General features: G+C 42.4%; 4 protein-coding genes and 1 long non-coding RNA gene across 5 annotated transcripts; 3 read left to right on the forward strand and 2 right to left on the reverse strand.

The window, feature by feature from the left end:
- Nucleotides 1-1,045: 1,045 nt before the first annotated feature.
- On the reverse strand, nucleotides 1,046-1,438 carry LOC149752721 (uncharacterized). Its single transcript, XM_089925701.1, has one exon. It carries the CDS (start codon nucleotides 1,436-1,438, stop codon nucleotides 1,046-1,048), a length of 393 nt encoding a protein of 130 aa, XP_089781827.1.
- Nucleotides 1,439-3,812: 2,374 nt separating this feature from the next.
- LOC149752722 (uncharacterized) lies at nucleotides 3,813-4,724 on the reverse strand. Its single transcript, XM_089925702.1, has one exon. It carries the CDS (start codon nucleotides 4,722-4,724, stop codon nucleotides 3,813-3,815), a length of 912 nt encoding a protein of 303 aa, XP_089781828.1.
- A 1,438-nt stretch (nucleotides 4,725-6,162) lies between these two features.
- LOC149752723 (uncharacterized) lies at nucleotides 6,163-7,224 on the forward strand. Its single transcript, XR_016396736.1, has 2 exons — nucleotides 6,163-6,454; nucleotides 6,489-7,224. It is a non-coding gene; the product is annotated as an uncharacterized LOC149752723 (long non-coding RNA).
- Nucleotides 7,225-23,699: 16,475 nt separating this feature from the next.
- Nucleotides 23,700-24,053, forward strand: LOC149752724 (uncharacterized). Its single transcript, XM_089925703.1, has one exon. The coding sequence runs from the start codon at nucleotides 23,700-23,702 to the stop codon at nucleotides 24,051-24,053; it is 354 nt and encodes a 117-aa protein (XP_089781829.1).
- A 7,490-nt stretch (nucleotides 24,054-31,543) lies between these two features.
- On the forward strand, nucleotides 31,544-49,020 carry LOC103697492 (transmembrane protein, putative (DUF1218)). Its single transcript, XM_008779360.6, has 3 exons — nucleotides 31,544-31,758; nucleotides 42,551-42,753; nucleotides 48,243-49,020. Exons 1-3 carry the CDS (start codon nucleotides 31,663-31,665, stop codon nucleotides 48,559-48,561), a joined length of 618 nt encoding a protein of 205 aa, XP_008777582.1. The 5' UTR covers nucleotides 31,544-31,662; the 3' UTR covers nucleotides 48,562-49,020.
- The last annotated feature ends 22,899 nt before the right edge of the window (nucleotides 49,021-71,919 follow it).

Consider the following 71,919-nt stretch of genomic DNA (forward strand, 5'->3'; position numbering starts at 1 on the left):
AAGGATCTGGGAACGTACTATCGACCTGCGACACTTTTCGAGGTCGAGGGAGTTTGGGACTCTACTATCGACTCACGGGGCATCCCGACCTTAGTCGAGGGATCGTGCGCAAAGGTCGAGGGGTCTGGAAACGCACTGTTGACCTGCGACGCTATCTGAGGTCGAGAAAGTTTGGAACTCTACTATCGACTCACGGGGCATCCCGACCTTAGTCGAGGGATCGTGCGCAAGGTCGAAGGGTCTGGGAATGCACTATCGACCTGCGACGCTTTCCGAGGTCGAGAAGAGTTTGGGACTCTACTATGGACTCATGGGGCATCCCGACCTTAGTCGAGGGGTCTGGGAACGCACTGTCGACCTACGACACTTTCTGAAGTCGAGAAAGTTTGGGACTCTACTATCGACTCACGGGGCATCCTGACCTTAGTCGAGAGATCGTGCGCAAAGGTCGAGGGGTCTGGGAACGCACTGTCGACCTGCGATGCTTCCCGAGGTCGAGGAAGTTTGGGACTCTACTATCGACTCACGGGGCATCCCGACCTTAGTCGAGGGATCGTGCGCAAGGTCAAAGGGTCTGGGAACGCACTATCGACCTGCGACGCTTTCCGAGGTCGAGAAAGTTTGGAACTCTACTATCGACTCACGGGGCATCCCGACCTTAGTCGAGGGATCGTGCGTAAGGTCGATGGATCTGGGAACGCACTGTCGACCTGCGACGCTTTCCGAGGTCGAGGGAGTTTGGAACTCTACTATCGACTCATGGGGCATCCTGAACTCTGTCGAGGTATTTGAGGGAGATCGAGACCGAGCTCGATATCAGCGCAGCGAGGTGCTTCAGGCTTGACTGGAGCATTCAAGCTTTGCCGAGCATCCGAGCTTTGTCGAGCATCTAAGCTTTGTCGGGCATCCGAGCTTGGTCGGGATCTCCTGGGATTTATGAGTGTCCCAGTATCAGGAGTATAAAATAATTAATGGAGAACTGTAAGCAAATCATCATAAGTGGAGAGAGAGTTGTATTCCTGTTTGTCGACGACCCTCGAAGGGTTCATTGGTAGTACATCCGAAGGTTCTCGGAGTTCCAGCTTCGAGGGATAAAAGTTTCCTCAAGAGTCTCCAATTTGTAAGCTCCGGGCCGCTGGACTCGCACGACTCGGTAAGGTCCTTCCCAGTTCGGGGCTAGTTTTCCCTGCTCGATGGGCTGAGAAGCCTCGGCCCTCCTGAGGACGAAATCTCCTACTTTGAAGAGCTTGGCTTTTACTCTGGAGTTATAGTACTGTGCCATTTTCCGTTGATACCTCGCCATACGAACCCGAGCCGCCTCCCTGGTTTCCTCGATGAGGTCCAGGTTCCCTCTGAGTTGGGAAAAGTTGGAGGCTGCATTGTAGTGTTCAACTCTTGGTGAGGGGAGCCCAATTACCAGAGGAATAATAGCTTCCATTCCGTATGCTAGGTTAAAGGGGGTCTCGCCGGTGGGGAGCCGAAATATTGTTCAGTAGGTCCAAAGGACATTGTAGAGGTCTTCAACCCATTGTCCCTTGGATCGGTCCAGCCTGGCTTTGAGTCCTTGAAGGATGGTGCGATTCGTCACCTCGGTTTCTTCATTTGTCTGAGGATGAGAAACCGAGGTGAAGCGGTGATCGATGCCGAGCTCGGAGCAGAATTTTCTGAAACGGATGTTGTCAAACTGACGACCGTTATCAGATATAAGGATACGGGGGAGTCCAAATCTACAGATGATCGACTTCCAGATAAAGTTCCGCATTTTTTGCTCGGTGATCCGGGCCACCGGTTCAGCTTCGACCCACTTGGTGAAGTAGTCGATGGAGACGACCACAAATTTTCTCTGCCCAGTTGCCAGAGGAAATGGCCCCAGGATGTCGATGCCCCACTGGGCGAACGGCCAAGGTGCACTGATCGAGGTCAGCGGGGCCGAAGGTCGGCGCTGAATATTGGCGTTTCGCTGGCATCGGTCTCACCTTCGGACAAAGTCCGTTGCGTCCTTCTGGAGTGTGGGCCAAAAGTATCCTTGGTGCAAGATTTTATGAGCTAGTGCTCGGCCTCCCAGATGGTTTCCGCATATCCCTTCATGAACCTCTCGCATAGCATAGTCCGCTTCTGACGGGCGGAGGCACCTGAGGAAAGGATAGGTGAAAGACTTTCGGTAGAGCTTGCCTTCATATAGTATGAACCGAAAAGCTAGACGCCTGATCCGGCGAGCTTCGAGCTCATCGTTGGGGAGGACTTCATTTTGTAGATAGTTGACGAGCTCATCTATCCAGCTCGGCTCGGTGTCTATGCACATGGCTGGCTCAGGCTCTTCTGTGCTGGGTGTTTGGAGATATTCAAGTACCGTCGCCTTGGAGAGCTCGCTCATGCGGGAGGTCGCCAACTTCGACAGCTGATCGGCCCTGAGGTTCTCCGCTCTGGGGATATGGTGAATGTTGAAGGAGCTCATGGAGAGGTGAGGTCTCGCACCTTTTGGAGATACTTCTGCATTGACGGCTTCTTCGCTTCAAAATCTCCCAGAACCTGGCTCACGACCAGTTGTGAGTCACTGAAGACCTTTAGGTCTTCTGCCTTCAACTCCTTTGCCAACTTGAGCTCGGCGATAAGCGCCTCGTATTCTGCCTCGTTGTTCGAGGCTGGAAATTCGAGGCATAGGGCCTGCTCGGCCACAACCCCATCCGGGCTGGTGAGGATGAGACCTGCTCTGCTACCCCCCGAGGTCGAGGAGCCATCCACATATAAGACCCATGGCTGCCCCGGGGCTCTTCTGTTTGCATGAGTGGGTGCTCGGGGTCGTCCGACAAAGTGCACTCCATGATAAAATCGGCGAGCGCCTGGGCTTTAACTACCGGCCTTGGACGGTATTCAAGGTTGAACTCCCCGAGCTCGACTGCCCACTTGACTATCCTTCCGGCACGATCCGACCACTGCAGAATCTGCTTCATTGGTTGGTCGGTCAATATGGCTACTGTGTGGGCTTGGAAGTAGGGTCGGAGCCTTCGAGCCGAGATGATCAGGGCAAAAATTATCTTCTCCAATTTAGAATATCGGGTCTCAGCATCTCTGAGGACCCGACTGGTATAATAGACAGGCTTTTGAAACTTGTCCTCCTCCCGGACTAGGACTGAGCTCACTGTGACCGGGGAGACAGCTAAGTACAAGTAAAGAAGCTCGCCCTGCTGGGGTTTGGTGAGCAGCGGCGGAGAGGCAAGAAGGCGCCTAAGCTCTTCAAAAGCTTGCTAACATTCCTCCGACCATAAGAAGTCCTTCGGTCGCTTGAGGATTTTGAAGAATGGGAGGCACCGCTCGGCCGATCTGGAGACGAATCTCCCCAGAGCCGCGATCCGCCCGGTGAGCCGCTGTACCTCCTTGACTGTCTTTGGTGGCACCATCTCCTGCAGCGTCCGAATCTTCTCGGGGTTAGCTTCGACTCCGCGCTGGGTCACTATGAAGCCTAGAAATTTGCCCGAGGTGACTCCGAACGCACACTTTGCCGGATTGAGCTTCATTTGGTACTTTCTGAGCTTGGAGAATGTTTCATTGAGGTCAGCCACATGGTGCTCGGTTGTCCGGCTTTTCACCAGCATGTCATCCATATAGACCTCCATGTTTCGGCCTATCTGGTCTTTGAAGATTTGACTGACCAGCCTTTGGTATGTGGCTCCTGCATTCTTCAACCCGAACGACATCACTTTATAGCAATAAGTGCCCTTGTCGGTGATGAAAGCCATCTTCTCCTCATCCTCCGGCGCTATTCGGATTTGATTGTATCCCGAGAAGGCATCCATGAAGGTTAGCAGTTGATGTCATGAAGTGGAATCTACAAGCTGATCGATGCTGGAGAGGGGGAAGCTATCATTCGGGCAGGCTTTGTTCAGATCGGTGTAGTCCATGCACATACGCCATTTTCCATTGGCTTTCTTCACAAGGACCACATTAGCGAGCCAGTCCGGATAGGAGACCTTCCGGATGAAGCCGGCCTCGAGGAGTCTGTCCACTTCTTCGGCCGCTGCTCGCTGTCGTTCCAGGGTGGAGCCCCGCTTCTTTTGCCTCACGGTTCTGCAGGTTGGTTCCACCTGGAGCCGGTGAACCATGACCTCGGGGTCGATTTCTGGCATATCGGCAGGCGACCAGGCGAAGACGTCCTTGTTGGCCCAGAGGAATCCGATCAGCTGCTCCTTCTCGAGGGAACTCAGGCCGAAGCCGACCTGCACGGTTAGCTCTGGACAATTTTGTTGTATAGGAACCTGAGTAAGAAGCTCACCAGGTTCCACCCGCTTCTTCCAAAGGTCATCCAGCACCTCCAAGGTTTTGATGGGCAGCGTGCGGTCCATAGCTTGAGTTGGCATCTCGGCCGGTAGCTCCTGTTGGCCTGATGCTTCGGTCGGCCGCTTCGCTTTGTAGGCCACCATATAGCATTGCTTAGCTATCAGCTGGTTCCCACGAACTTCGCCTACTCCTTGGTCGGTGGAGAATCGTACGAGCAAGTGGTAGGTCGAGACCACAGCTCGGAGGGCATTCAGCCCTGATCGTCCAAGAATGGCGTTGTAGGCTGAAGGCAGGCGGACCACAAGAAAGTCCGTCTTCATAGTACTTTCTTGGGGGGCGAGCCCGACCGTGACCAAGAGGCCAAATTTGCCCTCCACCGGGACCGAATCCCCGGTAAATCCGACCAGCGGAGCATTCATTCTCCGAAGCTGGTTCTCTGCCATCCCCATCTTTTGATAGGCGTCATAATACAAAATATTTGCCGAGCTTTCATTATCAACTAGGACGCGTTTTACATCAAACTTATTTACAACCATAGAGATGACCACCGCGTCGTCGTGGGGAGTTTCAACCCCTTTCAAGTCCTCGTCCGAGAACGAGATGGCTTCAAAAGTGCGCAGGCGCTTCGGGGGGTCCCTCTCCTCGGCTGGCCCTCCGACCGAGGTTCCTCCGATGGTGTTGATGGTGCCTGCGAGGGGTCTATTGGCATTTGAAACTTTGGGCTGCTCGACGTTTTCTGTTGGCCTCCTTTTCTCGCGCCGGTTTTGCACAAACCGGTTCAGTACTCCGCGACAGATGAGTGCCTCGATCTCGTTCCGGAGCTGGAAGCAATCCTCCGTGTTATGGCTGAGGATGATAGTGGTATTTTGATGATTAACACAACCATTGAAGGAATATCTAATTGAATATTACAAGGTAATATGATACATCATTACTAAGTCCGTCACTCTCGGTACATTAGTAGAATGAGATCAAGATGTATTTCAATGATTAATATTGAGATAAAATTCGCGATAGAAAAGGGATAGTGAATTCTAAATTCTAATTCAGCAAAGGTTTAAGTAAAACGTACTCTTAAGTGGACAATAGTAATTTTCATTGTTAAGAGTATGTAGCACCACCATGACATATATTCAAAATTGTTTGAAGAATATTTCATTAATTATATGGATGAATCTAACCCTAAGTAGCAGCAAAGTGTGGAATGAGTCGATCCTAAGATTGGTGGAGTCGACCCCGGCACATCAAGGAATCATCTGGCACACTTCTGCAAAAATGACACAGATGAACAGTACTTGGGTCGACCCAAGTAAAGGCTGAGTCGACCCCATCTTCAAGCCTCAAGAAAACAGTTCTCTGGAATCCCTGAGAGGGTCAACCCAAATGGAACTTGAGTCGACCCAACCTTGAGTCGACCCCAATTGAACATGAGTCGACTCAAAGACTATGTCATTCAAAAATCGATTCTCTGGAATTCCTGAGAGGGTCGACCCAAGTGGAATTTGAGTCGACCCAACTGAACCTTGAATCGACCCAAAAAGAGTTGAGTTGACCCAAGTGAAGGAAGGCTGAAATACAAGATTCTGTGTTTCCTTAGAGGGTCGACCCCAATGTTGCATGAGTCGACCCAAGTGAAAGTTGGGTCGACCCCAGTGAAAGTTGAGTCGACCCAAGTCTGATGAACAGTGGTTTGAGTCGACCCCAGGAAAGTTTGGGTCAACCCAAGCACGGGCAAAAGCATAACGGCTAGTTTTGCAGAAGTACTTTTTGTCCTTCCAACAGCAAGTAACGGCTAGTTTTTGAAATCTGACCAATGGGGGTGTCCAATGGATGAGGAAAACTATTTAAAGGGACATCAAAGAAAACATCCTTTTGAAAAATATCAAAGTTTACACAAGAGAGACAAGTGCCCTAATCTTCTTCATCCAAGTGCTTCATTCAAAGAGTCAAAAGGAAGTGGTTGAGCAGATTCCAAGAGACATTAAGAGCTCCATCCACCCTTGAAGAGTGAAGCATTCTTGACAAAGAAGAGAGAAGTCTCATCAAGCGATAACTATATTCTAAACTCTTCTTTGTAGCTTATAATTGTTATATTTGCTCATCTAGGAGTTTCAACTTTCTTCTCCTTTTAATCACATTGTAAAGGTTTGTTGGTGAGCCCGTAAAACCAACGGTCTAGGTTTGTTGGTGAGCCCGTATAATCAACGGTCTAGGTTTGTTGGTGAGCCCGTAAAACCAATTGTAAAGGTTCGTTGGTGAGCCCGTAAAACCAACATAGGTTCTTGGTGATCCCGGAAAACCAAAGTGTAAAGATTTTTGGATTGTGATCCCGGAAAACAATCCAACTGTAATCCGCGGGATTATAGTGAATTCCCAAGGGGTCGCTTGGGGAGTGGACGTAGGTGCTTAGAAGAGCACTGAACCACTATACTTCTTGTGTGTTTGCATTGTGTATTGTTTTAAACTTCATTCACTCATCGATTGACTAAATTAAGATAGTAAAAATTTAGAGAAACCAATTCACCCCCCCTCTTGGCTTGTCACCTTGGGCAACAAGTGGTATTAGAGCAAGGTGCTCACATAGTTTTTATTGATCTCACAATCAAGAGACAAAGATCATGACAACCCACGTAGGATGTTCTATGAGTGAGGGGCAATCCACAAATAGACCTCCTCTATTTAATGGCACTAATTACACATACTGGAAAGCTAGGATGAGGATATTCATTCAAGCTCTAGACTATGAATTGTGGTACATCATAACTAGAGGACCACACACACCCACAATTAGTATAGAGGGCACAATCATTCCCAAACCAGAAATGGATTGGAATGAGAGTGATAGAAGACTGGCACAACTAAATGCTAAAGCAATTAATGTACTTTACTGTTCACTAGATGTAAGTGAATTCAATAGAATATCTACATGTATCTCCGCGAAAGAAATTTGGGATAAACTGGAGGTCACACATGAAGGAACTAATCAAGTTAAGGAGTCAAAAATAAACATATTAGTACATAAGTATGAGTTGTTTAAAATGGAATCCACTGAGTCCATAACTGAAATGTTTACTTGTTTCACTGAAATCATAAATGGGTTAAAGAGTTTAGGAAAGTCTTATACTAACTCTAAATTGGTGCGAAAAATTCTCAGATCTCTACCAAAAGTTTGGGAGGCCAAGGTAACAGCAATTCAGGAAGCAAAGGATCTCAATACACTGCAATTGGAGGAACTTCTAGGATCACTCATGACCCATAAGTTGACCATGAGGCAAAATTCAGAAGATGAGGTCAAGAGAAGAAAGACCATTGCCTTAAAGTCTACCACTCCAAAACAGAAAACTGAATCAGAAGAATTTGATGAAGAAGGAATGGCTATACTTGGAAGAAAATTCAGAAAATTTATGAGAGGAAAGAAGAAATTTCATAAAAAGAAGCCCTTCTTCAAAGGTAGCTCAAGCAAAGAAAAAGGTAAGAACAAAGAAAAGGAAAAGAAAACACCAATTTGCTATGAGTGCAACAAGCCCGGGTATTTCAAGATAGATTGTCCGGAATTGAAGTGGATGGCAAGAAAACTTAAGAAGAAGAACTTCATGGCTGAATGGAGTGAAAGTGAGGAGTCAAGTTCGGAAGAGGAAGATCAAAAAGAGACGGCACAGACCTGCCATATGGCCAATGACGATGAGGTAGATTCTGAACTTGAATGTGATTTTACTGTTGAAGAATTACATGATGCATTTTTAGAACTCACGAACTTCAATTACAAGGGTTCTTTTGTTGAAAACTCTATAAGCCTTACTTGATGTAGAATATCCCAAAAAGATACCTTCATCAGATTTGGAATCAAATTTACCTAAGTTATCTTTGCTATTATTATGAATGAAACACCTACATCCAAACACATGAAAGTAGTTTACTTTGGGCTTTCTATCTCTCCAAAGTTCGTAAGGTATTTTTTTTATAATTGGTCTTAATAGAACTCTATTTAATATATGACATGATGTGTTAATGGCTTCTCTCCAAAAGTACTTTGGGAGGTTACTTTCACACAACATGGTTCTAGCCATTTTCTCTAGGGTTCTATTCTTTTTTTCCACAACTCCATTTTGTTGTGGTGTCCTAGGTGCAGAGAAATTATGAGTTATTCCCTTTTTACTACAGAATTCATCAAATAGATGATTTTCAAATTTCGTTCCATGATCACTCCTAATAGCTATAACTGAAGCATTTCTTGAGTTAGTTACTTCCTTTTGAAATTTCTTAAATACTAAAAATGCTTCATCTTTATGAGCTAAAAACATGATCCATGTGTATCTAGAAAAATCATCTACAATGACAAGGCCATACTTGTTTCCACCAAGGCTTGTGGTTCTAGTTGGTCCAAAAAGATCCATGTGAAGTAGTTCAAGGGGTCTAGTAGTAGAGACACAATTTATGGATTTAAAAAAACTTCTAGATTGTTTGCCATATTGACATGCTTCATAAATTTTATTTTTCTCAAATTTTAGCTTTGGCAAACCAATCACAGAATCTCTTTTAACTAATTTTGATATTGTATCCATATTTGCATGACCTAATTTACGGTGCCATAACCAACTTGCATCATTGACTTTAGAATCACTAGCTACTAGGCAGCGGCTATTATTGGCGAGATCTTCAAGATCTACTACATAAACATTGCCACGTCTTATTCCTTTGAATACTAAGCTATTGTCAATTGAGTTGGTTATGATGCATAAAGATGGCTTAAACAGAACATCAAAACCTCTATCACATAATTGACTAACGCTAAGTAAGTTATGCTTAAGACCATCTACAAACCGTACATTATCAATGAAGGTTGAATGAGTGATTTGTATTTTACCTATACCAATGATGTGACCTTGGTTGTTGTCTCCAAAAGTCACCGCGCCTCCCTCTTTAGGCTCTAGGGTGAAGAATTGCTCCTTGTCACCCGTCATGTGTCTTGAGCAGCCACTATCCAAGTACCAATAGTGTTTGTTGACCTTGGCTGCAAGACACTCCTACACAGGGAAATCATACAGTTTTAGGTACCCAAGTTTTCTTGGGTCCTTCAAGGTTAGTAATGTTGGTTCCTTTTGGAACTCAAATCTTTTTAATCATTCTTTTAACTTTAGTTTTGTTGTGGTTACATACATTTGCTATATGTCCTACTTTACCACAACAAAAACAAGTTATATTTTTAGTTTTACTTTTTCCGACTTTTACAAAAAAAAATTTAAGAAATTTTTGCTTGTTGTTAGGCTTATATCCTAAACCGGCTTTATTAAATACAGCTCTTTGACTATTAAGAATCATTTCTAGTTTTTCAGAACTAAAGGTAAACTTCTCAACTATAGGTTTATATTTTTTAAGTTCTTTTGTTAAGTTCAGTTTTTCTGTTTTTAGTAAATTTAGATCTTTTGTAAAGTTATCTTTCAGAGTTCGGTTACTGTTTTTAAGTTCTGAAACTTCTTTAGTTAGTCTTTCGTTATCTTTAATTAAAGTATTAGTTTTTTGAGTTAGCAATTGGTTGTTTGTTTTAAGTTCTAAGTTTTCTTTGATGATAGAGTCCTTGTCCTTAATTAACTTATCGTACTTATGAGTGTAAGATTGATTAGTTAGTTTCAATTCTTTATTTTTAAGATTTATTGTCTTATATTCATCCATTAGTTCATTAAAAGCATCATACAATTCATCAAAGGTAAAATCTAAATGTGTTTCAGATATTACTTCATTTTCGTTTGCCATAAAACAAAAATTTATTTTTTTCTCTTGTTCCTCATCTGATGATGATGATGATTGATCGGAGTCTGTCAAAGTGGAGACAAGAGCTTTCTTCTTCTTGTATTTGCTGCCCTTCTTCAGCAAGGGACAGTCGATTCTGAAATGTCCCGGCTTCTTGCATTCATAGCAACTGATTCCCTCACTTTTCCTTTCCTTACCTTTGTCCTTGTTGTAGGAACTTGAGGAACCTCTCTTCTGATGAAAGAACTTCTTCCGGTTGATGAATCTTCTGAACTTTCGCACGAGAAGAGCCTCATCTTCATCTCCCTCATTGTCTTCTTCTTCACTGCTGCTACTGCAAGAGGGATCCTTGTTAGAAGAAGTAGACTTAAGGGCAATTACCTTTTTCTTGTGGGAGGACTCTTCTTCACTATGTTGCTTCATTGTGAGCTCATGTGTCATCAAAGATCCAAGGAGCTCCTCGAGTGGCAGTTTGTTCAAGTCTTTAGCTTCTTGGATCGTCGTTACCTTGGCTTCCCATGATCTTGGTAAAGATCGAAGAATTTTCCTGACAAGGTCACTGTTAGTATAACTTTTGCCAAGGCTTTTTAAGCCGTTGACAATATCAGTAAATCTAGTGAACATGCAAGTGATGGTTTCATTAGATTCCATTTTAAACAGTTCATACTTATGAACTAGCATGTTTATTTTAGATTTCTTAACTTGATTCGTGCCCTCGTGGGTCACTTCAAGTCTATCCCATATCTCTTTTGCAGAATTGCAAGTAGAGATTCTATTGAATTTATTATGGTCTAAGGCACAAAATAGTACATTCATTGCTTTGGCATTTAGTTGTGCCTTCCTTCTATCACTATCATCCCAATCTTTTTCAAGCTTGGGTATAGTAATGTTATCTACATAGATAGAAGGAATATATGGTCCATTAACTATGATACTCTAAACATCATAGTCTTGGGCTTGGATAAATATCCTCATCCTAGCCTTCCAATAGGTGTAGTTAGTTCCATTGAAGAATGGAGGCCTATTGGTGGACTGCCCCTCACTAAGAGAAGATCCAAAAGGGGTTGTCATTTTGATCTTTTACTCTTTTAATATAAGAGCTCCGACTCTGATACTACTTGTTGCCCAAGAAGACAACCCAAGAGGGGGGGTGAATTGGGTTTGGATTAATTCTCGACCAATTAAAACTATGATTAGTAATTAACTAAATCTATTGCAAGTAAATTAGTTAAGTTACTAGATGAAGTGAATGAAGAGAGAGAGAGAGGACAGCAGCCAATACAAACACAAATCAGTTTATAGTGGTTCGGAGCTAACCCTTGCTCCTACGTCCACTCTCCAAGCTTCACTTGGGAGTTCACTATAATCCCTTGGATTACAGCCGGTTGTTTTACAAGTTCACAACCCAACTTGTTATTTTCGCGAGATCACAACGAACTCGGTCGGTTTTCACAGGCTCACCGACTAGAACCATTCGATTGTTTTTCCGGGATCACAATCAAACCCTTACACCGTTGGTTTTAACTTCGGCTCATTAACTAACCTTACAACCCTTGATTAAATCTCCTGATTGAATCAAGTAAGAAAAGTAGTGTTTGGGATTTCACAGAGAAAGCTTCTAAACAAGCAGATGTGATAAACAATAAATGCAAAGTAAAGGTTAGAAGCCCTCAAACAGATTTTGGAATGGAAAGTTGGGACTTCTCGATTTCTGGGTCTCCTCTGGAAAGTACTGAAGATTTGAGGACAGTAGGAGAGCCTTGAAAGCGAAGAAAGTACTTGTCGGATGGAGTTGAATGTACCTCTTCCTTCTTTTGCTTGTATTTACTCTTGAGAACTTTTGGTAGATGGAAATGCCTTTTTACTTGAATGGAATAGCTCTCTTGATGTCTACAATTGTTTACTCTGGCTATTTAAACAGTCCCTTTTGAAAAATAGCCGTTAGACATTGATTTGTGGCCGTTCTGTACAGTCTGCACCTCCTGACAATATATCCGTTGGGGTCGGAGTCGACTCGCTCGATCTGGAGTTGACTCGGCTGTTGTTGGAGTCGACTCATGCTTTACTGGAGACGACTCGCCCACTGTTCAAGATTTGAATTAAAGTGTTGTCCCGACCTGGAGTCGACTCGGGCCAACTTGGAGTCGACTCGCCAAGATCTGGAGATGACTTGGCATTTTGGAGACGGCTCGTTCTCAGGATTCCAGAGATCTATTTTTCTACGTTTCTCTCTCGAGTCGACTCGGATCATCTTGGAGTCGACTCGGCTCTTAGAGACCGAAAAACTGATCCTCTGTCTTTCGAGTTGAACTGCCTCGAAGTCAACTCGCACTTTGTTGGGGGTCGACTCGGCTGACTTGGGGTCGACTCTCGTATTCTCGGAGTCGACTCGTTCACAGGGCCACTATGTTTGGTTTTTTGCCTTTCAGTCTGCTTTCCTCTGAGAGTCGACTCTGGCATGTTTAGGAGTCGACTCGCCAAACGTTGGAGTCGACTCGCCAAACGTTGGAGTCGACTCGGTAACAGGGTCTAGAAAACACTTCTCTGTCTTTCTGTCTGTTACTCCTTGGAGTCGACTCGGAACCGTCGAAAGTCGACTCGGCAGACATCGGAGTCGACTCGAAATCTTCGGAGTCGACTCGGTGCAGGGTCTGAAATTCATCTTTCTATCCTTCTGTCTGTTCTCAGTCGGAGTCGACTCGTAGTGTATCGGAGTCGACTCGAGCTTGTGCCAGAACCTCTGAAACACTTAGAGTCGACTCGCAATCTTCCGGAGTCGACTCGAGCTTCAGACTTTGGCTTAATTGAGTTCAACACTTAGCCAAATGACTTTGAACCAAAGCTCAATGTTTTTAAAGATAAATTTACATATATTTGCCTGAAACACTAGATTGAATTCATTAGTACAACATTAAATATACTCAAATGCTTTGAGCTCATCAAAATCAAATAGGAGTATAATCAATCACTCCACATTTTTTATCTCCCTTCTTTGACTCTTTGAGAATATTTCTTTGACCTTCGGTGAGTCTTTCTTCTTCTTGTGGTGAGCTAGGTTCTTTAAACCCCTTTCAACTATCTCCTATAAATCTTGAGATTCCAACAAAACCTTGATTTGGATACTCCAACGATCATAGTTTTCCTTAGTTAATTTAGGAAGTTGAATAGAAAGCATATTACTCTCCATTTTAATTAAAGATTGTACCAATATCAAGCTCAAACTGAATACTCTTCAAAAAGCCCCAATTTCAAACCCTAGATGCAAACCCAGCATAAGGGAACCACCAAATCACTACACCAAGCTCTGATACCAATTTTGTTGGAGCAAAATAGATGCCAATAATATGCAAATGGCATCAAATAACAATGAAAAATAGAGCTGAACAATGGGGCATAAGATAGGCTCAAAACCACTTCATACAACCCTTCATTTCAACCATGAAAAACTGAAAATAGAACTTACAAATATGCAGAAAATCAGCAACTAGAAAAATACCTTTTTTTCTTGTAGTCTTCTTTCTTTTGACACAAAAAATCTGCTCAAGGGGTTTCTCCTACCAAGCTCTCACCACCTTCTTCTTCTTTTTCAAAGAGGAACTCAAAAGACACACCTTTATGCCATACAACCCATGGGATGGTTTTTCTTTTTTTTAATATAAAGTGGAACCTAAATAAAGAGATCATTAAGTACATTAAGAAATCAGAAAATTACATAGAATGCTATCAAGCAGAAAATCAAAAATAACCCATGAAATTGGGTTTATATTTCCAACAATAATTGGCAGGCAGAAATACAACTTTTTTTTTTTTTTTCTATTTTCAACCATAACAAAGATAAGAAGACGAAACTAAAGTTAGATTCCTTTCTTCCAAGATTGGTACAACTTCTGTCACCGTTGTTATCATAAAATCTCGGGAATTTCATATTGATAAACCTGGCTATCATGCCCATCGATCTTCTTTGCCTTTTAATAGCTGACTTCTTAGAACGCGGCTATAGATGATGAAGCATACGACTTTACATGCATCATGAAGTCGACGGCCTTGTCAGATATATTCTCCATTTCCATGTGTGGTTGTTTTTCTGTTCCCTGCTTTGATTGGTGAGCTCGGAGCACATATTCAGAGAGCTGGAACATCCTATCTTTTATTATTCTTATTCTTATTATTATTTCTGGTGGATTGTTGATTAAGTTAGAGCTCCAGTTTTATATTCATGTTATAATTGGATCCAGTGATGTGTCTGATGAAAATTTAGTTGTTTATGTCTATATTGCTCTTTTTGCATTCAAATTGCTTTCTGTTCCTATGAATTAATGTAATACGTTATTTTATGGATCATCTAATGAAGATTGTGTCTTGTGAGATGACTAGTTGAATGGTTTGAAAAGAGTTCGGGGTTATCATTTCTGACATCTGCACCAGAATAGGCAGCAAGAAGCAACCTGTAAGCGATTATGATAGTCAGAGGCTCTTGTTTTTCTTTTTTTGATTAGATAGTGTTAGGCTCTTTGATGTTAGGAATCTTCAGAATTAGTTTCATATAATTTTAAGGCCAGATTTAATTGGTTTCTTAGGGATCAAGCAAATTTGGCACATGTATTTCGGCTAGATCTTTGTAAAGAAATAATTGGCAAGTGGTGATACGTGAAGCCAACTTTATGTTGTTGGGATAAAGCATGTAATTTTTTTTCCAAAAGTTTTCATGAAGAAATTACCTTGTTTAACTTTATGGTATCAGAATGGAAGGTCGAGCATAAGTTTGCCAGTGACATCATGAAAGATTAAGCTATCTAAAAGCAAGAAATTGAACTAATCCTATAAGTAGAAAAGTAGATATAACTTTAAAATCTAAAGACATAAGGAATTTAAGGAAATAAAGGCCAGCTAAGGATAACTAGCAGCTTTCTATCTTGCTACTAAGAACGATGGTTGTTAGTAGAGCCTATTAAACTTACCGACTCGAACCGGATGGTATGCGGCATACCGTATCGTATCGATTCCGTACTAATACCTGATACGGATGGCGTATCGATATTCGATACGCCAAAAAAAATCTGTACCATACCGTACTACCATTATGCTAGTGTGGTACTGGTACAGAGTCCGAAATCGAGATGATGAACTTTTTTTCTTCTAGACATACCATGATCAAAAATTTTACCAACTAACTACATTACTATTTTAGAATCTACCAGAGTTTGCTCCGGAATCTACCAGAGATTGCACAGAATTTACCATGTAAAGGATATTAGAGCAACCATGAGTGGATGCATATGCAAGAGAAAGCAAGTTTCATTGATTTTGTAATGAAAACTAAGATTTACATAGGGGTATTGTAGGCTCTAGGGCTTGTTACAGTGACAGGGACAAGTGCATTCCCTTAGAACTCAACCAAAACTTTGAAAACAAAGTCTTGAAGCTACCAGAACAGGGAATCTCGCGTTAAGGGCAATTCTAAAAGAAAAATCGTTCTGACAACAAGAATCTATCATTGGATTGGTTCAGACAGCAATTATTATACCGTCAGATTGGTGCAGGCCGTGACTTAGATGCCTCAGATTCCTAATTCTGGCCGGAGTTGGATGCCTCTTCTCCTGTCCTGCCATTAGAACAATTTGGATGGTAGAGGCATCACCCTCAATCGAGTTGCAGTCAAACAAGGCCTTCCTAATTGTGAGTTTTTGCTATCAAATTGTTCTAATGATAAGTTTTTGCCATCAGATCTAATAAAGTTGGACTCGGGCTAGTTGGCTTCAGAGGGAACTTTCTTGTGGTAAAGTTTATGCCATCAGATCATTTTGATACCTAGTTTCTTGTGGTAAAGCTTTGTGCTTTTGGATAGCTTCTGATGCCAGGTTCCTTTCATTAGATCCAAAATCTAACTAATTTCGCTCTGGCCTTTGTTTAAATTGGTCTCAGCTTGGTCCAGTTTTGATGTTGATTGTTGTGCCGTCAGTGACCTTCTAACAGTAGACATCTTGTCCTGCCATTGAATACCTTCTAACCATAGTAATCTTATTATTGACTATTATTAGTAGTTGTAGTAAAATATTACTATTTGAACCAAATTTGATGAGATTAGGATGGCAATGGATCGTGTCAGCTCGTATTATAAAGAAATTTATCATTTCATACTCAAATTATTACCATGCACGTGTACCTCGCTACTGCAAAAGATATTAGATATCGAATAAGTTTTAAATGATTTTAGTATAAATTAAATGCTAATATCCTTTCCTCATAAATTATTTAAGATTTATTTGATATATTATAATCTTAACCTAGATAAGTTAAGTTGTGCTTTGATCAATAAATCACTATAAATTTGAATTTTGGAGAGGTTCCTTGAAATCTTTACCGGTGTCCAACAATGTAAGATCCTCCTTCATAAATCTCCAAGAAAAAAAAAATCTAATTAGAATTATTGCAGAATTGAAAGTTGTGAAGTTGCTATATATAGCGTTAGGATAAGCTGCTGGAATAGGTAATGTTTGAGAGGACACGATCAATTCACTAGATTGACTTGGGTGGTTTATTTGTACCCAATCTGACATGTTAAGTTGATATTAGCTTGTCTAATATATTAGTTAATGTAAAGTCAGCATCATACCTAGTCAATCTCTTGCTATATGTGATATTTTATAATATAATTCTACCTCCTAAATATTCCCATAAAGATTTAAATGGATTGGTGATAACCAATCAGTCTAGTGCTCAAGTTGTAATTTTACCAAACCATTATGATTGTTAAGTAGCCTAATCTGGATGAAACCAATAGCTTCCACAATCAAAAATCCAAATTAAAATATGTGCAACTAGAACCCATTAACCTTGTGCCCAGCTCGTGCCAAATTAGTGGGTTCAATAAAGGATTGTCACCTTTAATGAGCTATAAAAGTGCCAAATAATAGGCATTATCTCCATCATATAAAATCATTATATCAGTGTGATGTGCATCCAGGCTGACCACAGCTCACTAGAAGGACCAACCAATTACAATTCGCTATGGCGCCGGTGCGCGGCTGGTCAGGAGCTGCCACCTGGCAGACCCAACACCGTGCGACCGGGTTCGCATTTCGAGAGTTCCCCACATTGGCAGCATGCTAGTCGGAAACTTCGGTGATCACCAAATTCTGTTGATGTGACAGGGAAATGCTTGTGCTTGATATCTTGGTCGTACTATGGCTAGTCATTCTTAGTCAACCCACGTGTCCTAATTCTGCGGTGGTAGGTAAACTCCTTTACTTATACAATCATCCAAAATGGGGGAACCTAGGGGTAAGTGCTCCGACGCCCTAACAAACTGCAAGAGAATCTTCTTCTATTCTCTGAGCATAATTCTGATTTAAGCATCGAAGGGTCCTCCGCCGGACGCACTCTAGCAAGAGGATTTCTTCGTTTGCGCTTTTTCAGGTAGGAGCGTGGCCATCCAACCAGGATCCCTATAGTAGCAACCCGCTATGAGTCCTCATCTCAAAAAAGCAAATCGCTGAGTTCTCCAATGTCACCGTGTCTCATACGATGCCTAGGACGGACCGATTCTTTCCAGTAACAGATTGACACTAGAGGGTCTTGGAAGCCCGCCCTAGAAGGTTCTGTCTCCATACCATCATGAAGTCTCGAAGAGTGCAGCCAACACCTTCCAATCCTCAGTTGAATGCACTAGAGGAGTATGGTGGCTCTTTACAAAGCTCGTGAAGGGCTTCGCCCCCGCCAGAACTACAGACAGTCCCAAGGGTGACCCCTGAACAATTTCAAGTGCTTCTTCAATAGGTCTAGAACTAACCACTGTGATCCAACACATGCAGCAGTCAGCGGCCCCTCAGCAGCAGCAATAAGAGGCATGTGAACAAGGCTGTCATGAAGATCTGGAGCGTCTAAGTCATTGTGAAGACATGGAGCATGGCGGTCGTCACTCCCTACCTCAGAGTGGGGGGCAGGCATCGTTCGGCCAGCCCCCTGCCATTATAGCTTTGGCAAGGCTCTGCATAACCACCACACTCAGCTGTGGAGTCAAGTGAAGGAAGGCCAATCCTGATTTGCTAACTCCCCCTCCTGGGAGGAGTCAGCGTCAAGCCATTCTTCCTCCCACTGACCAGACAAGGCTTCTAGGAGGGAAGTTAGCTTCGACCACAAGCTTGAGGAGATGTGCCGGCGCCTCGAAGAATTGAGGCAGCTTCAAGCCAGTCAAGGCTGAGACATGGAGTTCACTACCAAACCCCCATTCTCAACAAAGATAATGGGGGAGCTTGTTCCTCCCCATTTCAAGATGCCATATGGTTGGAGACGTATAATGGCACCTCGGACCCTCTAGACCATTTCGAGAACTTCAAAGCTCTCATGATACTCTAGGGAGCCACCGATGCGGTGCTGTGCAGATCCTTCTTGGCTATTCTTTGAAAGACAGCTCATTGTGGTACACCGGGATACAGTCGGGCTTGGTCCACTTGTTCGAGCAGCTCGGCAGGAGTTTGCTGCCCATTTGATGCGGTTGGATCCACTAGACCGTCTCGGACTGAATCATTTGGTTATTTTTACTTTTGAGTCCTTGATGTTAATTTTATTTCAACATAGCCTTGCCGGGCTAGCCGACTTAGCCTTTATTAGAGTCGCTTTAGGTTTAGTTGTTTCTTGAATTCAATTAGATCAAGTCAAGTTAAGGGGTCAGGTAGCCACCTATAAATAGATGTGGTGAGCACCTATTTCAGCATGGAAGAATTAATTGAAAGGCTTTTGCCTTATCTTTCTTCCCTTCTCTCCTCTCGTCTTGCGACGCCTTCCTCCTCTCCCTAGGCCGCCGTCCAAGGCCACCGCCCCCTCCTTCGTCCGGCTGCACCACCTCTGTTCCGAGAGGCCAGCCACCTTCTCCCTCTTCTTACTCTCCTCCTTGATCCCTACCAGCCTCTACAAACAACTCCATCCCGTCGGATTATCAGCCCATCCTCCCCTGCGCAGTCGTTAGTCGAAGGCTGATATCTTGAGATCCCGACATCTCCTCTAGACCCACGACTACCGTTGGAAAGCTAACGTGGAGACCTACAACATATCCAAAATTAAGATCGATCTGACGGACGGATCTTTAGGAATTGCGCCCGCAAGCAGGTCGGAACCACCCTCCCAGAAATCAAGAAGAGTCAAGAATCTTGAGATACGGATCGAATTCTATCAGATCGCATCAATTTGGTATCAGAGCAGTTCAATCCTTGGCCTTGAAAGATGGTGAACACCCGCTCTACAACCTCGAAGCAGCAAGAAGCGGCATCTTCAAAGGGCGTCGACCCACATCAAGAAGGCTCGCGATCACCCGCGGCCTCGGCGGACCTGAGACCCGATCTTGATTCCACCGACCGTCTCTTAGTGTTCTTGCGTGGGAATCAAACAACTATGCAGCAGAGCCAACAGCAATTGATGGAGAAGATGGATACCACGCAACGCCATATCGAGATGATGTTGCAACTGTTGCTAAATCAGCGGCAAGAAACTCCACCGGGGGAAGTTCCTCGTAGGACCCGGGTGGAATCTCCGGCCCCTATCCGTGGACAACCAGGACGGAGGGGACCCCCTCCTCGCAAACTTCTCCTTCCCAACCCGCCAGAGGAGACACGGCTGGACCAAGGAGAAGATCGACCTAGACCCCGACCCGAGCTCATACCGATTGGCGCATGCGCTAGGGCTCGGGGGCTGAGCCCGATTGGCATCGACGATAGGTCAGATATGGAGGATGATCCCATCCAGAATTTTCAGAGGAGGAACCAGCGTGTGGGGGAGTACCCAAGCCGAGGATATGAACAAGATCGGGACCGTAATGGAGATCGAGAGGGAGGAAATCGTGGACTGACTCTTAGGCTGAAATTTCTCAAGTTTAAAGATGGTGATCCTCTCGATTGGGTGTATCGAGCTGAGCGGTTCTTTCACTACCATGGCACCGCCGAGGACCAAAAGGTATTGATCTCATCTTTTCACCTAGAAGAGACCGCCCTGCGATGGCTTCAAATCGCCGACCGAGCCCGACCTTTCGACGATTGGGAGGACTTTTCTTCAGCAATTTGTCGGCGTTTCGACCCTACCGAGTATGACGACTTCCAGTCTATGCTATCAAGGGTCACCCAAAAAACTACTGTTCGATCCTTTCAAGAGAAGTTTGAGAGGATCAGCAACCGAGTGGTGGGGTGGAGCGACTCCGCGCTAAAAAGCGTATACCTCGGAGGACTTCGTGTCAACATTCAAGCCTAGGTGAGGACTTTGCGGCCACAATCGCTGGAGGATGCCTTTGCCTTGGCCCTGATGGTGGAAGAGAAGATCAAGACCACTCGAGCAGAGGCACGGGGCAGTTGGACCAACCCCCGGGCCGGCCAAACCGCAGGAGGCTCCATCGGCCAGCCGAGAGCGCCGACGGCTGCAGCAGCCAACACAGGGCCGAGGACCCCTCTTCGCTTGTCAGGTGACGTCAAGAGGGTCGAGCGTCCACCTGGGAGGACCTTGATGCCGGCACAAGTGGAGGAACGTCGAGCAAAAGGCCTATGTTTTCGCTGCGACGAGAAGTTTACACCGGAACACCGATGTGCGTGGCCCGTCGGAGCAGTGATGTTGATCGACGGATTGGAGGATGAGGCCGTGGCTGAAGATGGTGATGAGGTTGCTGAGGACGAGCCCCAAGATTTAGAGGCCGAGGAAGAGGACGTGCCACCTCAGATTTCATTACATGCCTACTCCGGATCGGCGACACCGAAAACGCTACACGTGGACGGCATGATCAAAAGACGTGTGGTGCGTATCCTCATAGATACGGGCAGCACCCACAATTTCTTGGACGAGAGGCTCGTCAAACAGATCGGTCTCATAGCATAGCCAACATTGGGCTTCGATGTGGCATTGGGTGACGGAACCATGTTGAGGGTGGAGGGCATATGCCGAGGCATCACTTTGACGATCCAGGGCAGCCAATTCAAGCTCGATCTCTACCCGTTGGCATTACGAGGAGCTGATTTGGTCTTTGGTACGCAGTGGCTGCAGAGTCTTGACCCGATTACATTCGACTTCGCCGAGATGTGGGTGACTTTCAGACGGAGCGGACGACGAGTTAGATTGGATGGCATTCGGCCTAGCCTAAGGGCCGCACTTCAGCCCCTAGTTTGCTTGCCCGGACCCGGTGCGCGCAGCTACTTGATGCAGCTCTTACCTCTGTCGACGGAGACCACGACGGAGGCAGGTATACTTACTGATTTGGCTGCTCTCTTATAGGGTTTCGCCGATTTATTTGAGGAGCCTCATAGTCTTCCACCCGAGAGGGAGCACGATCATCACATAGAGATCGTACCGGGAGCTGAACCGGCGAATGTGAGGCCTTATTGCTACCCGCACGTTCAGAAGGAGGAGATCTCGAAGATGGTACGAGAGATGTTGGAGAGCGGCATCATTCAGCCCAGTAGAAGCTCATATTCATCGCCGATGCTGCTGGTACACAAGAAGGATGGGACGTGGCGATTCTGCGTCGACTACCGGACACTTAAACGCGATCACCGTTAAGGATCGGTACTCGATTTCAGTCATAGAGGAGCTGTTGGATGAGCTTGCTGGTGTGGCCTACTTCAGCAAACTTGATCTCTGTGCTAGATACCACCAGATCCGCGTCAGGCCCGGAGATGTGCACAAGACGGCGTTTCGGACACACGATGGCCATTATGAGTTTCGAGTGATGCTGTTCGGCCTCACCAATGCGCCAGCAACATTTTAGGGGCTCATGAACGACATATTCAGACCATTACTACGACAGTATGTCCTTATATTCTTCAATGACATACTGGTTTACAGTCGTTCATGGCAGGAGCACCTAGTGCACTTGGAGGAAGTGCTGAAAATTCTGCACAAAAATCAACTGAAGGTGAAGCGATCCTAGTGCCTGTGGGCCGAGCCGAAGGTAGAGTACCTAGGCCTTGTCATCTCTGCTGCAGGTGTGGAGACGGACCAAGCAAAGATACATTGCATGATTAAGTGGCCGCTGCCCAAGAACCAAAAGGAGCTGCGAGGATTTTTGGGCCTAACCGGTTATTACCATCGGTTTGTGGAGGGATATGGAAAGATCGCCGCGCCGCTGACCCTGCTGCTGCAAAAGGGCGAGTTTAGATGGACCGAGGCAGCGACGGAAGCATTCGAGAAGCTCAAGGAAGCCATGACGACAGCCCCGGTTTTGGCGCAACCCGATTTCGCCAAACCGTTTGTAGTCGAGTGCGATGCTTCCGGTGCCGGCATTGGTGCTGTTTTGATGCAGGAGGGACGGCCAATTGCCTTCATGAGCAAGGCGTTGTCCCCTAGGATCCGCTCGCTGTCCACATATGAGAGGAAGATGATGGCGGTCATCCATGCAGTCACAAAGTGGAGGCCGTACCTTATCGGCCGCCGATTCATCGTTCAGACTGATCAGCAGAGCCTCCCATTTTTTCTTGAGCAGCGCATACATACTCCAGCCCAGCAGAGGTGGGTGTCGAAGCTTCTCGGCTACGACTATGAGATGGTGTACAAAAAGGGTGCAGAAAATCTAGTGGCGGATGCACTATCGCGCCAACCCGAGTCCGGCGAGTTGGCGGCTTTGACTATGCCGGTTTTTCCTTGTATTTCAGACTTGAGGACCGCCACATGCGGGGATCCGGACCTAGTACAGATCCAGAGGGAGTTGGCAGAAGATCCGAGCAGTCACCCCGAGATGGAGGACCGAGATGGGTTGATTCTGGACCACGAGTTGATCCGCGTGCCCACCGATTTAGCCTTGCGGCAGGTATTGATCTAGCACTTCCATGATACTCCTTTTGCTGGACACGAGGGATTTTTCAGGACCTACAAGAGGTTAAGCCAGAGCTGTACGTGGGTAGGCATGAAGGCAGTAGTCAAAGCTTATGTACAACAATGCGATGTGTGCCAAAGGGCGAAGGCGGATTCACTGCGACCTGCGGGTCTACTTCAGCCTTTACCGATTCCTGATCAGGTTTGGGAGGATGTGTCGATGGACTTCATTGAGGGGCTGCCATTAGTTCGAGGGTACTCAATGATCATGGTCGTTGTGGACTGCCTCAACAAGTATGCCCACTTTTCAGCGCTCGCACATCCGTTTTCTGCTCGACGGGTGGCAGAGGTCACATACGAGATGCTGCTCGATTACATGGTATGCCTCGGACTATTGTTTCTGATCGTGACTGCATTTTTGTTAGCGCATTCTGGCAGGCTTACTTCAAATAGCAAGGGACGAAGCTTGCCATGAGCTCGGCTTACCACCCTCAGACCGATGGGCAGACGGAGGTGGTAAACCGCTGCATCGAGCAGTACTTGCACTGTATGATTAGTGATCGGCCCCGAGAGTGGCTTTCTTATTTACCTTGGGCCGAGTATTCGTACAACACCGCTTTCCACTCAGCCATAAGGATGACACCCTTTGAGGCGGTGTATGGACGAGTACCACTGACGCTGTGAGTCTATGATCCATTGTCACATGCAGACTGGACAGAGGCAGATTTTGAGCTCTTAGACCGCGACGCTACCTTACGGTGGTTAAAGTTCCATATAACGACTGCACAGAATATGATGAAGCAGCTGCATGATCGGAAGCACAGAGATCCAGTAGACGAGGTGGGCGACTGGGTATACGTCAAGGCGCAACTTATAGACAGTTGACACTACGGCCTATGGCGAACCAGAAGCTCTCTCATCGCTTCTACGGGCCCTTTCAGATCTTGGAGCGCATTGGACCCGTGGCGTATCGCTTGGACTTGCCGACTACATCGAGAGTTCACCCGGTATTCCACATGTCGCTTCTGAGGGCCCGGCTTGGACCCAAGACATTTGTTGGCCCGATCATACATGAGCCACCGGAGGATGAGGTAGTGGAGCTGGTTCGAATGTTGGCGAAGCACAGAATACGAGTAGATGCACGACTGAAAACCCAGATACTAGTGGAGTGGCTGGGGAGAGCACCAGACCAGGCCACATGGGAGTTTGAGACTGAGATACTTGATCGTTTTCCTGACTTCCGACCTTGAGGACAAAGTTAAGGGAAGCATGGTGGAGTGATGCGGTTGGATCCACTAGACCGCCTCGGACTGAATCATTTGGTTATTTTTACTTTTGAGTCCTTGATGTTAATTTTATTTCAGCATAGCCTTGCTCGGGCTAGCCGACTTGGCCTTTATTAGAGTCGCTTTGGGTTTAGTTGTTGATTGAATTCAATTAGATCAAGTCAAGTTAAGGGGTCAGGTAGCCACCTATAAATAGATGTGGTAAGCACCTATTTCAGCATGGAAGAATTAATTGAAAGGCTTTTGCCCTAGCTCTCTTCCCTTCTCTCCTTTCGTCTTGCGACGCCTTCCTCCTCTTCCTAGGCCGCCGTCCAAGGCCGCCGCCCCCTCCTTCGTCCGGCTGCACCACCTCTATCCCGAGAGGCCAGCCACCTTCTCCCACTTCTTTCTCTCCTCCTTGATCCCTACCAGCCTCTACAAACAACTCCATCCCGTCGGATTATCAGCCTATCCTCCCTTGCGCAGTCATCAGTTGGAGGCTGATATCTCAAGATCCCGACATCTTCTCTAGACCCACGACCTACCGTTGGAAAGCTAACGCGGAAGCCTACAACATATTCAGAATTAAGATCGATCTGACAGACGGATCTTTAAGAATCGTGCCCATAAGAAGGTCGAAACCATCCTCTCAGAAATTAAGAAGAGTCAAGAATCTTGAGATACGGATCGAATTCTATCGGATCGCATCACCATTTCATGAGCAACAAGAGACTGAGAAGGAGTTTGGACACCCTCTTCGCCATCAAATAATGGGGTCTTTATGGAACTACGCCAGCTACTTTAATGCCGCCATTCTAAAAGTACGTGACCTGAATCATTCAGTTGCGATATTTGCCATGAGGAGCAGACTGAATACTTCTCGATTCCTTTTCTCCGTAGAAAAAAATTCTTAAGAGACTATACCAAGTTATTGACAAGGGTGGAAAAGTAAATCAACACCGAGGAGGCCATGACAGCACGATGAGAGTTAGATAGGAGCAAACCCGGCATAAAGAAGAATAATAAGCGGGCCTGTGATGACTTGACAACCCCCGCCAAGAAATTACGGAGGGATGAAGAAGCTCTTTATCAATTGAGAAGCCCTGCTTGAAAGTTTGAGAGGTACATCACTGACAACGGGAAGAAATTTGACAATGCCCACTTCGACCTGTAAATTAGGCATCGTCTCACTTTGGTTGGACATACCCAATCAAATGGAGAGGCAGAAGTGACCAATTGAAGAATCTTATAGGGGCTGAAGATGCAGTTAGATAGGGTGAGAGGGCTCTTGGTAGATGAGCTCTGTAGTATCCTCTAGGCCTACTGAACCACAACTCAAACCTCTACAGGTGAGACGCCTTTTGCTTTTACATACGGGGTCGAGATGGTGACCCTGGTGGAGATTGAATTACCCTCACACTGGTTGGACTTCTTGGATGAGCGAAGGAACTCTGAACACCTACGAGCCAGCCTTGACCTACTGGAGTAAACTAGGGAGCGAGCTTGAATTTGCATGACTGCCTACCAGCATCGGATAGCCCAATATTATAATTCTTGGGTAAAGATTAAACTCTTTCAGCTCAAAGACTTGGTATTAAGAAGGGCTGAAGTTTCTCAACCGACCGAGCGAGGCAAACTCTCACCTAACAAGGAAGGACCATATAGAGTATCTGGAGTTGTGCGAACTAGAGCTTGTCGCCTCGAACATCTGAATGGGACGACTATCCCCCGGACGTAGAACTCTGCCAACCTCCGGATGTACCATCAGTAGAGACTAATGGAGCAATCTTGTAAGTTGAAATTATCAAATAAGATTGTCTACTCCACCCCTCCCAAAGAAAGTTCTGTATGTTGACTACTCACTTGTGAGCCAATCGACCTCTTTAGGTTGAAACGGCCCAAGTAGAGGTCCATCTTCCATGTCGAAGGCTTGGCAAGCCAACCAATCTCTTTAGGTCGAAACGACCCAAGTAGAGATCTGACCCCTGTACCGAAGGCTTGGCAAGCCAACTCAGGTTGAAATAGCTCAAGCGGAGGTTCAACCTTTGTGCCAAAGTGTCGACGCGCCAACCGACCTCTCCCAGCTGAGGCAACCAAAGCGAAGCTATCAATCCCCATAGAAAGTCCCATAAGTTGTTGGAACTGCGGTGCTGGCCCTATGGGCAGTTTTTCTTCTAGCTAGCTTAACGCCCTCATTGACAAGGGCAGCACACCAAAATGGATGGGAGCCACCCAACAGTGAGCACAACCGCTATGCACAGAAGCATGATGAGAATAAGAAGGAACAGAAGTAGTAAAGGAGGACAAATCGAGAGAGAAAATCTTTATTCATTGCTTTGATTACAGCAAAACTGACAAACCAACTGGGTATGTGTTTACACAAGAAAGAAAAATTAGGTAATGCATGTAGAAGCAAGGGTGATCCGATGGTAGCCAAATTTTCGCCGACTACAACATCCCGAAGGAGTCCGATAGCCGCTTCCCGCTACAACCTCCTTGAAGGACCACACAACGGTCCTCAACTGAATCTCCTTGGCAAAGACTAACCTCTTCACATCTCGCTATAGTAGAAGCCCTGTGCCCTAAGGAAGGAGCAGCCTTGTCCTCGTCCTCGATGGCATGCAAGGACATGTTTCTTGATCTCACTGCTGACCCAACAAACTTGAGATGACCTCTCTATCCTAGGTCGCTCCCACTCTCGGCTTTGCCTCCATCTTCACTAGCCTAATGACCGTCCCCTAGTGGAAGACCTCCATGAGCTGCACTGTGGCCTCTCCATAGCTCGGCGAAGGTTGATAGCAAGATACTTGCTACAGTAAAGAGTTAAAAGAGGGTTCCCATCCTATTTATAGGAGAGATCCATGGTTAGAATTGAAGCGCCCAAGCTCAAGTCGGAGGACACATGCTTGATTCATAGCCGGGCCACCTTTAATTCTAGGATTCCCTAGGAGACCAGTACCACCTCAACAACATTCTGGGTCGTCACTCTATCGAAGCACGAGCCCCATTTAAGAAATACGCTTCAGAGTTCGGGCATGGTTCCATATGACAAAACACACAGCTTTTTGAGAGAACGAATAGATCCAGTCAGGTGCCATTATGTTGCCGTGGCGCCCGCCTCGGCAACCCTTTTTAGGAAAATAGCGAAGTTACCAAATAGCCCTTCCCTAGACCAAGCAGCCCCTCAAATGAAAAGCTAATCAGTTTGGCCAAATAGACAAATAAGTAGAAGACAAATATACTTTTTGACAAAAGAAGAGGATATTACAAAAACAGTAGAAAAAAGATACAAGTTAACGCCTCACATATGAGCCGACAAGAAACCATGACTCATCCTTTCTCTACGCTTCCTCTTCTTCTCTCTCTTCATCTCCCCCTTCCTCAGCCTCTCTACCCAATGACCGAAGAAGGCCTCCTTATTTGAATACTCACTCAAGAAGGTTACCGAGCTGAGGTTGAGCTTAGAAGCCACCTTATAGACCCTTCCTTAACAGATGGTGAAGCCCTTCTTGAAGGAGTCTTGGGCGGGTTCCAGCATCTCATTGCAAAACTCTTCAGAAGCCTTGTAGTTCGTAATAGCCCGTTGGGCCTTCTCCTTAGCATGGAGCACCTCCTCCTTTGCTCGGATGACCTCTTTGGCTACGAGGTCGGCCCTCTCCTCAGACTGGGTGGCTTTGCCCTCCGTCCAAGTAAACTCTCCTCAACTTGGAAGGCTTAGAGCTCGGCTACAACAACCACATCCTTCAGGCGGGCAATCTCCGCATCGGCCTCTCACCTCGTGTAGGTCCTTTCCTCGCCGATGGATCATTGCGTCTCCTAAAACCGAACTTCCATTTGCCCCAACTCAATCTGGGAGTTCTCAACTTGAGAGCTAAGAAAACGAGCCTGCATCTTAGCTTCCGCCCTTCTTCTCTCTGCCTCCGCCCGCTCCTCCTTAGCACGGGCCTTGATGTGCTTGGTCTCTCGAAGGCGGCAATTGGAGACGTTCAGCCTCCGTTGATAGGAGCGGATGATCTCAATTAGTATGCAAGCGGCGTACACCCTCTGTGGAAACAAAAGGAAGGTCAATCATTCAAACAAAAAAAAAGGAGAGAGAAGAGAGAGAAGAAAGAAGAACTAATTGGATTACCTTGATGGCGGTGTGGCAGGACGAGGTGAGCATGCTCTCTAGCAGTCTCTATCGCAACTTCTCCTCAACTCCAGGGAGCATGAACCCCTAGACCATCTCCCACATAACGTAGGAATCGCCCTAGCGTAGCACCAAGTCGGAGGCCCTCACAGACAAGTTCGGTATAAAGATCCCTGACTCTATGCTCCGTGGAGCCGGTCAGAGAAAAGGCGTTGATGTATGCATACCTCCGGGAAAGGTTGAAGACTAGCTTGGACACCTCAGCCTGCAGCACAATGTTGAAGGGACCAGTGGAAAGTGGGGTCCCTCAGTTGGGGATGAAGAAGGACCAAATGCATAGGGTGCAGTCGGCGAAACAAGAATGGTCACAGTGGCCATCACAAAAATTGGAGCGGCTGCTAGAGTAGGAGATTGTATGGAGATGGAAAGGGCATTGAGCACCTCCACTTTCGGTAATCCTCCTCGATTGGCTCCTCTTGATAGGGGGACTCGACGTTGTTGGGAGCCCGGCCTTGGTGGCGGAAGGGCCTGCGGGTGTGCCCCTCCTCCTCTTGCCCAAGGAAGAACTGCCATCGCCAAACTTCCTCTTCCTTGAGGAGTGAAAGAGCTATTCTACCTCAAACTTCATGGATGTAAGCCTAGAAGAGAATTAAGTTAGTCAGCAAAGCAAGGCCAGAACAAAATGAGATGAGGAAATATACCGACAAAAGAGGCAAGGCTCAAGCCGGCATCAACCAAGGGTGACTTCCGAAGTAGCTCGACCAAAGATGGAGCCTTCACCAGACAAAGTAGATCAACAGACTCCTTTTTCTCATCTGACAAAAATGGGAAGAGGCTCAAAGCCTGCTTCCCGGGTGTCCTCCACAGGGTTGGAAAATCCTAGGAAGTCGCCAAGGATAAAGAAATACTGACCCTTCCACTTGTGAATGGATGAAGGGCCCAGAGGAAGGACATTGTAACCCTTCCTTTCTACAAGAAAGCCACCATTATCCCTTATTCCGAAGATGGGCCTTCACTTGAAAGAAAGCTCGGAACATCCCTGGTGTAGGGATGATCTCCTGAAGCTGGACAAAACAAAAAAAACCCACAATCATCCTCCATGCATTGGGGATGAGCTGTGCAGGAACAAGCTGGTATTGGGCCAGTAGGTCGGTGATAATCGACGAGATCGGGAGCCTTAACCCTGCCTTCAGGGACTCCTCGTATAGGGCTATTCAGTTCTCCTCGGGTGAAATCACCCGGTCCAAAGGGCCGGGGTGTTCAAAGACAGTCCTGAGGGATGGAAAATGCCATCCAAATTCGATCGAGGTTGGACTTCCCCAAAAAGCTCATCTTAGTATCTGGACTGGAGAATATCTCGAGGAGAATTCCCCTTGAGTCGCAGTACCTAGTCAAGAGAACTCTAACCTACCACTTCGTCGTCGGAAGACAGACCTCCAGCGGATGGATCCATGGACAATCTACAAGAAAAAAGACATAAGAAGACAATGAGAAAGAAGATGGAGGGGGGGGGGGGGGGGGGGGACAAGGAAGGAAAACCTTGCAATGGAAGCACGGAAGTAACACCCTACACCTTCACACTTCCTCTCTTTCTAGGCTTTGGAGAATGAGGGAATGAGATGAATGGACCAAGGCTGCCGCCTTCCCTATTTATCGAGGGTTTAAGCAACCCTTTTTGATGCGACACTTCGCTAAACCAAGGCCACGTGTCCCTCAGGCATTCATCTCAGAACAATCCATTCGAATCGTCGCCAAACTTCAGGTGACTATTTAACCTACTGACGTCTTGCTCATGATTACACCGCTTCGAGAAGGATAGCACGGTCATGCTGCTTATAAATGTGGGATATAAAAAATCTCTATTTCTCCAACAAAAAGGCACCATGTATCTTCCTCGGCAATCTCCATCAAGGCCGTCCTTCCGGAAAGACTCTCCAGGCCGACAACAATTCACTAGAAGGATCGACCAATCCGAATTTGCCACAGCGCCAGCGTGTGACTGGTCAGGAGCTACCACTTGGCTCGCCCAACACCGTGAGACTGAGTTTGCATCTCTTGAGCTCCCCACGGTTGGCAACATCCTAGCAGGGGGCACCAGTGATCACTGAAATCCTATCGATGTGATAGGCAGAACGTCATCTGCGTGCGAGACGCTTATACCTAATATCCGGGCCGTAGTGTGGCTAGTCATTTTTGGCCAACCCATGTGCCCTAATTCGTTTGTGCTAGGTAAACTCCATCACCTAAACAATCATCCAAAAAGAAGGAACTTAGGGATAAATACTCAGACGCCCTAACAGACTGCAAGAGAACCTTCTTTTAATCTATAGTTTTATATGATCCAATTCATCAAATCTATTCTGTCTAATTTAACTCATTTTGCTTTGAGATAAGTATAAGATGGAAATAAGTAGCGGCCTGTCGCACCATGCATGACACCTTTCGGCGCTAACCTTTTCTTTTTCTTTTTGCATGGAGAGACGTCCATTGTCCAGATCCACCGACAGCCCCATGATCAAATAGTTGATAGGGTAACAATGCTGCCGGTGCTTCCTAAAAACGGTGACACAAAAGACAGGGACAGTTCAGCGATCGGGAGGGTAGTACAGTCACGGTCCGTGATCGTCGAATGGTTAATTCTGTAATTTTCGGGAACAAACGTGGGCGCTTTGAGTTGTTTCTCTAGGACCAGTGACCGACCCGTCTTTTTCTTTCTTGTCCACTTCCGGGGCTGCAAGAAACTTAGAAAGTATGGTTTTAGTCCAATAACGTTGCTACTTGGAATACGTACCGAATAATTCTTAATATTCACAAGCAAATCATAAATTTATCTTCGTACACTTAATTCTTTGACAACTTATGGCTATTGTCGTGATTTGGACTCCCAGGTTCAACCTTTTGAGCCAATCGAGACCTGCCACATGTGAACCCCAAGGTTTGTTTAACCAATTAGGTCTATTACTACCACAAATATCTCAAAGAAAGGCAGATGTTTAGGAATCAAAATTATTTTTATATTTCCTACTGAGAAGGTCAATTTTCTCATGAATATATGCACGTAATTATTAAGATTTTTTTTTTTAAAAAAAATTGTTGGAAGAAGCCCTACGCAAACTATTTATATTTTATAAGATATTGTGGTTTTCAACATGTCAAAAAAAACAGCAGATGTGTGGGAACTAAAATTATTTTTTATCTTTGCTAAGTCAAATACATAATTATTAAGACTAAATTTTTTAATATAATATTATAAAAGGTTATATGCAAACTTTTTATACTCCATAAGATAATTAATTGTTGATCAACTTTTTTCAGAGAGTTGTTTTTCATAAATTTAAAATACAGAGTAGTGGGATAAAAACCAGGAAAGGCTCTATTTTTCAACCTCCGAGTCATTCCCCAAGTAGTTCTCCCACCACCGCAAAGCTAGTGTTTTCTGGTGCTAAAGGAGAGAGGGAAAGGGCGATGGAGAGGAAAGCGGTGGTGGTTTGCGTGGCGGCGGGCTTTCTGGGGCTTCTCTCCGCCGCGCTGGGCTTCGCCGCGGAGGCGACAAGGGTCAAGGTGAGCCAAAGCTCTTCCTTTTTCGACAAAAAAGAGTGCGGTGTTTGATGTTTCTCCAGTAATAATGAGTTTCCTCCTTGAATAGTTTGTTGGACTCGAACTTCTACACGGGTCTTTCTTGGAAGGTGGTTTTGTTCCTAAACTCCTTGGGAAGTTGTTAATTTTTTTTTGGATATTGATTTGGATCTATGATGGGATATCGCTGATTGGGATGTTGTTTGAGTTGTTGATCAAGTTTAGATTGTTAATTTTTCAGAGGAATCTGTTTTTTATTTTTTAAGCATCGATTTTTTCCGGTTGGGGTCCAGTCTTCGACATGGGGATTTTGATGGTCACGGACACCTGTTGCAGTTGTTCTTTGCTACTTTTGCTCTATCAAGTTCTTCCGCTTGTGTTTGATTACTAGTTTCATGTTAGAGGTCAAGTTTTTCCATTGGAAGTTTGGTAAAAAAATTTGGCTCTGGACATGGGCTCTAGTCGCCATAAAAAAATCTTCGATGGTCATGTTATTTGGGTCATTCAATAAGCTCAGTTTTGTTAGATTTTTGACAAACTAAGTACTCTGTTGAGAGCATTAATTCGGTTTTGCTGGATTTAGTCTTCAATAAAGGGTTTCTAATGCTTATGTCATTAGACTTGATTCTGAAGTGCTTCTTTTGCCATATCAAAGTCTTCTTTTTTTTTTTGTCTTGCTGGTACTTTCTATGTTAAAGGTCCAGTTTTTGTTAGCCTAGATGCACAAATATAATTGATAAATTAAATATTTGTAATATTCAAAAACAGTAAATAAGAAGAATAAATTAGCAAATAATTAACTTGACAATATAATAATAAAATGAAGAAAGAGAGAGAAGATGGTCTGTAGATCGAAGCATGTAGATGCGTTGTCCTAGGAAAATTTATGCCCCCCACGCACGGGTCTGCTGGCACAGATCTCCTAGAGATACGACGATCCAATACAGAACCACGTCTTCCCCGTCAGTGCGCCTCTAGGAAAGAAAGAAGAGCACGTTCATGTTCGCAGATACCTCAAAAGAAACTTAGAAAAATTATGAGGAGAACAAAATTTTTTTTTATTTCTTTCTTCCCCAATGATCCCTGGAGCCCTTTTTATCTAGACTCTTGGAATAGGAAGAAGAAAAAATTTTGATTGTGGTTTGAAATGATCCCTAGAGCCCTTTATATAGGCTCAGGCACGTCAAAAGAAGAAGATTCCCCTCCCGCGGATTGATGATGTGTCTTCTTATGCTCCTTTGATTCTTCGGCTTATTGCATCTTGGCCATCCATGTTTCCTTCCTTTTTCGAGGGGCCTTTCCATGCTTGCTCTTGCGCTGGATACATGACACTTGTCATGGCTTATTTTCTTTGGAAATTTTTTCATGTTTGCTCCCTTGCTTGTGCGCAGATGCTTGCCACTTGGCCGTTAACCAATTTGGTTTTCAAATTTTTAAAATATTTGATTTAATTCAACAATCCCCCACATAAATTAAATATTTAAAAAAATTAAAATCAAAATAAAATTAAAAAAATTAAAATAAAATGCTGAGTATCTTATATTATGTAATAGGTGTAGATACCTTTCGGTTTGAATCTTCATTTAGTGACAATTGATTATTTCTGTGGAGCCAAGGTGGACTATACCTTGAACCTTGGTCCATGGCTCAAATTTCATCAACAGCACACATAATATAGCGTGAACATGCTTGAAGCGGGTTTGCGCTTTACGGCCATGCGCAGGTATCTCTTCATGTGTGTTATTAGGGAACAACCCACTTTCCACAGTCGCGGCCTCATGACTACACGCATATAGGTGAATCCTAAAAAGGGTACGAGCAAGTAGGTACCCTGCCTCGTGGGTTTCGGATTCATTAAGAGTAAAAACTCAACCTAACCCTTACTTTTTATGAGCATTGTTGCCCTAGGGATGGGAAAAACAAATAGTGCTCCTCATTAGTTACCTATTTAGCTTGTTTCTACCCATTAAACCTTTTCAAGTTGGGTTACCACCGTGGTGACTTTACTTATGGGCTTGGCCCCATCCCCCTCGACAACTCTAAAACCACTGTTCTAGACAATCCTTTGGTAAGCTGATCAGCTAGATTCCTTTCGGATCTTACAAAATTTAGTGCAATCAAGTTATTCTTTAATTTGTATCTCAATGATTTATGGCGCATTTTCAAGTGCCTATTAATTTTCACATTTGCATTTTCTTGATTGCATTTATCTATAGTAGATCTACAGTCACAATGAATAGATATAGAAGACAATGGTGAAGTCACAAGAGGTAAATCTATCAGTAGATCTCTAAGCCACTCGGCCTCAATGCTAGTGGTATCTAGGGCAATCATTTCAGATTCCATGGTGCTCCTAGCCACTACAGTTTGTTTGGTAGACTTGCATGATACAGCTGCACCTCCTAAAAGATAGACAAAACCAGTGGTGGATTTAGTGTCAACTGTATCACTGATCCAGTTGGCATTATTATAACCTTCCAGAACAGTAGGATAACCACAATAGTGTAATTCCAGAGATATGGAACCCTTAAGGTATCTGAGAATTCTTTCTAAAGTAGTCCAATGATCATTATTAGGATTGTGAATATATCTACTCAGTCGGTTCACAGAGTATGCAATATCAGGTCTGGTATAATTTGCAAAAAATTCTAAAGAACCAATGATCTGGGCATACAAGCTTTGATTGACTGGATCACCTAAGTTCTTCTTTAGATGAAGAGATGGATTATAGGGAGTAGATACAGGATGACAATCAGAGTAGTGAAACTTTTTAAGTTAGATTTTCTATGTTTTCAGATTTCATATGGAGTTTTATCATTATATTTGAATGGAATTCTATTCAAGATATAAGATGCAATTACTAGTGCTTCCCCCCAAAGATTTTCTGGTGCACCTGAACTAATTAACATAGAGTTAACCATATCTATTAAGGTTCTATTCTTTCTCTCAGCTACTCCATTAGATTGGGGTGAATAAGGAGCTGTCACTTCATGAATTATCCCATGTTCTTCACAGAACTGGGTCAGCTTAAATGAGGTATATTCACCTCCTCTATCAGACCTTAAGATTTTAATCTTTTTATCTAGTTGGTTTTCAGCCTCTGGTTTATAGAGTTTGAATTTATTTAAGACCTCATTTTTAGCTTTGATAAGATAGAGGTGACAGTATCTAGAAAGGTCATCTATGAAAGTTACAAAATATTTGTTTCCACCCCGTGAGGTTCTTCCTGAGTTACATACATCACTATGTATGAGTTCAAGGAGATCAGAATCTCTACTTACAGAGTGAAAAGGTCTTTTAGGTAATTTGGCCTATACACATATCTCACATTTGTCATTATTCTTAAGTTCTGATTTTGGGATTAAATTCAAGTGCATTAATCTTTTAATTGAACTATATTTTACATGTCCCAGCCTATCATGCCAGACAACAGGAGAGTCAATATGAAGAACAATAGAATTTTCATTCATAGATGGAATAATTACATTGAGCTTAAACAACCCATCACAAAGAAAATCTTTTTTGATGAAAGAGACACCATGGGTTACTATAACTTTATTTGATTCAAAAACAATTCGGTATCCTTGCTGGACAAGCAAGGATCCACTAACTAGATTTCTACGGATGTCTGGAACGTGGTGCACGCCTTGCAGAGTGAGGATCTTTCTAGAGGTAAGTGTCAGATCCACTCGTCTCACTCCAAGCACGCACGCCACAGCATTATTACCCATGATCACAGTTCCTCTACATGAGATTTGATAAGATGAAAACCAGGAGCGATCAGAACAAACATGTATACTAGCTTTAGTATCATTCCACCAGTCAAGTGCTAATTGTGTCATGTTACCTTCAGGTATGAAGGAAACAAACCTGATAGCAGTCTCAGAGGAGTCAGCCCCACAGGTCACCATGTTGGCCTGGGCACCAGAAGTAGCAGGACCCTTCTAGGTTGACGAGTAGTGATCTTGTAGAAGCATTGGTTGGCCATATGGTTGGTCCGACCATAGACAGAACATTAACGAACAGATTTTCCTTCTTTCTCTTTCTTCTGGTTCTGAGAGAAGTTGGGTCTTCTGTTGTTGGGCTGAAAGGAGTTCCTATGGTTGAATGATTTCTTCTTGAAGGACTTGTTGTAGTTGGGACGGAAAGAACAATTCTGATTTTTGGATTTGGGCTTGGATTCAACATTGTTGACTTTGGGCAAAGGATTGGAGGAGTGGGATTTTTCTCTAAGGCGATGCTGTTCTTCAATCCTAATAGAATTTAGGACTTGCGTTAGAGACAGATCACCTTGGGTGTGGCTCAAAGTCTGACTAGGTAGAGGAAAATTTGTCTATAATACAGGCAACTTGGAAAGACTCATCTAAGTGGGTTCCATTTGCCTGGAGCTGAAGAATCAAGGTTTCATATTCATAGATTTGATCATTTATAGGTTTGGAATCAACAAATTTAAACTTGCTAAAGTCAGAAGCTTTAAATCTCTTTACCCCGGCATCATCAAGTCCATATTTATTTTCTAGGGTATCCCAGAGATCCTTGGCACTCTTAGCTATATAATAAATATCATAAAGCCTATCAGAAAGGGCTCCTAGGATTCTATGAAGACAGTGGTAGTTGGTTTCTTCTGGAGTCCTAGTGGAGGAGGCGGCATCAGTTTGAGAAGAGGAAGGAGTAGGGTTTGGGTTGTTGCTAGAGCTGATCACGGGCCTTCTGGCCCGCCCAGCCCGGCCCGAAATTTTTTGGGCTTGGGCATTAAAAAAAGGTCCATGGGTCGGGCCTGGGCAAGAAAAGCGGCTCGATCAAAAAAATCAGGCCGGACCTGGTCGGGCTATTCTGGCCCATTTCTAGATTCCAAACAAAGAAAAAATCGGGCCTGTCGGGTCGGGCCTATCGGGTCGGGCCGGGCTAGACAGGCCTAGAACCAGATTTATAAAATCGGGTCGGGCCTGGATAAAAATTTAAGCCCGACAGTCGGGCCGGGTCGGGCCTGGGCATAGCTATCGGGCCTAATTTCTGCTGTAGAGCCCGGCCCGAGCCCGGCCCGGGTTTTGATCAGCTCTAGTTGTTGCAAGTAGGAGGTCGTGAAGCAGATGGGTTAGACCCACCAATGGCAGAGATCAAGCCTAGGGTGGTGAGCCAGAACCGCATTTGATTCTGCCATCTTCTAAAGTTTTGACCATCAAACTTTTCAGGTTTAGCACTAAGATTTTCATATGTGTGGGAAGCTATTAATTTATAGCTTAACACAGTTTTGACACTTGTGGAAATGAGAAGATTTATGGCAAATTATTGCACTGATATCTAATTTGAACTTTAGATGTCTAGTTGAAAAATCCAAAGAATAACAGCCAGATCAGCTCCAGATCGGTAGTGGAGCATTTGGCTCACTTAAGTACCAGCCTTTCTTAAGCACGTATGCCTTTTTGATAAGCTTTTCTTAGACACCGTTATTCAATGGATAATTTAACTAGATATCGTTCAATTTTATTCTAAGTGCAATATTAAGCTAGCTCCTATGAATTAACCAATTTCCGAATTTCCGTTTGAATGGAATATGGAAATTACTCCGTGAGGAGTTCAAATGGAGGTATTAATAAACCTTTTGCAGGTTAGGCAATCTAATATTTTGCTTGAAAAATTAAATACTAAAGTAAAGCTAGCATGAATGTGTAGCAGCTAAAATATAACAATTTACAATTGTGCAGCAAAATATATAATAAATGTAGCAATTTAAAATCTAGTGCTAATAGTACATAAACTTTTCTGGATTGTTAGCCTAGATGCACAAATATAATTGATAAATTAAATATTTCTAATATTCAAAAACAGTAAATAAGAAGAATAAATTAGCAAATAATTAACTTGACAATATAATAATAAAATGAAGAAAGAGAGAGAAGATGGCCTGTGGATCGAAGCATGCAGATGCGTTGTCCCAGGAAAGTTTATGCTCCCCATGCACGGGTCTGCTGGCATAGATCTTCTAGAGATACAACGACCCAATACAGAGCCACGTCTTCCCCGTCAGTACGCCTCTAGGGAAGAAAGAAGAGCACGTTCACGCTTGCAGATACCTCAAAAGAAATTTAAAAAAAATTATGAGGAGAACAAAAATTTTCTTTATTTCGTTCCTCCCCAATGATACCTGGAGCCTTTTTCTATCTAGACTCTTGGAATAGGGAGAAGAGAAAATTTTGATTGTGGTTTGAAATGATCCCTAGAGCCCTTTATATAGGCTCAGGCACGTCAAAAGAAGAAGATTCCCCTCCCGCGGATTGATGACGTGTCTTCTTGTGCTCCTTTGATTCTTCGGCTTATTGCATATTGGCCGTCTATGTTTCCTTCCTTCTTCGAGGGGCCTTTCCATGCTTGTTCTTGCGCTCATGACACTTGTTATGTCCTACTTTTTTTGAAAATTTTTCCATGTTTGCTTCCTTGCTTGTGCGGGATGCTTGCCACTTGGTCGTTGACCAATTTGGTTTTCAAATTTTTTAAAATATTTGATATAATTCAACAGTTTTTTTCTTTTATATGTAGTTCATTTGCCAGGGATTTGGCTTTATTTCTGTAATGATTATGTTGTTTGCCTCATCCTGAAGATTTTTTTGAACATTTTTGGACATCTTTACAGGAGGTGTATTAAAATATCTTTCTCAATATCTGATTAAGGGACTTAGTCATCTTGCCAAGATAGGAAACTATGCTAGATATGGTTATAAGATCTTGAACCTCAAAGTTAATTTTGATGGCAGTGTTCTGAGTAAAGGTGATTATGGTGGGGTTAGTTTTGTTGTTAGAAACACTAGCGATGCGCTAGTGCCTGTAGAGGGAGTCCGACTTTTTGAGATGATAGCTCTAATAGCTGAGTCGCATGCTGTTTGGGAAGGATTGAAATTTGTGGTGATGCATTTGAAGGCGACCCACATTATATTTGAAGGTGACTCATTGACGATAGTTAGGTGGATTTCAAATCAATCAACTACTAAGACTTGTTCCCATCAATTGCTACAGGATTGCTGAAGAATGGCTGCTTCTCTCCAATCTTATGAGGTGACTCATGTTTGTAGAGAGTCTAATAGTGTGACTCATTTGGTAGCAACATAAGTAGCTAATCATATGGGAACCAATCTCTGGGTTGTAGCATCGGATATTTCTTTAGATTTTTTGCATATTTTATTTTTTGATTCATATGTGTTGCCCAGCTATACAGCCCAAGAGGGGGGTAAATTAGGCTTTTCAAAATTCTAAACTACAGGTGCAACGGAATGATATCTTATTAATGTGTAAGTGATGTGCAATGAGTGATATGAACAATAAGTAAGCCAATAAATAAAAAAGAACAAGGCACAAAATCCACGCACTGCAAGCACGAAAGATTTATAGTGGTTCAGTGCCAACCCCAGTACCTACGTCCACTCTCCAAGCTTCCTATTTGAGAATTTGAATCCATTAATCGTTCAATAACAATTACAATGTCGGATACCACCGACCAATCAACCCTAGCTCTCCAAGCTAGTCACTTATTTCCGACATGAGCAAGCCTTGCACTCCGTTTCTAGGTGTGGATCAACCTTTCCAAATTATAACTCAACTGAAACTTGTCCAACAAATACAATGAAGATAATATAACAATAATAATCAATAAATATAATCTAAGCTCCTTATTGAGTAGAAATAAATCAATTAAAAGCTCATTGAAATGATTGGAGAAGCTTCTTGATGTCCACTTCAATTGGGAGTGTTCAATGAATGCTTTCAAAGTGGTTGGTGAAGTTAGATTCAATGCTTCTCACTCAATGAATGCTCTTTTAATTCTTTCTCTTGTTCTTCTTGTTGTTGTCTTCTCTCTTGTCTTCCTTAGGTGTCCCCTTGCATTTATAGCTTCAAAAAGTAATTGGATGAGTTTCTAGCTGTTAAACAGGCTAAACGAGTCGTTGTGAGGCGAAACGACCATTCTGATCTCGCAAAAAAACTAGCCGTTACTATTGCCAAGCGTAGATGGGTCGACTCGACTACTTCAGGGGTCGACTCCTCTTCTCTGGAGGTCGACTTGAGAAAGCTGTTGTTTTTGCTATGCTCTATCTTTCGCCTGTGGCCATTGTAGGGGTCAACTCTTCTTTACTTTGGTATCAACCCATCCATGATTGGGGTCGACTCGCTAACAAGCTGATTTTGGTTGCTTTCTGCCTTCTGTTTGTGGCTATGCTGGGGTTGACTAATCAAGTTTTGGGGTCGACTCTTGTTCAATAGGAATCGGCTCTTAAGGTTGATTCCTGAAACTGTCCAAAAGTGAAGTCTTCTGTTTAGCTTATGGACATTCAAGGATCGGCTGGTAGTGTTTTGGTGTCAACTTCTCTAGTACAAAACTTTATAAACTTGAGTTTTATTCTTCCACATTAAGAGTTTTGGACTAATATCATTTTGGCTTCTTGTGAGCATTTTTGTGAACTCCAAGCAAGTGATTAGTAAACTTTTTTACTCAAATGTTTTGTATCATTAAAATCAATCCTTTCAGGTCAACAATATGGATGTATATTCACTAGATTGATATAATAAATCCAGTTCTACCAAAAACAAAAAAGAAACTTCTTTGCTGAATATTAAGGTGTATGGCATGAAAATGGATGTTTAGAGCAAGCAAAGGTTAATGTTGGGCTAAAGAAGTGCCTATTGCTGGTTGATGAAAAAAATATACAAATGGGGTGCAAATTAGCTCGCACTAGGGTGGGCATTAGAAGTACCTATGGTGTTTCAACAAAACAAAGACGGAAGCATTTTGAAATAGCTCAAATATCAAATGAATACAAGGCCTTACACTTCGCCGAGGAGTTGTTAATTGTTGGCATGCCCCATAGTAGGAGGGGATTGGTGGAATCCATGGGATTTTGTAATTCATGGCAGGTTTGTGTGGTATGAAGCACCAATTCTCTTCTACCATATGATATGCCAATAGGGCAGAGGAATTTTTTGTAATAAGTTTGGGCCATTTTGCAAATCAAAATTCTCATCATGGAGAAGGTATTGTGAACTCAAGTAAATAATAAAGTTGTGTTTGCCCTAAAAAATAATCAAAGTACTAGCCAAAAGACGACAAGGAACAAGGGCCTTGCATGATGGTAATAAATGTGCTTAAGGGAGTTTTAAGCAACAGGATTTGAATATCTTATCAATGCGTTTGCATGAAATGATGAAGCATGTAATCCTGGCATGAGGAGACATGGCCATTAAATGAGGGTTGTGAGTAGCAAAGCCACATCGCATTGGCTTTTGAGTCCAACCAAGCTAACAAATAGAAGACCCCAAGTGCTTGATGCCATGGACTAAAGAATGATTGACCAAGGGGTGATGGGTGGTGGTAGTCTGAGTATCAAAGCAGCCAAGGAAGTCACCCCAGGGATCGAAGGTGTCCCGCCTTGATGAAGGCATGGATATTTCAGTGCATCTCTTTGTTTGCTAGTTAGAAAGGTGTACATGTGATAGTGGTATTGTCTACATCCCGACTTGATTTGAAATGGGCCAATAGTGAGACAGTATGATGGATGCGTGATCAAGAGGAAAGAATCTCTCTTCAGTTTTGGGATGCATATAGTAAAAGAATTTATCTTACTTTTGTCATGTACTACAAAAGCTTTAAATTCCTAGTTGCAAGCTATAGATTTAGTAACCTCAATGCTTTCGTTTTTCCTGCTAGGTTAAAGAATTTATTACTATATCTATTTTTACTTTTCGAGAAAAGGGATCTAGCATTGAACATAATCATTTACCATCAAAAATTGAATAGAATTGTAGTCTAGGTTTTAGTATCGATTGTTGGAGCAGCACACAAGTCCACTGTCTGACTGTTGTTCTGGATAATTTCTAGACCTTCATGCTATGTTTTCCAATTTCTAGTGTTTTTTTTTGTTGGATTCTGCAGCATGTTGATGAGCTTGAGAATAATGTGTATCAAAACCAAAGACAGTTCACTGGATGTCTTCTGCATTTTTTTTTTCTGTTCTTGGAGTTTCTGGTTAAATAATGTATTCGTACATAACCATATAAAAGCACAACAAATATGTTAATGTTATAAAAGCCGAACTTTGATTTGCCGATTGCAGATGCTATGTATTTTTGTGTTCTAACTGTTCATTTTAGGTCATGATTTATGATTAGAGATAAAGGCATAAGGCAATTCCCTATCTCAAACTGTCTCCTCAGTCCTCTATGTATAGTCTTTTCAAGTCTAGAAACAAGGAGGGTTAGTTCCTAGTTGCATGAGTCTACAATGTTAACCAATAAGGTAGGTTTCTTTGCTTGCCAATTGGCCTTCTAGCTTTCATGGTAGGCCTCCTTCTTCCCAAAAGTTTCCTTGACAAGGAGTTCAGCACTAATTTAGAGTGCTTGTATCAAGCTGAGAGCTGGTGGCAGATCATCTTAGACCTTGAAGAGTAATACCATGATTCACAAAGCCTACCCCAAGTAGATGGAGGAGGCTTGTTGGTTAAGGTTAAGGCTAAGGTGAGATGTCTCAAGTTCTGGAGCCAAAGGGACTAGAGAAAGTATCACTATCTTGGAGTGTTTATTGTCTTCTATTCATTTGATATGTAAATTTTTTCTTGAGTAAATAGATTCTTGCAGAAACTTTTCTTGTTCTACTTATTGATTGACTTAAATGATGGTGTATCCTACTTGTATATAAAAGTTGTTATCGGAAGGCCCTGCTAAATTGGTTGTCATAAAATTGGTATCTTTTTGTCAAGTTTGGGTATTTTTTGTTTAATTGATCCTTAACTTGCAGATCTCAGATGTTCAAACAACAATGCCAGGGGATTGTGTATATCCAAGGAGTCCAGCATTAGCTCTAGGCCTAACAGCAGCAGTAGCGCTTATGATGGCTCAGGCAATCATCAACACTGTAACTGGGTGCATATGTTGCAAGAAGCATCTAAATCCATCGGACACCAACTGGACTGTAGCATTGATATCCTTCATTATTTCTTGGTAATCTTCTGAACTAGAAGTTTATATTGACTTTGATATTGCATGACTCTTGCTAACAGCTGTTAACTCAGCTGGTTGGTTACCCCCCACCTAAGGGCTTTCCCTTGCGGGTGGTCCATGGTTTGAACCTTGTTGGTGGGACATTATGACCTGTGATGCTATAAGATGGTTCTCTCAAAAGATATTGCATGACTGCACATTTCTTTTTATTAAATACAAACTTCTCGGATATTTATTTCATACTTTACCTGCATTTCTCCTTCAATATGGTATTCATTTGTGAGGCTTGATTGGCTTCATATTAGAATCAGTCAATATTTGTATGCTGTCAGACCACATTCTGGAGTTTGATGGGTTAAAATTTTCATCTCCTAAACAACTTTTTGCTAACATTGTTCATTAGCACTTTTGAATTTTCTTTGACACTTTTACATCTGTGATTTAAATGCCCTGAAAGTGTTTTCAATTAAATGTCTCCTACTAGCTTCTCTTTGTGCTCTTGCACTACAGTTTGTTTTTAAGAAATTCAACTGGGAGATCTACATGAAAAATGACTTAATGTAATTCTGACTAGTGATGTTTTGGATCATGCTTATGAAAACTCTTCTAGAAGGTCTTGTTAAAATAATCAAGCTATTAATATGGCTCTTAAATACACATGCAATTCTTCGCTGTTAGTAGGAAGTTAGATAATACAACAATGAGTTGGAGAGTGGGTTTGGTGATGCATGAGTAGCCTTTTGTTTTACATACACATGCATAACAGGAGTGTGGGTGTTATTGGATTCTTCATAATGGAACAGGCTAATTCTGTGAGATTTAGAAAGGGAACATAATCTCAAAAATTTGGATAACTTAATTTAGAAATGCATATATTCTCATGGAGGGTGGAAGCAAGCATCTGGACTTCCATTCTGTTCCCTCCTTTGCCTTTTTGATTTATGAAGGTTTAGTTGTCAACGAGTGCTGTATGTAGGTATGCCTGTGTATGACATGTTTAAATCAGATCTCCATGTCAAATATAGATGGATATGAGCAAAAAAGTCTACTTAGGGTGGATACTTGCTTCAGAAATTTGTCCATGCATGGGCTTTCTAAAGCATTTCCTTATTCCCCTTTTCTTTTAGAGAGAGAGAGAGACACTTTCTTGTATTTGCACCCAAATCTGCTCCTGCCTCTAGCACCTAAGCATGGAAGTGCTAGTTCAGTGGGTATTTTGATCACATGTGAGTGAGTGGGCATGGATGACACCAGGTGTTATGTGCACAAAACCATAACAATATTCTCACCCTTTCTTAGTATAAATACAATACTTTTTTCATCTATCTATGAGTCAATATATCCAAGTTTTCTAGCTTTCATCAAATAACAGATGTAGATTTCCAGCTCCCTTTGTGCTCGACAACCTTACAAAACATTAACATATAAGATTTTGGGAATATTATGTAAAAATTCCCTAAAGTTGCTAGTCTCATGGGATTAGGCACTTTTGTGGCTGTATTTTCAGGATCGTCCACCGTATAGTTTTGTGGATGATTGTGCCATTTTACTATGCTCTCGCAACGAGTGATATCACACATTCTTCGATGCATTCCCATGTATGCTTACATATGAATAACATAATAGTGAAAACATGTGCCCCCGCTTGCCGTGCGAAAAAAAAAATTATAACAAATCCTGTCCCGATTCCCCCATCCTCCATATGTGAAAAGTCTATCTTCCAACTCGTCCTATGTTCCCCACATATCATCCCATCCTCCCTCTCTCTCTCTCTCGCTCAAAACAAAACTAGGTGAAGTAGAGGAGCAACAAAAGCAATGGTTGAGGACTCAATGCGATTTGGCATTATGGGTTGCACCAAGGTCTGCTGAACCGGCCCGAACCGGCCCGAACCGGCTGGTTCAACGCATACCGTACCGGTACCAATGCCCACCGGTATGGCTCGGCTATTGAAAACAGTTCTGGGTAGTGGTTGTGGCCGAGCATAGGAAGCATGTGCTCCTCAAGAAGCCCACACTACTCTCCATCGTCAAGCTGGATAGGACCTGGAGCTCGTGGATCCAACAATGTGTAGTTTTTGTACACCACCATGTGGGTCAGCCACCTACGGATGGCGCAGATGAAGGAGCTCTTGTTTGATGCCAACCTTTTTGAACTCTTCAAAGTGGTGATCTCCTTTGTGTTGGTGTACACGATGTATGCAACGATGCGAGACCCTATGAAGGGCTCTCTTGGGATGGTGGCCCCCATCGTTGTTGGCTTCATTGTTGGGGCCAACGTCTTTGCTGCCAGCCTATTCGGTTGTGGCTCCATGAAATCAATAAGGGAGAGAGAGGAATCAGAAATGAAGGGTAGGGAGATCGGAATTGATGAAGGGGCACACATTTTCTTTAATTTTGGGAATTGGGATGTGTTGTCCTTTTTTGGGGGCCGGGGAAGGGGGTGGACGTGTTGTGTTATCAGCATATAACCAATATACATGCTGTCACATTGAGTGGGCTGTGTCAGAAGTTGTGAGAGTGTAGGGAGGGGCATAACCATCTGCATAATTGTACAATGGATAATCCTAGAAATGCACCCTCAATCATATCCAACGCTATGAGAGTGGCATCTTTAGGGGAAATTTATATAATATTGTCGAAGATTCTCTCCAATTTGGACCTTTACATTTGTGCATCACTTATCTCATATATGAAATAGTGTATATGCACTACCATGTAAAATGCTTATTGAGAAAGGTGGAAATGCCACCATCAGGGTTCAACTTGGGACTTCTACCTGGTAGAAGAGGGGAGCCAACCAATTGATCAAGCCCAGTTGGCATGTACAACAGGCATATAGTATGCAATCTCTTTGGTCTTCATCAGTGTTGCATGGACATAGACATGAGAATCAGATTTGGATGCATATCCAAGTGTTTGATTTCACAAGAAGGAGAAAAGGAGATACCGGGATATGTAGGATAAATTATAATTTTTAACTAAATTATATAATTTATACCTTTAGTATTCTTTGTTTAAACTTAACAAATAAACATTAAGAAGATATTGTTAGTTAAGGTCTTTCAGTATACATATTTTAGTTAAGGTCTTTCAGTATACATATTTCTCATTCAAACTTCTCAATTAACTTAAAAATATAAGAAAAATAACATTTTCCAAAGTAATTTCAATACCTCCATCCTTGGCTAATCACTAAAAAGAAAGAATACGCACTTCTAGCATGAAAATGGAAGGTTAAACTCATTGTTGTGAGAGTTCAACTCCCATCCAATCCTTCAAAAAGGGGTAATTATAGAAATTCATAAGCATCTAAGTATCTTATAGGCTGATACTTATTCAACTCGGATATGTATCTTGCATGCTTTTTAAGTCAGACGCGAGTGTCCAGATAACATAGGTCTTCGTTCTCATGAATGCTCAAGGTTAATAGTGGGTTGAAAATAAACGACTAACCACCCATGCAAGCACTCCTTGTTTGAGAGTTGTTTCCCGTTCATTGTCAGGGCTTGCATTAGTTTGGTGATACCACCTCCTCAATTTTTAAGAAGGCAACTAACCTGAAAATAGTATAAAAAATGGAGATTCTATGTTAATACTATGTGCATTTGATTTTTTTTTTTACTTTTTGTTTAGTAAATAGCTCTACGTGGCTGACAATATCTGACCTCTATATTTATCCAAAGCAACTTGGGCTAGAATTTTGTAAGGACCAAAGCTTGGTGAGTTTTCCTCAAATGGGGTTCTTTATTGTTATTATTTCCGTTGCTAGATAGCTTAAGTTGTTTGGTTACTTTCTTTTGCAATTAGTTTCAAACTAAGAACTTGGGGAATAGTTGTGGGTTCACGTTTCAATGGATTACATTCTTCATACGCTTCAAAATTACTTTTGTACCCACTCTTGAAAAGCACAAGCAATAGCATCATAGATCTTCTCCCATGACAAGACTGGTCTCCCATGGTATGTATGTTCTTTATTGGAACTATATTTTACTACACTGACTCTATACTCCTGGCCAATGGCGTATGATTATTATTTCTTTGTATAACAGGTTTAAGCTATCAGTTATCTTATTCTTCAACCAAATCAGTTTATTGCTCTAACACATCCATCCTCTAAATGCAACTCTAGCATGGAATAGAGAAGTCCTGCAAGTAACTGTCTTGCTCTTTCATGATAAGTGAGATGACAAAAAGAAAATGTTTAACAAGTACCCAATGTTGATATCTATCCATTCTTTCCATCATATCGACTCGCTTGATTTGTTGAATTCCTGCTCATTATTAGATAAACTTATACACAATAGATTCTTTGTAGCCATACAAGTTGAAAGTACACACACCCTCCCCATTGGTAGTGGTCCATGTCCGCCACTTTGGTGCATTTTTAGTTGGCTAGCACAATGGAAATTTTTTAGATATATAAAGAAGGAATTTTTTAAACATAGTATCTTCTCAGAGTTTTCAACTAGCTAAGCAGACCGCCCAATCTAGCATCCTTATGTATATAAATGCTGGTCAGTGAAATAATTCAAAAGAATGTATGTTTGGACAGTTTAAGAACTACCAAGCTGTTCATTTATCCAAACCAATTCAAGACTGGCTGGTTCATTTAGGAGACCTCAATTAGGGGATGGCGAGAAAGGTATTGGGGTAAGCATGAAGAACTGATTTGATCTTTAGAGGGAAATTGCTGATTTCTCAAAGCAAAGATAGGCTAAGATCTTTTAGGAGTTTTCTTTGTCTAAGAAGGAAAGAATGGTGTGAATCATTCCTATAATTATGAAATAATTGTGTGCACCTTGATTATGGGTTAAGCAAAGAGAAATCTCAGAATAACAGCCAAGATGAAGTAGGAAAATCTGTAGTTTTCTTCATATTACAAAATGCTAAGTTACTCTGCCATAGAAATGGCAAAAACTTCATCGAAAGTTCCCATACCAGTTCATTATAATTAAAGAAAGTTGATTGCATAAAAGACTTACAGGCCTGATTGTCTCTATCCTCTAACAGTAGTTTCTGTCCGGTGCTGATAGATTAGTTTCAGTAGCATTACAATTGTCTGATGGATCCAACTTATCATGTTTTCATTAACTTGAAATTTGATTATTATCTGTGGTGCATGTAGACTTGACAAGCTTGGAACTTTGATAATGCACCAGAGCAATTTTTTGCTTATCATCAGAAAAATGAAGAGAGAATTTTCAAAGCTCTGGGAATGCTGGCCTTCTGTTGTCTTTCATTACATATGGTATTGATGTCTCTAGATTTTTCTTCTAGACTATTTTCTGTTACTACATGTCTCTTGATCTGGAATTTGTTTTGATGCTTGTTGGCTTCAAAGAACTGGTAATGTCATAACTAGTCATAACAGTTGTCTTTAATCTTGGTTCAGCCTGAACCTCTTTAAGTTCCCGGTAATGCGACCACCTAAAAAACAACCTATTAATGCACTTTATCGATTGAGCTGAGCATTTTGTCATCATGCAGGGTGACCTTTATAATAGCATTCCTTCTGTTATTAACCGGTGCTGCACTCAATGACCAGCATGGTGAGGAAAGCATGTACTTTGGTAACTATTGCTATGTTGTCAAGCCTGGAGTTTTCTCTGGAGGGGCTGTAATGTCCCTCGCAAGTGTTGCTCTGGGGATCGTTTACTATGTTGCCTTATCATCATCAAAGAATGTGCAGTCTTGGGATCCCCAGCAAAACCAGGGCATTGCAATGGGGCAACCTCAGATCCCTCCACAGAGCACGCAACCAGTTTTTGTGCATGAGGATACATATAACAGGCAGCAATTTCCCTGAATATGGGCTGTTTCCGAAAATCTTGCCAATCCTTTCCTGGTTCATTCTGCTCTTTCAGTTTGCCATGTGAATTGTATAAAGACAAACACCTGAAACACATGACTTCTAGATCACGAATTGTCTTCTTCGGGCACTGTATTGTTCTCTTGTTGCATGAGGCCTGGATATGTCTGCAGAGTTGGAGTTTTGCTATGCCATAAGGTACTCATGTTCATCATGGAAGAAGGTGCTGCTTTTCCTAGTTGCAAATATTTAGCTAGGCGAGAAGAAAAGATGCTGTTGTTGTTTGTTGGGATTGAACTAGTGTACCAATGTTGGACTGCTATACAGCTTTAGCATTAGCAGCACTCCAATTGTAATGTATGGATAATACTATAAGCTAGTTAGTGGTGGACAGCATTTTGGCTGCCATGAATTGATTTTATTAAGACATGGAGAAGAAATTTTGGATTGTGTAGAGAGATTAGTATTTTCTCATCAAATATCTGTATCCAGGATTAATATTCATGGATGTTGTATTAGTCTTGTAGCGGCAGCTGTGTTGTCTCCAGGGTTAGCTACCGGCTTCCTGCTTCCCCAGCATACCTGTATTTCTAACTGCAGTGAATCTACTTGCAACTCTTGAACGGTTTCTCCGTTTATAAGAGTACTTAAGGTGTGTTTGGTTGCACTACAAATTTGGAATTGCAAGTTATGGTGGACCCACTGCTGGTGTATCAAATGGTCTAGGGGGCAACCTGGGTTAGGCTCAACCTCACCTCATGCCCTCAACCCATTCATTGGGTAGGGTTGGAGTGAGGTATTATATAGTTCGATTGGATTAGGATTACAATTGACATTCAACGCAACCCAGATCTGACTTTAATCCAGCCCGAACCCACTTGACCTAGCTTGATTTAACCCAACATAATTTGATAGTACACAAATAAATATTTATACTTTCCATAAATTACTTATGTATTTATATAATTATATCTTCTTGTGAAATTATGTATTTGTGCATCATAAAAATTGATTAATAGTCAATAAATAAATTCATGGATTGTAAAAATTGCGACTACAGTCATGATTAATTTTGTGACAAGTTTTGAAAGAGACTAATTTTTGAATATAAAATATTCCAGCGATTAGTCTCAACCAGCTAGGTCTGAAATTAAGAAAAGTGGCTCTTGAATATGTGGTGCTAACGATCCATTCTGTTGGCTAGACTCAAATCAGAGCAAGACTAAAGAGCAACATAACATAAGCTCTAAATTAATTACTTAGCCATATAACAAATTTAGATAAAAAAAATGCTCAACAATCTATTTGATACAGCTTAATCATGTCTAGTCAAACTCCACTACGTGGCTAGGGTCAAGTACATATTTTATTAGCATGGAGACACGAAAAATGTTGTGAATCCTATCAAAAGAGAGGAGTAGAGCAACGTGGTAGGCTACGTCTCCTATCCTTTCCAAAATTCTGAAGGGATCCACATCTCTGGGGCTCAGTTTATCCTGGACACCAAATCTCATTACATCCTTAGTAAGGGATATCTTGAGAAATACATGATCTCTTATTTGGAATTTTAATTCTTTGCTCTTATTATAAGAAAACTCCACTAAAAGTAAGTGTTCTTCGTAGGATCCCTTCAAATTCAATACAAATGCTCTTAAACATATCTTCTAAGGTTTGAATTATTCTCTTTAACTATCCATTTGTTTGAGGATGAAAGGCTCCGCTGAATTTTAATTTAGTCTTCATGGCTTGATAAAAACTCTTCTAAAACTGAGATATAAATTTTGTATCCCTATCAAATACAATGGATACCAAAGCCTCCTGGAGCCTTACAATTTCATCAATATATAATTTAGTTATCATTTCTAGAGAGATTGATTTTGATAGGTGAGAAATGTGCTAACTTTATTAGTCGGTATACAAGCATTTCCTCCAGAAGTCCTTAGTACCCTAAAAGCAAAGTCCATCTCTATATATTTCTACATCCAGACTGGAATAGAGACGGGTTGCAGTGGCTTTGCCGGCATTTGGTGGTTAGCTTTTACCTAACAAGTGAAACACTGAGCTATGTATTGAACCATTTTCCCCTTTCATGCCACTTCACTAGATATTTCCTAATAATTCATGTATATTTTAGTACTTAAAGAATATATAGTTGTTTCCTCCTCGTTCCATCTGTGGAGAGAGAGAGAGATAGAGAGAGAGAGAGAGAGAGAGAGAGAGAGAGAGAGAGATAAGCATGTTTGAAAGCTTGTTAGCACCTTTTTCACTCATTTGGGAGATAAGGTTAGATACGCAAGTGTGACACCAATGTCAGATTAACTGGAAAGGGGATAATAAAAGGATAGTGATAAAAGTAGCATGTGTCCAAATACCTTGACCTTCAAGAACTTTTCTATCATCACACCGTCTGTTTGAAAAAAAGGAAAGATAGAGTATAGCCGGGGCTGCAATCAAAGTATGCACTATTGCTATTCCTACTAGTAAATTGGAATCCTATTGAGAAGCTAAAAGCAAGAAATTAAAAGATAAAATCAAGGGTAACTTGAAGATAAATTCGTTTTATTGATTAGCGAAAGGATCTTTCATTTAGATTATAATCTATTATGTATACTAGAAGACAAACCATATGCTAATCACTCACTCTAGTAATAGTAGCCCAAGTCTAGCCTCCATGTTTGACAGTTCTGGCAACTGATGCCAATTGCCCTCCACTATTTACGTTTATCATAATGGCCAAATCCTATGCTATTTGTTGGACTGATTATCATATTTGATTAGCCTCATGTCTGTCGCAATGTCTTCATTTGATCTGCTTACAATAGTTTACTTTGGCCATCCCTATCTATTCAGCCTATAGAGTGATGCCCCATGTTAAGATACCTTCAAGTTGGCTTGGTCAACTCCTTCTTATGGCATTTGCTGGTTTTGTCTATCAAGTGATACTTTTTGGTGAGACCATATGAAAAATTGTCTTATTTAGCTCAAGATTTGGAACCCCTTGTTGATCACATCTCGAAGCCACCACACCTACAGTGATCCTTGGATGTCAAAATATGGTGCAAACGATGCCCACCATGTTCCATCAACCATCAATCAGAAGGATGATGGGATGTTTCGAACACCACATCAACTATAATTAATATCAATGTTCAAGCATTTGAAACAAATTTGTCTTTTGGTATTCCTGCACTTTCCAAAGATTCTTCACGATTACCTTGCATACGGAATTTGACCCCAATGTTTGTGTTCCTTAGAGATCAAGAGTTCTAGTTTCCACCTAATTATGGAGATTGAGTGTTAGATACAATTTGAGAGAGATAAAAGTAAAAGAGGGGATCAGGCTTGACTTAAGGTTGGCCGATAGGGGGAAGAGAGAGACTCGGTTTGGGGTCAACCATGGAAAAGAAAGAGAGTGTTATAGGTTCAACTTTGGCTTGTGGGAAATTAAGAGAAGCGGGAGAGATAGAGAACAAGGGGCTTGGATCTAGTCGGTGGGTGACCAAGAGAGGAGAGAGAGAACTAGGGGGCTCGGATTTGGTTTGTGGGCCACCAAGAGATGGGGGGGAAGAGAGAGGTGTTCTTATAAAAATAGAGGAAAGGCTTCTTCTTGCAATTTTCCTAGAAAAGAGGAACAACAAGGGTGATGCAGTTTGATGGTGGTGTTATTGGGTTGCAATTAGAGGACCTGTGGCAAACACCCACAAGTAGTGATGGGTGACTAGAAGAAGAAAAAAAGAGGAAGTCCATCCAAAATAGGTGACTGAAGGGTTTGGCATCAAGTCAAGCCTCAGCTCACTTGTTGGCAGCTGAACTACATCGTCTGGCCATGGAAGGCGTCAAGGAAGGCTTGGCAAGAGATGGATTGTGGTTTTCAACTATAAGGTAGGAGATGAGGTTGGGTAATCACAGAACAAGGGGTAATAGGGGATTCATGCAAACTAGGAGAAAAGAGAGATGTTGGAAGGAATTCAGCATCGATAGTGGCAGGAGGTTAGTGAGGCGGTAGGGATCATAAAGAATGGGTGATTGGGAAATGGTTTGATAATAGAAAAAGGGTGGGATAAGAAAGGAAGTCAGTTGGTGGTTGTGCACGTTGCCGAGGGTTTCATTCTTGCCCACAATCTCGATGGCAAGTTTGAGCTACTATTTCATCTCAAAAACTTAGATGGTGTTCATGAACAGGTGCCGCATGGATGAGGTTAAGGACTAGGATGATGGAAGTCATGTGATCCCTGCTAGACCTAATAAGACTCAACTATGATAGACTGGCCATGATAAGTGTAGAAATGCAATTGAAGGAACAGGACTTGGCTAATGATGGAGAAACCATGATGAGTTTGGAGACACAAGTCGAAGGATGTTAACTTTATTTTGGAATGGGATATGGCTAGAGAATATGTTGTACATGAGTTCATGGAATCATGGAGGAAACTTTCAGAATCACTATGAACTGTGATAAGCCAACATGGACAGTTACAGGAACTCAATGGTTATTCAACAGTTTTAGTTATGTGTATAAATAATAGAATGTAATCTGAATAAAAGATCATTTCGCAAATCAATGAAACCAATTTATCTTCAAGTTATTTTTACTTTTATCTTTAAATTATTTGCTTTAGTTTTCTAGTAGGACTTTAATTTGCTAGTAGGAGTAGTAGTAGAGTACTTTGATTGTAGCTTTAGCTATACCCTATCTTTTGTTCTTCCAAATAGATGGTATGACAATAGCGAAGGTCTTTGAAAGTCAAGACATCTAGATCCATACTACTCTTATTATCATCCTTTTATTATCTCCTTTCTAGCTAATTTGATACCAATGACACACCCGTGCATCTACCCTTACTTAGCCATTAGGCTTTTTACCACTCTTTGCTACCATTTTGATGAGACAAAAAGATGCCAACAAGTTTTCTAGCATTCTTGTCTCTCTCTCCAATACCCGCGAACAATATTCTTTTGTACATATCCAATACAATAATATTGGTCTCATTATATCTAATTATAAGCTATTATCTCGTATATAGAACAAGACACCTCATGAATAATATTCTATTGTACATATCCAATACAATAATGTTGGTCTCATTTTATCTAGTTTTAATATATTTTTCTTATACTTGGAATTCAAGAAAAATCTTTCATACAAATTCACTACAACAATGTCGATCTTATTCTATCTAGCTATAATATATTTCTTTTTTATTTGGAAACATAAAATATCTTTTGCACAATTGCCTGGTTGTAGTATGCAAGATCATGAAGTAAAACTTGGTATCACTTTACTAACACCTTCTGCAAAAAAATTGCAAGGGTGCTTTGATCAGTCAATACATAGGGCCTTAGAACTATATGATCTTATATGATGGTTCATCATCAGCAGCATATTGTGGCATTTCTTGGCAAAGGTTTGCAATTTAAATTGTGTCTTCCTTCTCAAGTTGGCAAGTGAAATCTGTGTAGAACCACAAACATATGAACTATCAATCTCAAATTGCCACTCCAAGAATTGTGCTATGAATAAATTTGATCAAAACCCCAACACTTCAACCTCACTATAATATTATATAGAACGGCATGCTACCTAGAGTAGAATGACCACACTGGCCCAAAATCTAAAACAAATACCAAACACAAAAAATATTTGTAGAGAATTATGAGAAGAAAATAAAAGTGGAAGAAAAAATTTGGGGGAGAAAAATATATTTATTCAAAAGAAAATAAAGGCCAAAAAAATGAGTTTGGCTCTCCCTCACAAAGAAGCCTCACGTCTCTCCAACAGGCTTCACCTCACCAAAAACAATTCTCTCCTTTACCATAAAAAATGTCTCACCAAACTCTCCCCCAACTCTTCATGAGACTTTCTCCTACTATTCGTAAAACCACAATCTCTCCTCCACTACTGCACAAAACCATCACCATCCCACTCCAACTAAAAAAGCAAATTCAAAACAGAAAGTTATAGTACTCAAGCGAATGGGTGTGTGTTTTGCACTCTAGCTTTAATTTTCATGCTCTCTCCTGTCCCTTTTGCCGAACAGCTCGTGTGCATCGAACAGGGGTGACTGGGGTGGTAGCATAACAGAGGGTTCCTCATCGAACATGGGTGACTGGGGTGGTAGCATGATGGAGAGTCTCTCCGGTGGTGATGGAAGCCATGGACCGCCATGTTCTAGGGAGGATGACCTGACATGGGCAAAGGGTGTGCAGGGTCTCCCGCAGCCGCTGGCGGGGACGAACTATAGGATCTCCAAGGAGCTAGAGAACCTTTGGAGGCATTTCACAGAGGTGCTTGAGTTGCCGGAGGACCAAATTGAAACCACCAGGCAGTGCTGACAGAAGTTAGCTGTGATAACGCCGAGCTTGGGGAGTCGAGTGCCGGCGGAGTGGGTTGCTCGAGAGTTGAAATCGAGAGGAAACCTTTAGTATGAGGTCGAATCCTTTTCTCTTACTAAAGACCATTTCATCTTCTGATTTAGAACGGAGGAGGATCGGGATGCTGCCCTTGTGGGCGGTCCTTGGCTGGTAGCCGGGCAAATCCTAGCGATGGAGCCATGCATCTCAAACTTCATCCCCATGATGGACTAGGTGAGGGCAACCATAGTCTGATTGAGAGTGAAGATGGAGATCGACACCCTGGGGCCACTAAAGCTTGGAATACTTATAAGGGGATGATCTATGGTTTTTTGGCAACCCTTTGTCTATAAGAATATCACTCTACTTTGCTTTCAATGCGGCATGACAGGGCATCAAGAGGACACCTGCAAGTTCCCTCCGAGATCGCTGACCGACTCGGATGGCTAGCAGAATTCGACAAAGGTGGCATGGTGTCGATTGCCGGAGAAGAAGGGAGAGACAATCGAGAAATTGGTGATTGGGTCCGGTACTAGGTTCAACCCATTGTTGGACTTGGGCTCGCCAAAGGGGCCTAAACCGGTCAGGTCGAAAATGCTAATGGCGGAGGCCAGCTCAAGCCCGACTCAGCAAAACTGGGCCAAGAGCCCACCCAAGGTATAGGTGGGTCGCTCGCATGATCCCTCCAAGTTGGGCTCTTCGCGTGTGGTCCCGGGGGGACTGAGGCTTCAATTTAAACCAGTAACTGCCTCCCTCATCGGAGAAGATGGGGCTATGAAGGAGGGTGGATCTGGCAACAGCCGCTCAGAATCCACATTGGGTGATGGAATAACAACCGGGTTTGTATTATCCTAATCCATCCTACATCTGGTACTGAAGAAGTTAAACAATTCTTTTCTAATAACTAGGGGTGCAAATAGGTCGATCGGACCAGGTCATGAGTGACCTCGACCCAACTCAGTTCCTTATTTGGATTCTAATATTGGATCCAAACCCAACCTAATAAAAGATTAGGTTGAGTCGGATCGGGTCTATGGCTAAAATTTTTGACTCAATAGATCATTCGGATCAAGTTGGGTCCATGTATATCCCGATCCCAACCCAAAAGATTCAGGTTTGGGTCAGGTCTACGTCGAGTCGAATCTCTGTACTTGTTATTCCTTGTACTTGGTTTCTTTTGCAATGAATAAAAACTATAGAAAGCAGATTATGTAGGATCATACAAGTGAAAATGTCTAAGCATTAAAGATTGATGCCATTACAAACTAACCTAACAATAGGCTCAACCTTGTTAGCTTCAAGAAAATTTTTTTATTCATATATGCAATACTTTTTTTGAGTAGGAAAGAATTGCACCAATGCTAATCATTTTTACTGAACAGTGATATTCGCCGAATTTATTAGAATTTATTTACTACTACTTTTTTCTAAACATACTATTAGAAAAACATACATGGACCAAAATAAAGAATATAGTTTTGATAATGACACATGACAAAATTCAACAGCTGCAAAGGACTCGTCATGAACTCATCTTCTTCCACATGGCAAAATTAACTCTATTTTGCCTTCATTCGTTTGCAGGAGCGGCCCAATGCATTTGGGGGCCTAAGGCGAACACACTAAGAGGGACCTTTTTTTCTTTCTATTTTGTCTTTGAGATCTTTTGCTACAACGGGCCGGCCTAAGGAAAACTCACTAAAGGGGCCTTTTTTTCTTTCTATTTTGTCTTTAAGGCCTTCCCTATGGTAGGCCTTCTTTGGCCCGGAGCCTTAGGCGACCGCCTCAGTCGCCTAAGGATTGGGCAGGCCCTGTTTGTTTGAACTTACTTCTTAGAAAAATAATATTAACATTTAATATAACCAACCTAAGCCTTAATATAAAATTCATACCATTCGACAGTAAAGAAAAGATAATCTCTTCTATTCCACTCGTCCTCAAACACAATGAAAGATTGGAGGAATGAAGCGTTAGAAACCCTTAAGCACTCCTATAGGCCCTAGCGGTGCATTGGGTTCGGTCAGATTGGGTCGGATCATAAGGTAAGAAACCCAAAATTGCCCCAAAAATCAAATAGGTTAGGTCGGATCGGGTCAGAATTTAGTAAACGTAGATCCGACACAAAAAATGAAACGGATCCAATTTTAGAACTCGATCCGACCCATGGCTCCTTTAAATCAAGTTGGACCCGACCTATTTGCAGCCTTACTAATAACAGTTTCATCCTCCATATTATTTCTACCATCATCTTTAAGAAAATAAATTCCACTCCTCCTAAGAATTGTGGCTTGATGAAAAAACTTTGCATTCCTATCACCCTCCTTGAGCCATTTAATTCTTGATTTTTGTCTCCACACAGTTTCTTGTTGGCACACACGAGAGGGATGTTGAGCAAGACTGGATCGAAGAATGGATAAATCTCCATCAGAAAGATCTCCCTCATCACACTCCTTCCCCCGTAGCTCCAAAATCAGTTTTTCAACATCCTCTAGTCTTCTAAAAAATATCTCCCACTACCGTTCTACTTTATGATCTCAACCTTCTTTTAGTGAGCTTCAACCTTCTAGTCATGAGGTACACATCATTCCCTCTAACAGGATTATTCCACATACTACGAACAATGTTCCAAGGTTGGAGCTAATAGAACCAAATTTTTTCAAATTTAAAAGGAGATTTAGATACCTTTCCAATGCCAAAGTCAAACTCATATGTCTCCTTACGATCTCACCATGTACAAAACCAAAACCCTTTCAAGTGGGTTTTACGATTCTGGTCTAAAAATTACAAGAAATATTTGCTGCAAATTTGTCACATATATTTCCTCATTACATTTCACGAACGCCTAGATTTTGTTTCCTGTACAACTGAATGGATATTTATCAACCAGCAAATCAAAGTTATATTATCCATTCAGCATATAGAGACATGCGGGCATGGCATCCTTACAATCTCATCGCAATAGACACTTAAGGGTATGGAATCATTTGGATAATGTAAGTAATAGTTCCATTGAACCAGTTTGGGCCGATTGAGAGGGCCCGGACTGAACCCTTTGTTTTTTTTTTTCTAAAATGGATGCGTCCAATAAGATCAAAAAACATCAAGTCCCGGAGAGCTTTATGCAAGCTCCCTTCCCCAACCCATAGAGTACCCCAGAATGACTGTCCACATCCAAAGCTATCCGGTCCATGCCCCGTTATCCTCTCACCCTTCATGTGAATAGAATGTGAATGGAAAGGAGAAGTCCTACCAGGAGTCTGTCTCCTCTCCCGACTTCATTGGGCGTGGGAGTCTAGGGCGAATGGACCGAGCCACGATCCTTTGTTTTGGTTGTTGGCCCTCTTTTCTTTTCTTCAACACTACCACCAGCCACCACCACCGTTGCCGCTAGATGCCATCATGGGCCACAACTCTCCGGCCATGGCAGCTGCTTGGGCAGCGCCCCTTATTTTCCTTTCATGCGAGGGAGAGAGAGATGCGATCTCGCATCTCTCTCTCATTTCCCTCTTCCTTCTCTCTCTCTTGCTCTCTCTCTCTTCTCTTTTTCTCTTTCTTTTTCACTCTTTCTCTCTTTATTTTTTTCTATTTATCTCTCTAGATATCTGATGGACTAATAGAGGGTCCAAGTACTTATGTGGATTTTAGTTGACCCTAGGAGGCATCCCAACCAGTATTTTGTGACTAGGTTTTGGGCTAGCAGTGTGCAACCACCTATCCTATCCTTTTGTAATTTTCCATCATTGAATATAGACATTTACAACTAGCGCTCGTTTGGTTCACGGGAAGCATTTTTCCTCCTAGGAATATGATTCTTGGGAAGCAGATTTCTAGGAAGAGGATGCTTGGAAAAGTACTTTTGGCATGTTTGGTTAACCATGGAAAAATGACAGATTTTCAGATTGCTTATATTTGGTTGACCATCCACTTTCCTGAAAAGTTATGTATAATTCCTATTATACCCTTAATAAAAATTAGGCCTTTCATGCCTCTTTAATGCTGAAGGGCCTTTTTAGAAAAAAATAAAGATGGAATGATTTTCGCCTCATGGGAAAGTAACTTTTCCATGTTTCTCATAGGAAAAACTTTTTCATGAAATGTGGGAATCGTATTTTCATGGGAATACAACTTTTCCTTCTCTCTTCTTTGAAAACTCCAACCAAACAAGAGACATCCCATTACTTTTCCGTTGACCACACTTTCCCCCCTTCTTTTCCCGCGAACCAAACAAGCCCCTATTTTGATGATGAGGCCTGGCTCTGTAGGTAAACAATTGTCTAGGCAAGACGGTGTTGAGCAGAATACTTTACCCCCAAGTTTATGATTGAAGAGCGGGTCGATATTCACTATGCTTGAGTATGTCAGTGGTAAAAGTAAGAATCCCTAGACATGATTACCCATATGTAAACCTATTTATGCATTGCATGCTTTTGGTCTCATGTGGCTGATTTTTATTAATAAGAAAGAGGTGATAATGTATACCTATTTATGCATGCAGGATTTAGGTGATTGCCATTACAATTATTTAATATAATGTTATATTATATTTTCTTGGCATGAATAGGATTTAATAAATTGATAATTAAGAAAGAGATATGTAGATTGCCATATTAAACTATGGATAGCCTCATCATGGACAGGAATGTGGCAATATAGATAGCCTCATCATGAGCAAAAATGTGGCATTATGGATAGCTCGCCATCGGCAGGAACATGGCATTGTGGATGACCCCTCCATGGGTAGGAACGTGGTACTTAAGATTGCAAATAATAGGCTGGAGTATGGCCATAGTTTAGTCCAAAATCTAATGGTTGATTTAGATCCTATTAATGAGAAATAGATGATAAATAATATAAAATCATTAAGAATAATTGTAATGGATTTGTGATGATAGACAATGTATGTTAAATGCATATATAATAATTTTAATTATACTGGATGCTTAACATAAGGTTTCATGAATTATACTTGGTGCAGATGTGTAGAAACTTTTTACTTAGCTCTCATATCATTTTTTTTCTTTCAAAGTCGCAGGATGCATAGTTTTGACTGGGTTAGGTGTGGAGTTTGAACGATAGCGCCATTAGTTAATTTATTTTCTGATACCAAATGGATAATTAAAAATTTTATAATTGAATAAAGTTGATTATGATTGATTTATTTAGTTAGATTATTTGATTATTAACAATTAATATAAATTTTTAAAATTATTAAAATCGATTTATTCTAAATTTTGTATGACTTTTAAAGCATTGTTCTAGGTTCATACGGTCGATCCAGATGGTAGGTCGGAGGCACAATAATAGGTCTATTCGGTAACATAGACCCATCGCTTTTCGTTGGACGGTCTGAAAACTCAGATTCGGACACAAATTAATTGGAACATGAGATCATATGAAGACACCATGTGAAGGTGTACCCAAAAAAACACCTTGTGATGGATATTCCTACATGCCCAGTGCAATACTTTGGTCTTATTTTGTATGGTTGTAATACGTGAGACGTTGACAGAGACATTATCTATAGAAAATATACTCTGGCTAGCCGTCTTGTACTGTTATCTACAGATGGTAGTCTCCCATTGCATGCAAATGGGAGAGCAATCACCCACGTAACAAAGGTGTTCTGGCTAGAGTTGGGCATCGGGCCGTGCCGGGCCGGCCCGGCCCAGGCCCACTGGGCCCAAGGTCTAAACGGGCCGTGCCTGGCCCGGCCCGCTTATGAAGCGGGCCGTGCCGGCACGGCCCGTCTCGGGCGCAAAAGGAAGCCCGGCCCGGCCCCAGGCCCGTCTATTGGCGGGCCGGGCCGGGCACGGCACGAAACGGGCCGTGCCAGGCACGAAACGGGCCGTGCCAGGCACGGCCCGCAACGGTTCCAAACGGGCCGTGCCTGGCACGGCCCGTCTGGAGAGGGGGGGAGAAAAATAGCCGTTTCCAACGGCTATTTTGGGAAAATTTCATTTTTACCCCTCCCAACAGTCCAATAACGGCTGAATTGAGGGGTATTTTGGGAAAAAATTTTTTTTGGCTTCTATAAATAGCCCTTTCCTCCCTCATTCTCACCACACCAAACCAACTATTCTCTCCTTCTCTACTGCTATTATTTCTCTCTTCTAAAGTGCTCTTCTAGCAATTTAATTTTTAGTTTGCATTTAGCAAGTGTTCAAGTGCTACACAAGAGGAGCTTCCTGTTGAGAAGAGAAGGTCCCTCCTGTTGAGAGCACAAGAGGAAGCTCAGAATCTCGGCTCTGCCTCTGCCCTCCGATCCTCTACTCAATTCCTCCTTGTGGTTAGTTTTTATTTTTTGAATTCATCAATTTAGATATGTCATCTTTTGAGGAAAGTCAGTTTGGCATTCCTCCTGTTTCTGAGGGAGAAGAAACTAATCCCCAACCCCATGTTCCTAGTTCCTCTAGAACTAGTGAACCGAGTGAAGATCAAACCTCTTCTCGTAAGAGGACTAGTGCTGTATGGAATGAATTTGATAGAGTTATGGTTGATGGAGTCTGGAAAGCTAAATGTAAAAAATGTGCCAAACTTTATAATTGTAGTAGTAGTGGGGGAACAGGGCATTTAAAAAGACATCAAGAGAGTCATAGGATGCATGATTCTCATGCTCAAACTCAAAGTACCCTTAATATACAAGGGGGATTACTTGTAGGTAATTTTGCATATAATCATGAAAATCAAAGAAAAGCACTTGTAAAATGGATAGTTAAGGATGAATTACCTTTTAGTTTATGTGAATCTTTTAATTTTGAAGAATATGTTCAATTAAACCTACAACCTGCTTACAAAAGAACTAGTAGGCGTACATTTAGAAGAGTAGCTATGACTAACTTTTTAGCAATGAAACAAAGTTTAATTGAAACACTTTCTACTTTAAATGTAAAAATTTCATTAACTTCTGATATTTGGTCAGCATCTGTAGGTAGTAATTGTTTTATTGCCATTACTGCTCATTATATTGATAATGATTGGCAATTAAATAAACGTATTCTTGCTTTTCGTGCTTTTGATTTTCCACATTCTGGGCAACAAATTTCAAATATCATTTATCAAACTGCATGTTCATATAATATTAATGATAAAATTATGTCTATTACTTTTGATAATGCATCTAATAATAATTCTGCTGTTGCATTATTAAAAGACTCATTGCATCCCATGTTAGATGGAAATTTATTGCATATTAGATGTGCATGTCATATCTTAAATCTTTCTGTTCAAGCTGGCATGGGTATGATTCAAGATGTGATTGGTAAAATTAGAAATGCAGTTTCTTTTATTCATGCTTCAAGATCAAGACTTCAAGAATTTAAGGAACTATGTATAAATCATGGTAAACGTTTTAAAAAATTTAAACTTGATGTAATTACTCGTTAGAACTCAACATATAGCATGATACATGATGCATACCCATATAAAAACTTATTAAGTGCATATATTAATGATCGTGGATTAGGCTTTACATTGACTGAAACTGATTGGAATAAAGGAAAAATTTTGGAAGATTTTTTGCTTAATTTTTATAATGCTACCAATGTTCTTTCTGGTATTTATTATCCAACTTCATGTTCATTTTTACAACAAGCATATATAATTAGTCAAAAATTTGCAGAACATAGATATGATGATGTTTTAATGCCTATTATTGACCTAATGGAATCTAAATGGAATGAGTATTGGGACAAGATATGTCCTATGCATAACTTAGCTGCTGTATTTGATCCTAGAGTTAAATTAAATGGCGTGCTAATTTTACTTGATGCATACTGTGAAAATATGAATCAAGATTCTGAATCTGCTAAAAATGAGGTAAAACAACTTCTTTATGATATTTATGCTATATATGATGAAAAAATTCGTGGATCTAGAACACAAATACAAACCTCTATTTCTTCTTCTAGTAGTTCTCGTTCGTCATCTATTTTTTTATTCATTGCACAGAGAAGACATACACATGCTTCAAGTTTATCTTCATCTTCTTCATCTTTAAGTAGTGAACTAGAATTTTATTTACGAAATGATCTTCAGTCCGCATATGATGAAAATCAAATAGAGAATCTAGATGTATTATCTTGGTGGAAGAGTGTTAGAAATCAATATCCTGTTATGTCTGCAATTGCACGCGATATTTTAGCTGTGCCGATGCCCACGGTAGCATCAGAATCCGCTTTTAGTGCAGGTCGGCGTGTTCTTGACGAAAAGAGAAGTAGGATGACGGGCGAAATGGTGGAGATGCTTCTCTGCTTCAAAGATTGGTTGGATGCTGAGGCAAGACTTCAAGATAAAGGTGGACATAATACAACATCCTCTGATGATGATGATACAAACACTACTGAAGACTGAAGAGTAAATACTGATTCACTGAATCACTGATGATTAGTAAGATTTCTTAATTTTTTATAATTGTATATTTTTATTGTATTCTGGAGGTCAGACCAAGGTCCAAACGTCGGCCCTTTCTTATTGTATTCTGGAGGTCAGACCAAGGTCCAAACCTCCCTTCATGTACCATTTTGATTTAAATTAATAAACTGGTAGGGGTCTATGCCAAACCCCCCACCATTAAGGTGGCTTTATATTCATAAATCCTTAGTTTTCAATATTTATTAATTTATTAAAAAAATTTATGAAGCATTAATTTTTATCGGGCCGGGCCGGGCCCAGGCCCGGACCGTGCCAGGCCCGCGGGCCAGCCCGGCCCAGGCCCTTATGGGCCGTGCCGGGCTGGCTCGCGGGCCGAGCCGTGCTGGGCCCGCGGGCCTAGAGCGGGCCGTGCCGGCCCAGGCCCGAAGCGGGCCGTGCCGGGCTCGGCCCGCGGGCCAGTAACCTGTGACCCAGCACGGCCCCCTTAAATGGGCCGTGCCAGGCACGGCCCGACACTGTAGCTATCAGGCCGTGCCAGGCACGGCCCGGCCCAGTGCCCAACTCTAGTTCTGGCTTTATCTTTGAATTTTATCTATTTCCATTGCACTTCAATTTACATCGGTTGATATTATTTTATTACAGAATCATAGTTCAAAATCTTAAGGTGGCAGAAGAAAATAATTAGGATTTATCTGTAACTGATCAGTTTTTCTTAGAGGCACGAGCAAATAAAATTCTTTCTACTTCAATACTGAATAGAGACATTGCCCACTACACAAAAAAAGAACATTACCGACTCTTATTTGCCGACGCTTATTCCAAACGTTCGAAAAAAAATTTTCCCGTCAACATTTGCTGACGGTAAAAAATTTTCCCGTCAACATTTGCTGACTCTTATTAGCCGTCAACATTTAAAAGCGTCGGCTAATGACGACGCTTAAAAGCGTCGTCGCAACTTTTAACGACGCTTTTTAGCATCGTTAAATAACGACGCTTAAAAGCGTCGTTAAAAGCGTCGTCGGAAGCCAAAAATCACCTCATCTTAGTCCCACATCGGTGGATCTGAAAAAAAAAAAACTGTTTATATAGCCAAACCCAACCACTCTGCGCGGATGGAATGAAGGTATCAATCGGGGAGGTTGTTTGTATTTCTGAATGGAGGAAAAGATGCAGACCGCAAATGGTAATTTTTTTTGGCAAATGGGAATTCGCGACGCTTTAAAGCGTCGGGAGTTCGCGACGCTTTAAAGCGTCGTGAAAGAGCGACGCTTTAAAGCGTCGCTAAATTGGAATTAGCAACGCTTTTAAAAGCGTCGGGAAATATTTTTTCCACTGTAGCATAGGCGACGCTTTACCGACGCTTTGGAAAGCGTCGGGATGATTTCTACCGACGCTTTTAAGCGTCGCTAATAGCCAAAAAAAGCGTCGCTAATGTCCAAGTTTCTTGTAGTGGCCGCTTGGTTGGGCTGGGATCCTTCATATATATTGTTGCCCAGATAGACAACCCAAGAGGGGGGGGGGGCGGTGAATTGGGTTTTTAAAATAATTTGGCTAATTAAAACTTTGTGGATGATTAATTAAAAACTATAGCAAGTTATTTAATTAAAGCCTAGTGCTGTGAGTAATGTGCGGGGAAGAAGATGAGAGATAATGCACTACAAACACAAAGTTTTATAGTGGTTCGGAGCTAACCCTTGCTTCTACGTCCACTCCCCAAGTCTCACTTGGGAATTTCACTATAACCCCCTTGGATTACAGCCGGTTGTTTTGCAAGCTCACAACCAAACTTGTTGTTTTACGAGCTCACAACGAACTCGGTCGGTTTTCCCAGGCTCACCGACTAGAACCAACCCCGATTGTTTTCCCGGGCTCACAATCAAACCCTTACACACGTTGGTTTTAACTTGGCTCACCAACCAACCTTAAACCCCTTGATTCAATCCCCCGATTGAATCAAGTAAATACAAGAGATAGAAGAAAACAGAAAATAGCTTCTCAAAAAGCAGATTTAAAACAATATAATCGTAAAGGAGTTAGAAGCCCTCAAACGCTTTTAAGCTGGTGAAGAGGTATGGCTTCTGGAACTCCGGTCTCCTCTTGAAAGAGTGGTCGACTTGAATGCAGGAGGAGGAAGCTTTGATTGTTGGGAAGAAGTTGTTGGAGCAGTAAATGCAGATCTTCCCTTTTTCGTTTTAGAGCACTTGGAGAGCTTGAAAACTTGAATGCTTGGAGTGGAATATCTGTTCTCTGCCTTGCTACAGTCCTCTGTGGCTATTTAAGCCAACCCCCACGGAAACTAGCCGTTACTCTGCTTTTTCTGGCCGTTCTGCACACTCTGCGCAGCCTGACAATATGACCGTTGGTGGGTTGGAGTCGACTCGCGCGATCAGGAGTCGACTCGGCTGTAGCAGGAGTCGACTCACGCTTTTTCGGAGTCGACTCGGCAACTGTTCCAAATTTGAATTAAAGTTGCCGTCTTGACTGGGAGTCGACTCGTCTTGACCTGGAGTCGACTCGCCAACTTCTGGAGCTGACCTGGCAATTTTGGAGTCGGCTCATCCACTGAAGTCCGTGGATCCAATTTTGAATTTTGTCCACTCAAGTCGACTCGACTGTCCTGGGAGTCGACTCGAATCTCAGAGCCCGAACTCCCGATTCTCTGTCTTTTGGCTCATCCAGTCTTGGAGTCGACTCGAACTTCCTTGGAGTCGACTCGGCTCTCAGTTTCCGAAAGTTGGTCTTCTGCCTTTTGACGTGAAGCTTGTCTCGGAGTCGACTCGAGCTGTCTGTGAGTCGACTCGAATCTCAGAGGCAGTAACATGGTCTTCTGTCTGTTGATGGTCGCTCAGTCTCGGAGTCGACTCGCGTACTGCGGGAGTCGACTCGAATCTCAGAGTCCGAAAATCGTTCTCTGACTTTTTCCTTGTGTTCCTCTGAGAGTCGACTCTTACCTTCTTTGGAGTCGACCTGCCAACCATCGGAGTCGACTCGCGTTCCACTGGAGTCGACTCGAATCTCAGACCCGAAAACTGCTCTCTGACTTTTCTTTGTGTTTCTCTTGGAGTCGACTCTTACTACCCTGGAGTCGACTCGTTGAACATTGGAGTCGACTCGCGCACTTCGGGAGTCGACTCGTTGACAGTTTCTGAGTTGAAGCTTTCTGTCCTTCTGTCTGTTCTCAGTCGGAGTCGACTCGTACTGATCTGGAGTCGACTCGAGCTCGTGCCAGTGAACTTGATACGCTTGGAGTCGACTCGTGATACTCGGAAGTCGACTCGAGTCTCAGACTTTGGTTCAGCAGACTTCTTACCTTATCCAAAATACTATGAACCAAATCTAGAGACACTTGGACAGGATTTTCACTGAAACACTCAATTGAATTCATTAGTAATCACAAGATATACTCAAATGCTTTGAGCTCATCAAAATCAAATGGGGTTTTAATCAATCACTCCACAATCTCCCCCTTTTTGATGATGACAAAACTTTGAGTATATGTAACATGAATTGCTCATAAAACAATGAAGTAAAATCCATAAATGAATTCAAATGTCTGATAATTTAATTTATCCAAGTTTGAAAGGAGTGAAACATTAAATTTCGGAGTTAAAGCTCTCCCTTTCATTTGGAATTATATAAGCCTTCATATTATGCAATCAATTGTTTGGCTTATATGTCATTAATGATTTAGCTTGATTAAAATTCAGATTCTCTCCCTCAACATATGCATTCAACTATGTTTTGATTCTCTGAATTTCCTTTTAATGCTTTGAAGTTTTTGAACTGAATTTTATCTTTTTAGAGGAAAAATCTGTCAATTTGTTCTTGAGTAGGATTCAGCTAATCTCCGAATATCCCTTGAATAGATTCTGGAGATTACTCCATTAGGAGCCCCAAAAGAGAGATAATGAGCCTCGAGGTACCGAATCCACTTAGAACAAATTTGAGTGTGTTTTTAAGAGTTTATCTTTTTATTTATTTCCATTGATTTCTTTTACATATTTTTTCATATTTCTCCCCTTTTACACATTTTATACATATTTCTCCCCCTTTTTGTCATCATACCAAAAAGGAGGTAATCACACACAATCAATCATAAAGCAAAGCACATAATTGAAGATAAAATGTCTACTCATTGTATTGATATGAATGTGAATACATGTGAGAATACAATAAGTAAAGCAAAGCAAGACAAAACACAACTCAAACACATCTATGTCCTCCTCGAGGATGAAGCTCCCCCTCTCGAGGATGCATCTCCTCCTCTGGAGGATGTGGCACCTCCTCTCGAGGATGGTGCTCCTCCTCTCAATCGGCTCTGCTCCATGAGGAGGGTGACTGCATCTGTCACATGTCCGAGCTGCGTGATAATAGACGTGGTGGCTCTGCTATGTGTAGTGGAGAGCTCTGTCACCGACGCCTGAAGCCCAGTCACCGATGTCTGAAGTGCGTCCAGCTTGTCGATGAGTACATTCGCCAAGCGCTCGGCCCCCTCAGTGGTGGTGTGCATGTCACGACCTATCTCCTCTCGCATCTGTCGAGTGGAGCTCGTGACCTCACTCATGCTGTGGAACTGGGCCTGGACCAAACTCCGGACATTGTAGATCTCTTCCCGTACATGAGCCGTCATGTCAGTCACGGCTGTCAAGGAAGGGACCAACTGAGAAGATACGGGTGCAGGAGTGGGGGCAGGCACCGCACCTCGGAGCTCCCGAAGCAGCTCATCCCTCAGATCTCGGACGATCTCCTGCCGCAGCTCCCGGAGCTGCTCTGTATCAATACGGACCTCCATAGATGGTGGAACTGAGGAGGAAGGTCCGGCAGAGGTGGTAGGAGCAGGAGGAGTGGATGGGAGGTCTGGATGGTCTGGAAGGTCTGGGTAGTCTGAATCTGGCTCAGGACTGGGTGATGGTCTGGTGGTCTGAGCAGTGAGAGTGGACTTCCTAACCCAGATCCCTTCTCTCTTCCGAAACCCCATCCTGTGCATAGTCCCCGTACATAAGCGATCAGTCCATCGCAAGGCACGAGAGGGTTCCCTCTCAGGAATGGAAATCTCGTACTGCCTAAAAAGAAGAGTGAATAACATCCCGTATGGGAGTGAGAGCCTAGGTCTATCTAGGGGCTCACACATATACCTATAAATGAGCTTTGGGAAGTTGATCGGGGTGTCCTGAAGGATATAAGACATAATAGCTAAGTCCCTCTCATTCACAAAATCAAATCTCTCTGTCTTAGGGAAGATGGACCTGGACAGAATGCTCAAAAGGATTCTCACTTCAATAGGAAGTGAGCTAGCAGATACCTCATCTAGGGGGGACTGAGGTGGATGCCCTAAGACGACCGTAAGGGCCGCAACTCTATCCTCAGGGTGTGCGGGAGCCACCCCTACTAATGGAAGGTGAAGGATATGGGCAATGAGGTCCTCTGTGACACGCAACAGGACACCTACTACCGTGCCCTCGATACCTCCATCTTCCCGATGGACGGTACTGTAAAACTCTTGAACTAGGCCAGGATAGGTGGGAAGGTCCAAGGTGAGGAAGTACTCTAGGCCCTGGGCTCTAAGCCTATCGCCTATGGTGAACCCCTCCCGGGAGAGATAGTTGAAATCGACAAACCTCCCGGAGGTGACGGCCTTCCCGGCCAATGGCCTAACGAGAACCACCCTAGGCGGGGAACGATCCGGAGGTGGTTGCCTCGCGGGATCGTGCCGCGCCTTGGAGCGCCGCTCGGGACCGGCCTCGGGACGGGACCTCTTCCTAACGACGGTCTTACGAGGCATCTTGACCTAAACGGGAAGAAAAATACCTAGAGGACGGTGAAGGACCGACAGAGGAAGCTCGGGACGGACCGGAAATGACCTAGGAACGGACGGAAACTCAATGTCCGGCGAAAAATCGACGGGAAAAGGGCTTGGAGACGATCGGGGATGACCTAGGAGTCGGCTCTAGGGCTTTGTGAACAGTGGCGGCTTGAGGAAAAGTATTTGCGAAACGACAAACCTAGGGTTAAAAAGTCGGATCCCGACTGCGAGTCGACTCCCCTGAGTCGCGAGTCGACTCGACCTCGAGTCGACTCCAGAATATGCGCGAGTCGACTCCCCCTTAGGAGCCGGCTCTGAAACTTACTCGAGTCGTCTCTAACCTTGGCACGCACCTAAAAACCATGCCATAATCATGCCAAAAGAGGGAAAATCACCTAATTAAGGACTGATTTGATGATCACTGCATAGAAACTCTATTTTAACCTCATTCTAATCATCAAAATCAATTAATCTAGTGAAAAACCCCACTAGGATGGATCAATCACTCCTAATCCCCTTCTAAGCACACTAAACCTCTCTTCACTTAGGGGTTTTGTAAAAATGTCTGCTAATTGATTATCAGTACACACAAATTGGAGTGACACATCACCATTCAATACATGATCTCTTATGAAGTGATGTCTTATCTCAATGTGTTTAGTTCTTGAGTGTTGAATTGGATTTTTAGTGAGATTTATGGCACTTGTGTTATCACAATTAATGGGGATTTTATCTTGTTTAATGCCATAATCTTCTAATTGTTGTTTAATCCATAAGATTTGAGCACAACAACTCCCGGCTGCAACATATTCAGCTTCTGCAGTGGATAATGCAACCGAGTTTTGTTTCTTGCTAAACCATGAGATTAGGTTTTCTCCTAGAAATTGACAGGACCCGCTGGTACTTTTTCTATCAAGCTTACATCCAGCGAAGTCTGAATCTGTGTACCCTATTAAGTTTAGGCTAGATTCTTTAGAGTACCATAGCCCTATGTTCTTAGTTCCAATTAAGTATTTAAAGATTCTCTTAACTGCAGCTAGGTGTGATTCTTTAGGATTAGCCTGATATCTAGCACACATGCACACACTAAACATAATATCAGGCCTACTTGCAGTAAGATACAGTAAAGAACCTATCATACCTCTATAAAGTTTTTGATTTACAGATTTACCTGATTCATCTTGGTCTAACTTACATGATGAGCTCATGGGGGTGCTGATTGACTTGTTTCCCTCCATATCAAACTTCTTGAGCATCTCCTTGATATATTTTGCTTGATTGATGAAGATGCCTCCTTCAGATTGTTTGATTTGAAGCCCGAGGAAGTAGTTCAGCTCTCCCATCATGCTCATCTCAAACTCACTCTGCATCAAATCAGCAAATTCCTCGCAGAGGCGATTGTTAGTAGCACCGAAAATGATATCATCAACATAAATCTGTACTAATAACATATCCTTATTTTTCTTTTTCAGAAATAATGTTGTATCTACATTTCCCCTAGAGAATTCATGTTCTAATAGGAATTTACTAAGTCTCTCATACCATGCTCTAGGTACTTGTTTTAGTCCATAAAGTGCTTTGTTCAGTTTATACACATGATTAGGGTATTGATGATTTTCAAAACCAGGAGGTTGTTCTACATACACCTCCTCATTAATAAACCCATTTAGAAAAGCACTCTTTACATCCATTTGATATAGTTTGAAGTCCTTAGAGCATGCATATGCTAATAGAAGTCTAATTGCCTCAAGTCTAGCTACGGGAGCAAAGGTTTCATCAAAATCTATGCCTTCTTCTTGATTATAACCCTTTGCTACTAGTCTAGCCTTATTCCTTATAACAATTCCATTTTCATCTAGCTTATTTTTATATATCCATTTAGTACCTATAATTGGATATTCAGAAGGTCTCTCCACTAGATCCCAAACCTTGTTTCTAGTAAATTGATTTAGTTCTTCTTGCATTGCATTTATCCAATTTACATCATTTTCGGCTTCTTCTATATGTTTGGGCTCAAAGTGTGAAACAAAAGCTAGATGATTATTCAAATTCCTAAGGGATGCTCTAGTCCTAACCGGTTGTGATGGATCATCTAGAATTAGTTCCTTAGGATGCCCGTGAGCATACCTCCAAGCTTTAGCTAGCCCATGATCCACTATAGGCTCTTGGTTTGACGATTCTCCTTCAATCAACTTTTGATTATCATCTTGTAATCCCATCTCATCTATCTTTTCTTCAAGTATTTCAATATCATCATCAAAATTAACCTTCTTACTAGATGAGATGTCACTAGAGTCATCAAAAACAACATGTATAGATTCTTCTATAACTAGGGTTCTTTTATTAAAGATTCTATAGGCTTTACTAGTTGTAGAATAACCTAGGAATATTCCTTCATCAGATTTAGGATCAAATTTTCCTAGATTATCTTTCCCATTATTATGTACAAAACACCTACATCCAAAAACATGAAAATAGTTAACTTTTGGTTTTCTGTTTTTCCACAGTTCATAAGGTGTTTTCTTTATAATGGGTCTTAATAAAACTCTATTTAATATATGGCAAGAAGTATTAATGGCTTCTCCCCAAAAGTACTTAGGGAGGTTACTTTCACATAACATCGTTCTAGCCATTTCCTCTAGAGTTCTATTCTTCCTTTCCACAACTCCATTTTGTTGTGGTGTCCTAGGTGCAGAAAAATTATGGGTTATCCCCTTTTTACTACAAAATTCATCAAATAATTGATTTTCGAATTCGGTACCATGGTCACTTCTAATGGCTATGACTGAAGACTCTCTAGCATTTGTTACTTCCTTATGGAACTTTTTAAA

Source organism: Phoenix dactylifera, chromosome 10 (genome assembly GCF_051530095.1).
Source record: "Phoenix dactylifera cultivar Ajwa chromosome 10, Ajwa_hap1_PhDact_Kaust_v1.1, whole genome shotgun sequence".
Taxonomy (NCBI): domain Eukaryota; kingdom Viridiplantae; phylum Streptophyta; class Magnoliopsida; order Arecales; family Arecaceae; genus Phoenix; species Phoenix dactylifera.

What these genes read in the sequence shown, in the direction of transcription:
- LOC149752721 (XM_089925701.1), bottom strand. Translation starts at nt 1,438, where the DNA reads ATGGAAGCTATTATTCCTCTGGTAATTGGGCTCCCCTCACCAAGAGTT.
- LOC149752722 (XM_089925702.1), bottom strand. Translation starts at nt 4,724, where the DNA reads ATGGGGATGGCAGAGAACCAGCTTCGGAGAATGAATGCTCCGCTGGTC.
- LOC149752724 (XM_089925703.1), top strand. Translation starts at nt 23,700, where the DNA reads ATGGCGAACCAGAAGCTCTCTCATCGCTTCTACGGGCCCTTTCAGATC.
- LOC103697492 (XM_008779360.6), top strand. Translation starts at nt 31,663, where the DNA reads ATGGAGAGGAAAGCGGTGGTGGTTTGCGTGGCGGCGGGCTTTCTGGGG. An exon ending in CGGAGGCGACAAGGGTCAAG is followed by an intron (nt 31,759 to 42,550) that starts GTGAGCCAAAGC and finishes CTTAACTTGCAG; the next exon opens with ATCTCAGATGTTCAAACAAC. An exon ending in ATATCCTTCATTATTTCTTG is followed by an intron (nt 42,754 to 48,242) that starts GTAATCTTCTGA and finishes GTCATCATGCAG; the next exon opens with GGTGACCTTTATAATAGCAT.